We start from the raw sequence: 68,684 nt of genomic DNA, 5'->3' as shown, positions 1-68,684 counted from the left end.
AACAGCACGAACAGTGTGCTGACTCATTATTGATATTTTTACATCAAAGTGTTTAATAATCATCTGGAAGTTCATTTCATCTGTATTCCTTTGAACTATTTCCCTCAGAAGGTTGCAAACATTACATATAAATATGAGGCTGACAATCCCAAGGCCTTTACTGCACAGCAATAACAGTTCACTGCCATATATACTGAAATCATATCAGCATATGTTTTGGTGTTTATCATATTAGCACATGTGGATATATTTTCTGCCAACTCACTGTGGATGATTCCTCACATTATACAAATGATCTGAATACATATTTACCGGTTCTTAATTTATTATATTAACCATAAGCAGTGGCTTCATTAACACTTGTAGGTCTGTATATGACCCTTGCTCCCAGAGAGACTGTTACAATAAAACTAAAGAGCATAGTGGTTACTTTGTAGTTATTCATATTGAGGTATAAGCACTCCAAAGGGGAAAAGGCTGGAATCATGCGTTCAGTCTAACTGAGATGCATATAATGAGGCATAAATATCATCACTGCATGGAAGTCATTTTAACCATTATTTGCATTGTAAGACACATAGTTCATATATTCAAGGCACACATGTTATCCAATATAATATCAAACGACAATCTTCAAATTCAAGAAACTTTTAGACAGCTGTTGGCAATCATGCTCACGGTAAAGTTAAAATAAACTGGGACACCAAACACTTCTATGATGACAAACAACTTATCTGGCCAATTTAGGAATGTTACAAAATAAAAATAAAATTACATTTGTGTGTAGAACGAAAACCAAAACTCATCTCCTAACAGACACCTTTATGACAAGGCCACAGTGATTCATTTTAAAATGTACAAATACTCATGTACCGGTACAACTCTGGGTCCGTGTTGCTGGGCAGACAGCAGGAACACGTCCACGTCGGTTTGGATGGAAAGCCGCTCACTTGCGTCCCAAGGACTCCGCCAGCTTCTTGAGCCTTTTCTTCAGCTCCAGAGGAAACCTTTCATAGCACTTTTTACAAACGGGCTTCATGTCAAACTCAACAAACTTGTTCCTGCAAAGAAGGAAAGAAAGCATATGTCAAAACTAAATGTGAAGTCTTGTTTCTAGCTCCCAGTAAGCGTTCAGATTCCCCTCACAGCTGCACTATTCTATGTCTACACCTCATCAACACTGCAGGTTACAATGTGTTTAAAGTCACAATCTCCTCACTTTAAATTGTGTTTTGTTATGTCATTGTAGAAACAATTACTCCATTAATTGAGCATCAAAATAATTGTTAATTGAAGACATATTCTTTAGCATTAATTGAGCCAAACAAGTTTTATATGAATGTGTAATTAAAAAAGGCACATCAACACAACAATTACAGGAAACTACTACACTAACAAATAAAAAGATGAATAATGACATCATGCCATCCTGTCAAAGATGAAACACCACAGAAAAAGAAAAAGGCAGAGATAGCACCAACCAAGGATGGAGAAGTGAGTCAAGATTAATAACTAGAGACTGCAGGTTTTTTCTTGCGGTCGCGCTCACGTCGAGCCAGGCGGCGTTTCAGCTCCTCTGGCATGCGCTCATAGCAGTGCTTGCACACCGGCTTCAGGTCAATTTCAACAAACTTATCTCTGAGTAACCACAGAAGTGACGTGAAGCGTGTAAGAGGAGAAATTGGAGGAAAAGGGGGAGAAAAGAGCCAAAGAGGGAAGAGGTGTCGCAGGAAAGTGAAACGCACACAGACAACTGTTAGATTACGTGTTAAGTAAGTGTGTGACACAAAAATCAGAGGAAATATCAGTATTGAACACAATTGGTTAGTAAAAAGATTATTGAGCAACATCACTTACTTGAGAGTGAGTTTGGCTTGGCAGGTGGAGCATGAGAAACAAGTGACACACCAGGCCTTGTTGAGAGCAGACACCACTATGGGGGAGAAACAGAAGAACATTAAACGTTTGTATGTTCAAGCAACATTCTATGTAAATTACATTAAAACACAGCCCTGAAGATAAGATATCAGATTGATACTCACCATCGCCTTCAATCACACGGTTGCAGTGATAGCACACATCGCCAAAGAGCTTAAAAAATAAAAAGGAGATTGGATCTAATTTGTATTTTGTTATTAAAGCTTGCAATGCTAATATTCTGTCTGTCATGTCCATTCTTTTCCCTTGCTCTTTTGTTTCCTACCTGGTTATAATGAGTCTCGCAGTAGGCCAACCCTTTCCTCTCATAATGCCGATGACCGAGGAACGGCTTCTCACACTTGGCACACACAAAATGCTGTCAACAAAAACAAATGTCCTTGAGGGAAGAGGGAGGGAGAAACTCCTAATGTGGGCATGTGAAACGGACTAGAGGAGCAGTTACCAACACAACATGAATAATACATGCGCATTCTATGAATACGTTTACCTCGTTAAAAATGTTTTTAAAAGTTATAGACTTGACCTGTTGTTTTGTTTTTAAATCATTCAGCCCACAAGTGTGGCGTCCCACGGCGTTTTTAAAATAGCTCGACTTTTCTGATGACTGCACGATAAAAGTTCCTGAAGTGGTTAGAAACTAAATTAATTTCCGCAAATGACTGTATTTAGCATTAAATTGACTACGATACACGGTTGATATTCTGGAGCTTTTTAAATAGTAAAAAATTCACTCTGCCTCGGGAGAAATTATATTTATTTGTGAGTGCTCACATTTCTTCTACTGCCTCGAATTAGCTCATTAAGAATGTTTTGGTACCGAAGTTGTGTAATCAATAAATAAAATGTTCCTGTACATAAGTGATGGGAATTAAATATGAAATTAATTAAAAGGTTTTATTCTGCTTCAGTGTCAAGACTTCACGTACAATATAAATTACATCAAGTCGGCAACTCAATGGAAAGACAACGTCACACTTGCCTGGCCTCACTTCTTTCCAAAAGAAATGGGGTAAACATGGTCACGATTCCTAAAGTACCTATACTGCATATATTCTGTATCCAGCGCATCATAAATAGTCTTGTGTTTTTTGACAAACCTCCACGTGCCACTGCTTGCCCATGGCATTGACCACGCGCCCCTCGATGGGTCTCCTACAGGCGCCACAGATCGGCACGCCCATCTTATCATGGCAGGGCAAACAGAAGAGCTCTCCCTTCAGCTCCCTGGCCTCAGCTGTCAATTCCTTCCTGTGGGCGCAGAAACATAAAAACACGTTGAAGAGCATATGCAAGACGTCACGAAACATAATCTTCAGTGTGGACCGCTTTCTGCGCTCAACAGTGGGGTGGAGTGGCAAGACTGACCCACAGTTGTTACAATTGAAGTGGTCTGGGTGATAGGGGTCATTCTTAAATATCAGGGGTTGCTCTTCAATGATGGCGTGACACTTCTGGCAGATGTACTTGCCCAGGCCGCGAGCTTTCTCGCAGTTATGGCAAGGGCGACACAGGTGCCTGAGAACAAAATGTAGCGGTGTCAAGAGAAGTACAATAAGTATAAAGTAAAGTGGTGACATACTGTGACAGCTGCTCAAAATTCCAGTATTTGCAAGGATGCAAACATGAGCGTTTCAGCAGCTTGATGTGGGCGTAATCGCCTGTTTTACAGGCTGTCACAGTGTCTCGAGATAACGACTGTAATAAAGCGGGATCCTTACCTGCCAGCATTTTTGACAAACCCCACATCTGCAAGCACAGTCTGGCAAATGTCACAGCAGAAGCAGTCAGGGTGCCAACTATTGTTCATGGCCTTAATGACACGACCAATGATGAACTCCCCTGAGGGAAACCCACAAGTGAGAGATCAGTTTGAGGCAAGTCTCAGTCCTTCAATATTTGTTGGTACTGTATGCTATCAGTGGGTTGGACACAAAATGCATATTCATATATTCTAGCTCCTAATGAGCAGGTCGTTATGGAGTTATGGCATTACTTTAATGCACAATAGTGTGCTTCCTATAGGGTTCTCACAGTGACATTTTATTGTTGAATGTATTTTAATTGTATGCATTTAATTTAATTAGTGCAATTTTGTCTCTCCCTGGGCACAGTCGAGCAGTATTTTAATTAAGTTTAGGTAGCATTAAAATGCATCTTGGGTGATCTAAACACAAGCGGGAAGCTCTTGATAAAAAGTTAAACAAAAGTATGAACATACTCCTCTGGGATTCACAAGGCTAAACTGACAGACAATATGCAATCACCAGTCCACTAGCTTGTTGTTTAATCAACTCGAGAAGATGTACACCTCCTGTACAAACCAATGCAAGAATATTGCATGGCAAGAAAGAATCCAAAACAATTCCTTCAAATAGGTTGTCAGCAGGGAGGCAAAGTCTCATCTCAAATAATCACGTGAGGACCCACCGAGATGCATTCTGGTACCAGGTGTATCTCAATTAGATCTAGACACGGTAAAATATATATAGCCAAATACAAAATACTTATTCACACAAAGTGTAGTCTAGTCTTTCTGGTGTCCAAAAAATGAAGGATGCCCTGTAACACTCACCACACTGGTAACAGCAAGGGGCAAAGAGCATCTGGAAGTCATGTTCACAATACTTTCTTCCTTCAAACTGTGAAGAGAAGAGGATTTGAGATTATTTCACTCAAGAGGAACATTCAAAACATACTCCATATAAAAAGAGTAATGACAAATCACCAGCGCACGTGCAGCACATAAAGTATAGCTCATCAATGTATCGATCTGTGAAACGGTTTACAGTGCACTACCTCATAAAAGAGTCCCTCTGGGAACTGCTGGAAACACTGGGCACACACAAAGCAGTGCTCGTGGTACAGCTCTCCATTGCTGTTGACGATCTTCTCGGTCGCAGCAAAGCCACTCTTGCAGCGCTCACAGGCGGCACTGGCCAGGGCATTGGCGATGCTGTTGCACGAGACAAGGAAATATACATAATGGCACACGACTTCCCCCAGAGTCCCTGTGAAATGTTAGGCTGGCCATTGGAATGCAAAAATACATCAACTACCAGTGATTGTTTCAGCAGCTGTCTATGTATGTGCATCAGTTTAGGAACTCACTAACACCGTTACTCCCTCCGCAGACACCTCCTAATTTGGTAAAGGAGAGGTACTGACACATAGCTGAATGATGACGTGCAGCCTTTCCTCCGCGCGCACAAGCTCAAACACACACACACACACACACACACACACACACACAAACACACAAACATTAGTTCAGTAAAGTGTGCGAGGCAGTGAGATGCAAACTACTACAACACGTAACTTAGAAAACGTCACTCCATCCAAACGTAATGTAATGGTGGCTCATCTTTTTGGCCGGTAACAGCATTCCACGCAATAGTTGTCTTCTTTAAATAACTCCGATCAACGCTCATAACCTCTATGATGAGCTCATGGGTGGTGAGCGCTAATCATTATAGTTGAGGATGTTACACTTGGTTCAAATGTGGGGAGAACACCACATAACTTGATTTAACTAACGCTAGCTACACCGTGTATCAACAGGGAGGAGGTTTTTTAAACAGTTATCCCGATAACGTTATGAATTGAGCACGCAGCTGTTGCTGGTGCCAGAAATTAGCCGCTAGCTCACTTTACGTCGACGAGCTAATATGACGTCAGCGGTTGTGAACGTTCAGCTGCTAGCGGGTCAGTTACAGAAGCGCGCGCCTCACCTGCCGGTCATTCCCGCCACCCCGAGCATCCCCTCTCAGCAAGACGGCGTGTGGGGAATGGAGCTAATGCCACCGAGGTGTGTTGGTGCGACAGTTTCTTTCGCTGTTTTCGCCAAGAGTTTTCGAAGGAAAAGCAGACTCGTCCTGCGCTGCGGTGCCCCTCCTGGTCCACTCGCACCGCGCCGAGTTGTTGGCCAATGGCCACCTCCCCTCAGGGATGGTCTCCAAAAGTGTGACGTCATGAGTTTTAAACATTGCTCCACCGAGCTGTCCTCCATGGGTTTTAAACAAGTCTCATTGTAGTGTAGCCGAGGGTTATGGTGCGGCTATAGTTTATAATAGTTATACAATAATGACACGGGACTCCGTAGTCTCCACAAGACGGAAACCACTTTATTTCTTTTCACACATTCTGAGAACATTTATTGTCCATAGTCCCTGTTTGCTCTACCATGACCTTGTACGGTCTCCTCCAGTGGGGATTAAGCAATCCACCATATGGCTGATGACGTGCCATTCCATCATATTAGAGTTGTTGTTTCTCATGGACACCAGCATCACACTCACGCCTAGCACCACAAATAAACAGTCTGCATCCTTTCAGCCAGAGAGGTCACTTAGTCAATATGAGAAATACGCATGGCCGAGCGCACCATATGCCATGGTAGCAACCAGTGGCGTCGTTAGGCCTATTTTAATTCAATTCAATTCAGTTTATTTGTATAGCCCAATTTCACAAATTACAAATTTGTCTCGGAGTGCTTTACAATCTGTACACATAGACATCCCTGCCCAAAAACCTCACATCGGACCAGGAAAAACTCCCAAATAACCCTTCAGGGGGAAAAAAAGGGAAGAAACCTGGAGGAGAGCAACAGAGGAGGATCCCTCCAGGATGGACAGATGCAATAGATGTAATGTGTACAGAAGGACAGATTTAGAGTTAAAATACATTCAATGAATATGACAGAGTGTATGAATAGTTCATAGTAGGCATATTCCACGATCCATCAGGCAGATGGCGGTGGGGAGGAGGAGTGGGCGGAGTCTCAACAGTGGGCGGAGTCTCAACAGGACAGTGGCGTAGTCATGAGCAGGAATTCCACGACCCAGACGATCCATCAGGCAGATAGGATCTATGCCGTCTCATAGGGTCCGATGACCCCATGAGACGTGAAGTCAAAAGGACTCCGGGGAGAAAGCAGAGTTAGTAACGTGTGATTGAGAGATGAACATTCATCCTTAAGGAGAGAAAAAAGAGGAGATAGGTACTCAGTGCATCCTAAAACGTCCCCCGGCAGCTATAAGCCTATAGCAGCATATCAAGGGGCTGGACCAGGGCAAACCTGATTCAGCCCTAACTATAAGCTCTGTCAAAGAGGAAGGTCTTAAGTCTACTCTTAAACGAGGTGACTGTGTCTGCCTCCCGGACTGAAATTGGAAGCTGGTTCCATAAAGAGGAGCTTGATAACCAAAGGCTCTGGCTCCCATTCTACTTTTTAAGACTCTAGGAACTACAAGTAGTCCCGCATTTAGTGAGCGTAGCTCTCTAGTGGGGCAATATGGTACTACAAGCTCCTTAAGATATGATGGAGCATCACCAATCAAGGCTTTGTAGGTTAAGAGAAGAATTTTAAAAGTGATTCTTGATTTTACTGGGAGCCAGTGCAGAGCAGCTAGTGCAGGAGTGATGTGATCTCTTTTCTTAGTTTTAGTGAGAACACGAGCTGCAGCATTCTGGATCAACTGGAGGGACCTAAGAGATTTATTAGAGCAGCCTGATAATAAGGAGTTGCAGTAATCCAGTCTCAAGTAACGAACGCGTGAACCAATTTTTCTGCATCTTTTGAGACAAGATGTGCCTGATTTTTGAAATATTACGTAGATGAAAGAATGCAGTCCTTGAGATTTGCTTTACGTGGGAGTTAAAGGACAAGTCCCGATCAAAGATAACGCCAAGATTCTTTACAGTGGTGTTGGATGCCAGGGCAATGCCGTCTACAGAATCCACATCACCAGATAATTGATCTCTGAGGTGCTCAGGGCCGATTAAAATTACTTCGGTTTTGTCTGAGTTTAACATCAAGAAGTTGCAGGTCATCCATGTTTTTATGTCTTTAAGACATGCTTGAATTTTACAGAGTTGGTTGCTCTCCTCTGGTTTTATCGATAGATATAGTTGAGTATCATCTGCATAACAGTCTTTAAACAATCTCAGCTTCAAACTGTCGGCCCTGGTCACTGTGGACTATTTCTGAAATGCCATGTGCCAGCACGTAATACTCAAACTGTGCTACTGATTGGGCCGTTTGATTAGGATGAGCATACAGGTTTACAAACTTGGAAAAGTAGTCTTCTGCCAATAACAGATATCTGTTGCCCTCAGAAGTTACTGGTAATTTAACAATGTCCATTGCCACTCTCTGGAATGGTAGAGTCGCTTGAGACCCACCCATTGGTGCCCAGGGCTTAGGCACAGGGGCTCTGCAGATCTGAGGGAAGACGTCACTCTCAGCCAGAGTAGGCCATTCCCCACCGAAAGATGTGGATATTCAGTCCATAACTTCTGCAGCCACCTGGAGCTGCCTTTTACCTGCCCCCGAGGTGGTCGAGAAATACTCCAATCCAACATCGTACCAATATCAGGGTCAGCCTGTTGCAGTTGCTTCAGTCCAGTCCCATCTTGTAATTTGATATAATAATCTGATAGACGGACAGAGCTGTTTACAGTGCTTGAATGCATATTTTTGGCTCACAATGAAGACAAGAATGTTCATTTGAGCTGATACTCTTCATAATACGTATACAACTGTGTTTGGAACGATGGAGAGATAATGTGGATTTGAGTAATACCAGCCATCTGACTTCATCGACTCTTACTCCGTACCTGAAGTGCACCAGCATGTTAATCATCACAAAGAAAATATAATTAGCTGTGAGTGGAGCAGACAGCACTCAGGTTCTGTCTCATGTCAGATTGGAGCTGTATCATTTATATCCTCGTGTTTACTATTGCTATTATATGCCTTCAAGGAAACCACTCTGCTTGGAGGTAAGTGCAGTATAAATAACAGTTATTTGTATTGTGTTACCATTTGAGGCTTGATGTAACCCTTTTCATTGGCTAGAAGATCAAACAAATGTGTTGATGCACAGTTCATTATATATGTGTATTTGTTAGTTCGCCCATGTTTCCAATTTCTCTCTGTAAACACATACTTTTTGTCCATTAGACTCAAGATATGTCGCAGATTTGATGAATACAATTTTATTTGGGGCCATTGAGGACAAGGGAAACGAGTTCAGCAGGAGGAACACAAATGAGAATAGCATTGTATAGAGAAGAAAATAATCATTTTTAAAAACATGACATTAATGCTATTTTTGTTGGACAAAATTATGCTTTGACAATAATTCAAAGAAACATATGAAAATTATTTAATTTTCAAGGCTTAATTTAGTTTTAGCGGGGCATCGCTCGCACAACGAAACGATTTGAGGGCAAATAATCAAACAATGAGCCAACTTCACCACATCTGACATTAAGGTCTCCTGTGTGGACCAGAACATTCATTTTTACTCACTAATAGTTTGTGACTCCTTTACTAAGACTTAAAAAATACTTAATGTTGGGGACCATGCTGGCACAGACAGATACTCTTCAGACCTATATAGTCTTGAAACAAGATAGTGTGTAATTCAAGCCCCCCCCCCCCCCTCCCCCTCACACAAAAAAAGAAAACTGCAAGCTCATCAAAGCAACACTGTTTTTCGGACATGACATACTGTATGTATTCAAACAGGCAAACATATCGACGTGGCTATAAACTCAACTCTTGGACCCAATCCCAATATCCCCCCTCAGGCCTCAAACCCTGAACCCTCAGGGACTTACTGACATCACCTGGTAAATGGTTGAGCGGGAGAGGATGTAAAAGGTCTGAAATGGTGTGAATATGAATGGAATATCACTTTGCTGCAACATATCACGTTTCCATATCAACATAAAAAAAAGTGTGTGTACACTTGTAGGTATTTATTTTACACTTTTTATTTCGGGATTTAAACGTCTTCTAGGCTCCTTCCTCACGAGATGAGACGTCATTTCAAATAATCTATTTCCTCGTTTTGTCAAAACAGCTTCAATAACAAAACGAAATGTTTGATGAATAAATCTGTGAAATCGTCTCTGCTTGCATTCCTCTGATTTCATGTGTTTTTATGTCCCATCTTTAATCCATAACGTTGTTGTGTAAATGTAATTTATTGGTCTGAACACCCACCTGCCCTCCTCTTTGTTTACCTTTTTTTTGGTCATTGCGTGTTTAATGTCACATTGCTATGAATTGTGGGTAATCCCCTTGGGCAAAGTCTGCATCTAATGTCAGTGGTGGCTGGTGGAATTTGTTTTTGATGGAGTCATCCAATCAATTTCAGCAAACATCCCAGTATCCCATTACTACTTAACAGTTCAATATTTAACATTTATTCCAACACTGACATAATAAGGACATCTTATTCATGCAATTCAGTAGATTAATATGACTTTGTTGTTGATGCCTCAACAAAAAAGTCAGCATCAACAACTACAGTGAAGATGACACTTTGCAATAATTGCAATATTGATGACAATAATTAATACTCAGAAGAGGCTGGCACTAGTGCTCGGGTTGAGGCCAACCAGGTGACGAAGACCCCCTGCCCAGAGGGTCATTGAAGAGCTCAAGAGAGGATAACATTAAAGAGAGAAGAGGCAGATGGTGTGATGAGTTTGCTGAAAGCGGCATTGATGGAGGGAGGATGAAGAAGAAGAACAAGAACAAGAAGAAAAAAAACAAGAAGAACAAGAAGGTCACGTCACGGTCTTGGGTTTCGGTTTCCTGTTAAATTTTTTAACTCTTCTGTTCTCTTCACTTCCTGCCCTTGTGACTGTCTGCCCTGTCCCTAATGTAATCCTCCTGTGTGTCATCACCTGGACCTTCCCAGTGTATTTAAACCCTGTTTGTCTCCAGCCCCATTTGCTGACCATCTGTTTCCACACCTGTTTAGTTCCTCAGGATATCCCGGTTGTTTTTGGAAATGAAAGTATTTCACACTGTTTGTCGGCATTTGGGTCGACTCTGTGTTACTCCTTTTGGCCAGCACCCTTCGCTTTAGACAGAAGATAAATCTGACAACAAACAATTAAAAAGATATCAGATTATAGTTTTTGACTTCATTTAATCTCATCATTAACGATCAGGCTATAACACAAAATGAGAAAAAGTGTAATATGTCACAACAAACATCCATTTGGGTGTTGTTGTGGTGACATATTACAGTTGCTCCCTCACAGCAGAATGCTAAGGATGGTTTAAATGCAATAACTTATTATTTAAAGAAAATAACTGAAATAAATATGTCCACACTACGTTTCCATTTATAAAAGCTTATCTCTCGCTACGTTTACACAGAACGTCCACACTACACCAGAGGTGTTGTTTTTTAGAGCAACAAAAACAGTTTGGAAATGCTCCCAAGGACGGATATATTTTTACTAATGGACGCCTCACTATCTCATGAGCTGCCACAAAACTAGCAGCAGTTGATCCACTTTATAAAAAGTATATTAACTTTGCAGTTGAGAAATCGCTCTTTTTAGCTCATCTACAGCTGGGTACTTCCCAGCAAATGCTGTGGGCTTGTTCTAGAAGTTTCTTTTAACATTTTAAGCATACAGGTGATATCAAGTATACAGGTCAGGCAGCAAAGTTGACATTGAAAGCAAATGAATACGTCCACACAGAAATAAACTCTATTTTCTTCCCTGACTTTTTTTTTACAGAGGGCTGGGCTCTGCAAATCATGATTAAAATTTATGAAAGATCAGAGATGTATGAGATTTTAAAAAAAAACTGAAATACATCGTGTTGGAATGGGCTCGAGTTTGAATTTAAGTTTAGGATAATTTTTAAGACCATTTCTTATCTATTTTCATACATAATTAACAAGATAATAAAAGTTAATTAAAAGTAAGTGAATTGTGAAGAGCAGCTCATATCCAACATAAATAACCTGGAAGTCAACACTATTAAGAAGCATTCAGAGAAATACTTTCATCATTCATCTCTAAGAAAGGCCATTTTGTCTCCAAGTTTGCCCTCAAACACTCAACGATTTGACCGTGGGACCGCCCTAAATCCTCACGGATTTAGAGGGAGGGTGAAGATTGAGATTGGGACAAATATCACGTCTTTAGGGAAAGTACAAGAGGTTATCTTCCAATAAATCTTCTGAGTAATGTAAAACAGGAAGTAGTCACCGATACACTATTAAAAGCTGCAGCCCTTACTTGGCCAATCCTTGTCAATTAAAATGTGTATCTACAAGAACTGAATACAAATGCAGTCAAGATTAAACCAGCAGATAGCATGACTTCATAATAGCAAAACATAATGTACTGCAAGTCAGTAAAGGATGAAGTCCTCTGTGACATTCAGAGGCATAACACATCAAATAAAGACATGATAGGTCCCCATTAGAGTATCTATTTTAACTGATCATAATCTTTCATTGCACAGTGCTAGGTGTCCACAGAAGACAACTATTATTTTTTCATTTTATTTCAAAAAAAACTAAACAATTGAGACTTACATATTTCACATTCAGGCAAACATTCAGCTGGCACGCTGTCTTGTCTGTCATACAATCACTCTGGTTTCTGCATAATGTGGCACTTTTATGCAACAGATAAATATGACTTAGGACAAACTATTTATCACCACCATCAATTTAAATTGTAAAAATAATCCCAGCCATTGGTTTCTGGTAGCCGAATATACTTCTTGCTAAATGCTCTTTGAACATGCTTGCAATTATGTTACTCGATAAATCTGAACTAAATTCACAGGGAGAAAACCTTTTTTTTTTCTCATTTGATCATAATTATATATACGCTGCTGGCAGACATGGCTAATGAAAAAAAACGTAACTTAGATTTTGTCCATGTATTAAAAGACCTGCCTGTTAATCAATTTGAGAGTGTCTGAATTGGCGACTACATTTACCTCCAACGAGTGTTTAACAGATGCTAAGCCAGAATAAATCTTGCTGTTTGTAAAAACGATGAGCATTGTGAATGATGGTGCGGTTCGGCAGGTTTGGTTTGTCCCTTTCACAAAAGGCTTATCTGTCAAAAACGATTCCACCCAACAATTTAATTTCTTAGAACCTAAAATCTTTGTGAGGATACAAAATTACTCGATAAAAATCTAGCAAGAATAACAAGGTTAGTGGCCAATTTATCAACATCATTTGGCGAATAACATTGCAGCTCATCTTCATTAGAGTATAAGTGCATATAGGATTCAGTAAATATAAACATTATATCAGTTCAAATGTCTTAATCCCATTTGGTTTGAAAAATAACATTTAGATATTTACAATTTCAATAGGAACACGGCTGAGAGTAAGAGACAGCTCCATTTTTCTTAATGAAACGCAGTGACTCAGAAACACACTCCAAGAGATCCAATAGAAACATGACGACAGGCGGTCAGAGCAGTCGACTCATTGATATGTGCTACGCCCGATGTGCCAGAGTCTAGTGATCACCCATCCAGTCTTTCACAAGCTTCCCACTTGCAGGGTGTTTTAGACCTAAATATCAGAGAATAAAGGGCTGGATACTATGAGTGTAAACAGGTCAATACAGCTATTAATATACAATAAATAAAACGTGTATGAATAGAATGGCATGGCAGAATTTAAACCTATATATGCTATATGTTTCATTACAACAAACCTCAATGTGATGCAATGTTTTCATGTAGCCAGGGAGAAAAACCCAGACACATCCATACGGTGCCTGGGAAAGGGCCTTTCTCAAAGAAACAAAGAGGTACATCCCCTAAAAACACAACACAGATACCTCCTCCATGATGGATAGCTGTGTCAGTCGGTCTTCACACAATCTTGACGAGCTCCACGAAGGCGCTGCAGGACACTTCGCACTCCCCCAAGCCGATGGCCGATGCGGATCAGCTCCTCATCCAGAGGCCCAGTCCGTTGGCACACACCACCAGCTCGATCGTACGCGGCCCAGCACTTCTTTACTGGCAGAGTACAGATGCGTGACAGGCATTTCATCGCGAAAGAATGGGCCAAACTCATCCACGTAAAGGAAAAAAGGACACGACCAGATTGCATTTCGGAGAGTGGCGTATCATGGCGTCCCAGCTGCTCTTCTTGATGGCGGGGAAGATGGAACTGTCGGCCGGGATTCTCACTCACCACGTCGATGCGAAGGTGCTCGAGGTGAACGTGCTTCTCCGAGGAGAGAGAAATGAGAAGCTCATCACTCAGCTAGTTCTCTCAGGCCGTGATCAGCGACACACAGGATGCCTGGAATAAGAACAATTTATTCGCAGACCATAGATTTAAGGCTCAGCAGATGTTCTATCTCCCACAGCTTTTAGAGTAGTCTAAGTCTTTCAAGTATTTTTTGCCCAATAACTTTTTTGTAAATTGCTGATAAATGTGCTTTTATACTTCTTTTACTTCCACCAGTCCCTCTCAAAGCAGCGTCCTGCTGCTGAAAACTTCCCAGGTAGAGGCTGATGTTCCAGAGATGTACAAAAATCACGACGACAGCTATATTCGTCTCGGTGAGTCAAATTCTTTACAATGCTTAGTCGATCATTATTTTTGCTTAGCACCCATAAGAGCAACCCTTCCTTCTATATGTTAGTACCTGCAGGTGAAACATGGGGGCAACTGCTCATTTTCAGCAGTGTGAGGGTGTCACTGCTATTGGCCACTTGGACTTTGAGGGAAGGGGGTCATCAACAGGGTGTCATCGATCATCAGGGAGGAAAACGATCTGGAGTTGATGAAGACCACCGTCAGCGCTGAGGGGAAGTGAGACTATTGGACAAAAGAGTAAAAGATAAACAAACATTTAGTCATCCCCACAGCATAGCTCTAAGACTAGTTTTATTCAGAAAGACGTCAATCATTTTGTCATGCAGACACAGCCAGCAGCCGCCATCAACTTCACTTATTTAGTTCATATATTTGCTTTGCTGCCCTCTGCAGTTGGCAAACATGTCTGCCGTCATATCGCCCTTTGTCTGTATGAACGTGCATCCGTGTGCATGTGCTTGTAAAACACAATGTACAAACAGAACAGAGGTCCATTTCATCAAAACAATCTAAATATAAAACATTTTAATTTAAAAAATCTTCCACAGCACCACTTATGATCCACAACACCACAAGGCCCCTTTATAAGTACATGATGCATGAACACCAGGCACGTGCACAGACATTTTAGGGGGCAGGTGCTCAAACCAAAAAAAAGGGCACCCATTGGCAAAATGATTTTTCTATTGATCACTGTAACTTGAAGTGAGCAAGTAATTGGTTGTTACGAAACACCTGAAACACATTGTGTCGTGAGAGCTGAAGACATGAGCGCCGCGGAGCATGTCGAGGCGAAATTCTCACAAGAACTCAAATAAATGCCCCGACAGATATCTAAACACATTTGGGGGGAATTGATGACAGAGAGAGTAAGTGTTATTCTTAAACACTGATTAATGAAGAAAAAATGTGTCTACGTCCCTGGGAAATAAATCTTGAGCCGGAGATGTGCCAGTTGTCGATTTACAATATCCTATTTCTGATGTTCAGTTGTGTCTATTCCCCAAGACATGTGGAATAATAGGTTGCCCGAACTCAAAGAAGAAGAACAACTCATGTTGTCATTTAATTTCTGGATATATTGTACTTGTGTGATACTGGGTATTGACTCTGGGCAGGTGTGTCTACATACAGATGTTCCAGATGTTTGTGTGTGTGTGTGTGTGTGTGTGTGTGTGTGTGTGTGTGTGTACGTCTGGGTCGGCAAAATGAGGTGACCTCTTTGTATGTATTGTTTATGTATTTAATGTCCTGTACTCTAGTGTATACAGTGGGAGGGGTGGGGGAGTGGGTTTATTATCTGATATTTCAACAAAAGGATGATAAACAATGGAAATATCAGTTCATGTTTACTGTGTTATGTACCTGTTAATATTTCCAAATAAAAGAATACATTATTTGTTTAAAGAAGAAGAACAAATGGACTGAAGACTTTACGAAAAAGGTAATGGAAAGTAATCATTTGACCTCTCTAACAGTTTCAAGAAGTTGAGAGGGGAAACGTATAGCTGTCAAATAAATGTTAGTAAGTATAAATAAATAAAAGTTTAGTCGGAAGACCATACACCTGCAAGCCCGCGTCATCTATTTCTCATCCATCTGCCAAGTACAATCTGGTGCAGTGCATCAAATGGTGACATTTGTTTTAACTACATGGTCCTTCTGAAATAATAAGATTATAATATATAATATAATATATTTCATCAAGCATACAGTTTGGCTTTACAGCTCATACAGCTACTGAATAGCAACAGATAACTGAGAAATAATAATATAATAATAATAATACTTATAATAATACTACTACTAGTAATAAAAATAAAAATAATAAAAATAATAACTCGTATGAATCAAATATATATTTAAAAAATATGGGGGAAATAAATAATGCCTCTCTGTATTGCTCAATCGCACGCACACACGCACGCACGCACGTCAGTCAATGCCATGGAAACCGGACCGAGGGTATTTAACCCTTGTGTTGCCTTAGGGTCATTTTGACCCGAATCAATATTACACCCTCCTGTTACCTTTATATTTACTAACATATTTTACCCTTTGGGTTCAATTTGACGCCAGCAATTAAAACCTCCAGAAAATTATTAGAATTAATATTGTTTTCCAAGTTTAAGTGTGAGGCACTTTATGTTTGTTTGTTGACTACCGAAAGAACACCGACATTAAACATTGAATGGGGTCAAATTAATCCTAAGGCAGGGGGAGGGTGTAATATTGATTCGGGTCAAAATGACCCTAAGGCAACACAAGGGTTAAGGCCGCGGACGTTCTGATTCTGCCCTTTGCACTTTGGACTTTGACACGAGCGGACCTCATCTGTGAACCCTCCTGTGAACCCAAACCTGTGAAGGAAACTCTGAGACTTTTGCACTGCTTAAGACTTTTTGTTGGAAACAAAACTTGTTGGCGAACAGAACTACACGAGATCCGGACTACGAGAGCCCTGAGCCCTGAGGAAGGCCCTCCGACGACCGAGAACCGAGGACGAGCCCCTGCTGAAGCGACCGGGCTGTGATTTGGACTATAAGGTAAGACCATTTCTACATTTAATTTAGAATTTTTATTATTAACGTATCCCCTTAAATCCATAAAAGTGTTCTCAGTTAAGAAATCAGTGAAACCTTTTGAGTTTTAACGTTTAGAATGTTGACAGGAAGTTTTGGGAAAACATATTTTGTGAAAAGTGACTCAGTCGATGATTCGTCGTGTAAAATGAGATTTGAGCTGCAGAATGTCTTGAAAATGTCAGGAGGTGTGCGGAATGTGTTGCCAATTAGTGCAACTCCTCGAAACCCCTTTTATTTTTGTTTTAACCCTTGTGTTGCCTAGGGTCATTTTGACCCGAATCAATATTACACCCTCCCCCCGCCTTTGGGTCATTTTGACCCGATTCAATGTTTCACCCTCCTGTTACCTTTATATTTACTAACATATTTTACCCTTTGGGTTCAATTTGACGCCAGCAATTAAAACCTCCAGAAAATTATTAGAATTAATATTGTTTTCCAAGTTTAAGTGTGAGGCACTTTATGTTTGTTTGTTGACTACCGAAAGAACACCGACATTAAACATTGAATGGGGTCAAATTAATCCTAAAGCGGGGGGAGGGTGTAATATTGATTCGGGTCAAAATGACCCTAAGGCAACACAAGGGTTAAGGCATCAAAACGTCGAAATTTAACTTTGAAATTACAGAAAAAAGATGGCGCCTGAACCATTTTGATAGAATTCTCAAATATACCCTGTAAAATGCATAAACTCGGCACCATGGTAACCATAGGGAACGCGCGGGCCGCCTGACCTGAGCTGCGCGTGACCCGGAGCTGCTCTGTTGTGACCGTTGAAACGGGCCTTATTGTACACACGTCTGCTCCTTTTACTTTATCATATGGAAGTGATTTATTTAACATTACAATGCACTGTGCTCGTTGTCGCAGTGCTTTGTTTGTTAAGTAGAGTTCACTGATGGGAGTGCACGAGCGCGCGCTGCCTCCAGCATCTCGTCCTCGCGCTCTGAGATGCACCTCGTGAAGTGGAGAACAATGAGTGAGATCTGTAGCCGTATACCATAAAGTTCGCATGGACCTGTTTTTGGGGCCCTTAACTCAGAGCTATCGGTCCAAAACGTTTGAGCTTGAACCCTCTGGTTGACCGGAGCTGTGAGGCTAACTCCTCGAGCTGTTGACCGCTAGCTGAAAGTTATCCTTGAATCTCGTTCTAGTTTCTGACTTCCTCTTCCGCGGACCTCCGAGAACCCGGAGAATGGAGGACCACTCGTACGCGCTGCGCGGAGGTAAGTTTTATATTTATATTTAGCATTTTTGTTATTGATTCTTACCTTAAAACCATTTAAAACTTTCTCAGTTGAGAAATCAGTGAAACCTTTTGAGTTTATAGTTGAACAGTTCACAATGTCAAGGGGCCTGTTTGAAAAATACAGATTTGGTGGAGGTTTCTCCTTGTAAAATGATTATTTGAGGACCGGAATGTCTTAAAAGTCGCTGGATATCTGTGGTATGTGTTAACTATTAGTGTAGTGGATTTAAAACAATGTTATTTTATTTAGAGGCTATCAAATATGACAGCTTTTACCTTGACATTTCTGAAAAAAGATATTCTTAATACTGAAATAGAATCATGCGTCAGTGTGACGTCATCGCACCAGGTGTGTTAGAGACGCATCTGATTGTGAGAATGAGTTGGTTTGTTTTGACTGTTTGACTGAAACGTCACTTATTCAACAAACATCTGCCCCTTTTACTTAATACTATCCCATGAACTATTTCTTTAACAATTAACCCTCCTGTCGCACAATTAAAGGTTCATAAAGGGGAAAGTGAGAAGATATGAAACATTGTTTAGTCTGGAAGGTGTGGCTCACAAGTCTAAACAGTTGTATATTGACCTGCTAACTGATAGATTAGCAGCTGGAATCGGAATCTATTATTGCTCAATGTAATCCAGAACTATTTTATTGAATGAAGAATCCTGTTTCAATGTTTCCCTGCAGCTGGCGACTTCGTTGGAGCTTTTTTATTTAGGTATCGATTGCTGTGACACAGAAGAGTCTACCAGGATCTCCTTAACGACGATGAAGAAGATGACGAGGGAGGACCACATGAGAAGGATGAAGGACTACAGGACCAGATGAAGAGCGGCGGTTGTCTTTCTTTTAGTGGGCGTGAGTAAGTAATCCCTCACTCAGACTACAGAAGTATCAGTAACACGATCCCATCATTGGAGGCCAGATCCAACACAATAATGAATGAATGAATGAATGAATGAATGAATGAATGAATGATCTTTATTTGTCATTGTGCAAAGGAACAACGAAATTTAGATGCAATCCCAAGGTGCTAATAGGACAATAGACAATATAAAAACAACAAGACAATATAAACAAGACAATATAAAAACCAGAATGAATCATAAATAGACATAGGGGAACTATACATAAGTATAAATGAGATCTATGGATGTAAATATAAATATACAAATAAGTATAATAAACTACGTATGTAAACTAGGCATATTTCTTAGTGTAAACCTAAGTTTTTTATTGCACGATTCCTCATATTGAACGGGGATGCGACATTTGACTCTCTAAAAACTTAGCAGCGTTTAGTGCGCTTATGGCCCTCGGAAAGAAGCTGAACTTAAGTCTGTTGGTCCGGGTATACATAGTCTTGAAGCGCCTGCCTGAGCGCAGCCGTACAAAGTGTTCGTTGCCCGGGTGAGATGGATCCTTGAGGATCTTGACTGCCTTCTTAAGGCAGCGAGAGCTGTACAGTTCTTGCAGGGAGGGGAGGGGGCACCCGATGATCTTCTGGGCCGAGTTGACGACCCTCTGAAGCGCGTTCCTCTCTGCGGCTGTGCAGCTGAGGAACCACACGCAGATGCAATAGGTGAGGACGCTCTCCACGGAGCAGCGGTAGAAGGACACAAGCAGATCCTGTCTGAGGTGGTAATTCCTGAGTATTCTCAGGAAGTAGAGTCTCTGCTGTGCCTTCTTGACGATCGCCGTGGTGTTGGTTCTCCAGGACAGGTCCTCAGCCAGGTGAACGCCCAGGAATCTGAAGACCGAGACTCTCTCCACACAATCCCCGTCAATGTACAGGGGCTGGATGACAGTTTTCTTCCTTCTGTAATCGATGATCATCTCCTGGGTTTTGAGCTTGTTCAGCTGCAGGTTGTTCGCTTTGCACAACACAGACAGCTGCTCCACCTCGTCACGGTACGCGGTCTCGTCACCCCCGGAGATGCAGCCCACCACAGTGGTGTCGTCAGCAAACTTTATGATGGAGTTGCTGGGGTGGGCGGTGAAGTCATTAGTGTAGAGGGAGTAAAGTAGGGGGCTCAGCACGCAGCCCTGGGGGGACCCGGTGCTGAGGCTGAGGGCCGTGGAGGTGTGGGGACCTATCCTCACCCTCTGGGGGCGGTCAGACAGGAAGTCCTTAATCCAACGGCAGGTAGAGTGTGATAATCCCAGGTCTGACAGTTTTGTCACCAGTCTGTCAGGAAGGATGGTGTTAAATGCCGAGCAGAAGTCCATGAAGAGCAGCCGTGCGTAGCTCCCCCCCCCCTCCAGGTGAGACAGGGCAGAGTGGAGAGCTGTGGCGATGGCGTCATCCGTGGACCTGTTTGCTCTGTATGCAAACTGGTGACGGTCCAGGCCGGGCGGAAGGGATGAGATGATGTGGGAACGAACCAGCTTCTCGAAGCACTTCATGGGGATGGGGGTGAGTGCCACTGGACGGTAGTCGTTTAAGCAGCTGATGGTTTTCTTTTTTGGCACCGGGATGATTGTGGAGGTTTTCAGGCAGGATGGGACGGTGGCCTGGGACAGGGACTGGTTGAAGATCTTGGTGAAGACCCCCGCCAGCTGGTCGGCGCAGTCTCTCAACACCCGTCCCGAGACGCCGTCCGGCCCTGCTGCTTTCCTCGGGTTCACGGCCTTCAGCGTGCGTCTCACTTCGTGTTCCGTGAGGATGAGGCTGCTGTGGGCTGGTGGATGTGGTGTGGCTGCTTCCGTTGGTCCCACCTCGTAGCGGGCGTAGAAGGAGTTCAGCTCTTCCACCAACTGAGGGTCGCCCCCGTCGGCCGATGGGTGGCTGGGTCTGTAGTTTGTCATGTGTTGGACCCCCTGCCACACCTGCCTGGAGTCGTTACTCTGGAAGCAGTCCTCAATCTTCGCCTTGTAGTCCGCCTTGGCCCTTCTGATCCCCGCTCAGGTCGGCTCTGGCCGTGCTGTATAGCTCCCCATCTGCGGAGCTGAAGGCGGTGTTCTCTCTCGAGCAGACGCTGCACCTCTCCCGTCATCCACGGCTTCGTGTTGGGATGTACCGGATACGCTTGTCCACGGTGACGGAGTCTATGCAGTGCTTGATGTAACCCAGGACCGCTGAAGTGTACTGTTCCAGGTCCTCGTGCTCAAGACCCCCCAGTCGGTGGACTCAAAGCAGTCTTGCAACTGTGGAGTGGCACCTTCAGGCCAGGTTTTAACTGTCTTTGATGTGGTGGGAACCCTTTTTCTGATGGAGGTGTAGGATGGGATTAGGAGTAGGGACACATGGTCTGACTGGCCTAGGTGTGCTAATGCTCTGGCTCTATAGCCCAGCTTGATGTTAGAATATACCTTGTCTAATGTTTTATCTCCCCTGGTGGCACATCTAACATGCTGGTAGAGTTTGGGAAGCACTACCTTTAAGTTAGCATGGTTAAAGTCCCCCGCAATAATGTGGACAGCCTCAGGGTATGTGTTTTGTTGTTTACTAATTGTATCGTGCAGCTCACCTAGCGCCACGCTAGCGTTAGCATCGGGTGGAATGTACACTGCGGTTATCAATACAACATTAAATTCTCTTGGTAGGTATCTGGGCCGGCATTTAACAGTCATATATTCTACGTAATGTAGAGGTTGTGTAGTTCAGTTCAAACGTATTCATCTCTGGTGTTTGTGTCTCACAGGGCAGGACTCCTCTGTCTCTCTCCCAGCTGAAGGTGGACGTCAACCAACCCGTGACCCTCAGCAGACCACTGAACAAGTTAATCAGGACCCCCCCCCCCCCCCCCCGCCCGCCCGTCCAAGCAGCTGTGAAGAAGACGGACACTTCAGCCTGAACGAGACATAATAATTCTTTCATTTGTCACATGGAATACTGTACGTTCATGTTAACTGTGTACAGTATTTAGATTATCTCCTGATTTTAATAAATACATGTACAGCAACATCTAAATATGTCTTTCTATTCCAAACTACTGGGTCAGCAAACACTGTTATGATGTTCATATTGGGTTATAATTCAACTTTAATGGTTGAGACTTATGCACTACAATGTTATAGTTTTTATATTTACTTATTGTGTTGATTCTTAATAATTAATGTCTAATATACTTGTTAAAGGAGCCCTGTCCTTCACATGGGCTACTGAGGCATTTCGGTTCCTCCGGCTAGATGGTTGACGCGCTCTGTGGTTCTGCTGCTTGCTGTTCGTTTCAGATAACTTGCCTCCGACACAGAATGTTGTTCATATGGTTTTAATTTAGTGACGTCCGGTACAAACAGTTTACCAGCTCACCGTGATACGGTCAAAACCTATTTTCCCGTTCCGGGGTCAAAACACCTGCCGTCTCCAATTACCTGGTGATTAATGTAGGCGAACAAAATAACAGCAACAGCGCCACCCAGTGTATACATAAACATACATGCACCTACAAAACATTTGGCTCTTACACACCGGCCCCTAATTGTTCATGCAGGCAGACATAACAATTCAAATAAAAATACAAAACAAAAAGTAGCCAAATACTGAGCCCTAATTTACACCCTGCAGCAAAGACAGTTTTGTTACTGGTCTTACGATAATGTTGGCCTTTGTCTGCAATCTCACAGAACGTACAAGTCCCCTTTTGTCAGCAAACACTTCTAAAACTTTACCAAGTGGCCATGAACCACGGGGAGCTGAAGAATCCATGATTACGACAATATCTCCGGTGACCAAACTCCTTTTCTTCTTGTTCCATTTCTGCCTCTCTTGGAGCAAGGGCAAGTACTCTCTCACCCATCTCTTCCAGAAAAGATCTGAGAGGTACTGCACTTGCCTCCATCGTCTCCTTCCATATTGATCATGCGGTTCGAACACTCCAGGTGGAAAAGCTGGTTTACCCTTTAAGAGAAGTAGATGGTTAGGTGTGAGTGGTTCCAAGTCGTTGAGATCGTCCGAAAGCTTGGTAATTGGCCGATCGTTCAAAATAGCCTCCGTTAGTTTACGCCACTGCTCATTTTTCATCTTCATAACAGATAAACGATTAGACGATTATATTTTGTTTTGTGTTTTGACAAACATAGCTTAAATGACCATGATATTTTATCGTACAAAAAATCCGACATGGCAAAACATGTCATGTCAGTTGACAACCATCAGTAACAAATACCAACATATATCTTCACTCTAAATAATCCAACTAAAGCAATGCATCATTTCTATTTACAAGATTTTCATTGACAAAAATAGAAAATAGGAGAGGAAGTAACAGAACCCGGCAGTATATGAAATGATGCTTTTATACCAAACTCCTAACTGGATGGAGAACATTGAAACAAAACCAATGAACAGACAACATGGAGGAGGACGTCTCCACAACCGCTGGACCTCAGCGGCATGAATGACGTCCTCTGGAGGCTGAGGACAGGAGACATGAGCCGGCATCTCGTCCAGCAGCTCCTGGAGAGACCGCCTGGAAGCTCCTCGCCTCCCAGCAGCCGGACACAGGGCTCAGCCTTCTGGACTCGTTGAACGTGGCATGTCGGTTCCAACCTGTAGAAGGAATCAAACGGAGACTTTAATCGTAACGTCCATCTTTGGACCGACAGGCTTTCTGGAAGAACAGCTCCCGTCTCACATGTAAAAAACAGAAAAAATAAACCGGAGCATGACGACCACAATAATGTGTATTTGACATGAATACAGAAAGGGCACTTTTCTCATCCAGGGCAAAGGGGCACGTGCTTGAGCACCACTAGGGCTCTACCTGTGCACGTGCCTATGTATATATATATATTTATAAATATACATATATATATATACATATATATATATATATATATATATTAGTGCTGTGAAGAATAACGCGTTAACGCGTTATGATAAAATTACAGGATTAATGAGTAAATTTTTTTTAGCGCATTTAACGCATGCGCAGAATGAGCTTCCAATCCGTCTGTTGTTGGTCGTCTCTACAGCAGCATGTCATTCTGTCTCTACGTGTCGCGTTAACACGACTCCGATCTCTCCGTCAGAGCTCCGAGAACTCTTCGATGTACGCACATCGGGATGAAAAAAAGTCACTTGCACCCCCCCCCCCCTCGTCAACAACTCTTCTCAGCTCGCGCGCGGCAGAGCTCAGCCGCGATGCGCGCACACTGGTGAGCAAGTTATCTGCATCCCTGTGTATAAATGTATATATCCGTCTTTTGTCATTAATCTTCATGTTCTCACAAAAATATACCGAGAATATCGGTAATATGTGATTAATCATGATTAATCCACAGAAACCTGTGATTAACCTGATTAAAATATATATATATATATATATATATATATATATATATACAGGCACATGCACAGACATTTTGGGGGGCAGGTGCTCAAACCCCCCCAAAAGGGCACCCATCGGCAAAATGATTTTTCTATTGATCACTGTAACTTGAAGTTAAGTAATTGGTTGCTAGGAAACACCTGAAACACATTGTGTCGTGAGAAGACATGAGAGCTGAACAAAATGATATATTACAATTTGTTTTTATTTACAAAACATTAGGAGCGAAAAAATGCCATATAATAAACGACTTACTAACCTCGACCGCTCGGATGAAAAGAGTAAATGCAAGAAAAAACAACACTTGTAATAACTACTTACTAACCCAGAGTGAGGTCATGCCGTGAAATATCAGACTGAGGCATTATAACGTTTTCACGGAAGTCTGATATTTCCTGGCATGACCTCATTCTCAATTAGTAAGTATAGTTATTACAAGTGTTGTTTTTCTGCTTACTGCTCTAAGTGGAGGAGGGAGGGCCCCGACAGACATCCATACACATTTGGGGGAACTTGATGACAGAGAGTAACTTTATTTCTTAAATACTGATAATGAAGAAAAAATGTGGCTCCAGCAGAAAGGGCACTTTGCTCATCCAGGGCAAAAGGGCTGGTGATTGAGCACCACTAGGGCTCTATCTGTGCACGTGCCTGATGAACACTGTTTGGGATTTATCTTTTAAGATTAAGAGAAGAAAAGTGTGTGTATGTGTGTGCGTGTGTGCGTGTGTGTGTTCGGTCCACACCAACACCATGTTGCATTCACTGTGCAAACATGTTTGATATATCAAGTGAGCACAGATGTATTAAGGGTTGACACTCGAGCTGTCCCAAAACAATATGTGTTATTTGTTCGGATCATTGTAATTGTCTATGTCAACTGGACAGTGTGCACCAGAGAGTAAGACAGACAGGAGAGCGTGTGCCAGAGAGAGGGATGAACCCAGTTTTACAGTCTATGCAACGTACAATTTTCTGTCAACAAAAGTGTGATGGGATGACAGATGTTGTTATGTTCGTCATGGCGGGTGCAGCCCGTGGAGCTGGTTGGGTACTCGTGATTTGATCAGCGTGGCTGGCTCGTGCGGGCCGTTGAAGCAGCGCTGCAGAGACAGATTTGCTGATACGTAGAGCGAGATTCCTGAATAATTAATTACTTAATGCATATACATTTTTAATTCATACACATCATTACCCTTCAGTTCAAATTATAGTAACTTTGTTGGAGTATGGAGTACACTGTAAGATTTGATTGTACAAGTTATTATTCAGTTTCTTTAGAAAGTGCTACTCCATTGCTGATTTATTTGTCTTTGAAATAAAACAGCTTCTTTTTATTTCTGTAGATTTTCTTTTTTTAAAGCATTTATAAGGAATGAAGTTAAGTAAAAAAATATGAGCGTGAATTTGTAGAAAGTCTGGAGACCTGTTTAGTTATTCAAAACTCCACAAAAGACAATGCAAGTTCATTTAACCTCCAGAAGAAGAAAATGTCACACAGAAAAACTAACTGAATTCCTAGAGAACACACTGCTTCCATCTATATTTTACACTGTATTTGAAATAAACAACAGGGCTTGTGGACAAAAAATATTTTTGAAACTCCAGCCAAGCTGACAAAATAGGACTCCCTGGAGAAAACTGAAATCATATATAAAACAAGCCCTGACCAAATTGTTGAGAGAAAAAGAATTGTTGAAGGAAAAGAAAAAAGCTGGTAAGAGTGTTTGTGTGTTTGTGTTTAACCCTCTCTTGTGTATTGTCAAGAGTCCAACAGACTAGTTTAAACCTGTTACAATTGTTATGCTTTAGGCAGCAGAAACAAACAGTGTCTGTCTGATGAATGATAATAATAAAAGCAGTACTACCAACCATTTTGAACATCTTGGATGTTTTATGTTTTATGTTTTGCCAAAGGCTAAATGCCTTTGTTGAATTTGTACACCTTGTCACTTGTACTCAGCGTTATATGAGACAGAGTATTGCAACTAACTAAAGCAGCCACAATGCTTAACAAAGCACATGTACTATTGACTTACACACAAATATACAGAAAGAAAATTACGAGGTTTGTCACAAGAATCTGCCTCAGGGCCTGCTTCACAACAAAGTTTTTCTGAGGGTATGAAATGAAGTAACGGCGTAACTAAACCAACATGAAACAACAACACACACAAGTAAGGTTACTGCTTGCTGTGCATACTGATGTCCGATGGCTCGTCATTATGAGGTCAGATCAGTCTCAATAATTGCAAATGCACACAGAGAGACTCACAAATGAAAACACGAAGATTCACAAATGCGCAAAGAACAATTCACAAATATATAATCCACAAATGCACGCAGAAAGATTCACAAATATGTTTGAAAGCACACGGAAAGAAATTACGATTTATATAAATGTAAAAGAAATATCACAAATATGTTTATGCATTTCTATGTGGATTTGTCTATTTGTTTGTGGAATTATGTATTTATTTGTGGATCGCACTGCATCTGTTTGTGGATCGCTACACATTTGTGCACCTATTTATGAGACTCCCCTGCCGGTTAAACTCGTAAATGCATTGTTTTAAATATAGATAGGCTACTCTTTGATATAGGTGTCGTCCCGCCCCTGATTGGCTGATATAAATACTCAATTAAAGATAGGTTCACCTTTATATAACCAGTGCGTGTGTGGGCAATAAAAGGGTTATTAGAAGTGGTGGAACGTAGCACACTACAGTTACTCAAGGTCTGTACTTGAGTACGAATTTGAGGTGCTTATACCTACCTAAGTATCTCCATTGTATAAAGCATCATTGTGTCTCTCATCACTCCATCATCTGTTTTCACTCCAAGACACTTTTAATACCCTTCCTGTCCGGGGTAAAGCATGTATCTCGAGATTTTTCATGTTTGTGATAAACTGGAGGTACCTTTATGTTATGAGAGAATTGTTTTGGGCACGCCCATCGCGAAACTGGGTTACAAATACAAGATGCACAGCGCCCATCGGCCTGGAGCTGAGAGTAAAGCAGCAAGACAGGCTGCAGGTAAAGTTGATTGTAAAATCAATGTAGGAGCAAAAAATAACTCATGCCTGTATGTTCCATGGTGCTGGAGATGAAAACACATCCTTCAGTTTTAGGGTTTCAAGAGGAATCTGCAGCCAGAGGTAGGTTTGTGTATTTGTCGAATGGCATTCTGTCTTTATTCCAAGAAAGTACAACAAACACAAAACACTGAGACAGAAGACAAATGGACAGAGGTGAGCCATCACTCCTTACTTTCTTTACAGGTCCAACTCTGCAGTCGGGATTAAATCAGAATCAGAATCAGAATCAGAATCAGAAACAGTTTTATTGCCAGGAATGTTTACACAAACGAGGAATTTTTTTTGGCGGAAGGTGCAACATTTGGACATGACAAACAAACAACAATCAACACGACAGAAAGACAACAAATAATGTGAAAGTGTTTGGGTGTGTGCTTCAAGTGGTGTGTTTTAGTTAAAAGTGTATGTTACACGTGGCGTGTGTTTAAGTGTTTAAGTTAAAGTGCATGTAAATAAAGTGGCATGTGTGTGGAGGAGGCCTCAAGTTAAAGTGCATGTTAAAGTGACGTGTGTGGAGGAGGCCTCCAGGAGGGAAGAAGAAGGAGGAGTAGGAGGAAGAAGAAGGAGGAGGAGGAAGAGGAAGGAGCAGGAAGAAGGAGGAGAGAGGAAGGTGGAAGAAGAGGAGGTAGTCCTGGGGGTGACGGAGTCAGTCAGTGGGGGACCCGGGCTCCATTGATGAGCCCGACTGCCGACGGGAAAAAACTTTTGGTGTGGCGGGAGGTCTTTGTCCTGATGGACCGCAGCCTCCTCCCAGAGGGGAGGGACTCGAACAGGGAGTGTCCAGGGTGGGAGGGGTCAGCGACAATCTTTCTGGCCCGCTTCAGTGACCTAGAAGTGAACAGGACCTGGAGGGAAGGCAGATTGCAGCCAATAACCCTCTCGGCCGAGCGGATGATGCTCTGCAGCCTGCACTTGTCTTTGGCTGTGGCTGCAGGGTGCCAGACGGTGATGGAGGAGCAGATGATGGACTCAACGATGGCCGTGTAGAATTGTACCATCATTCTCCCTGGCAGGTTGAATTTCCTCAGCTGCCTCAGGAAGAACATCCTCTGCTGGGCCTTCTTGGTGATGGAGCCGATGTTCAGCTCCCACTTGAGGTCCTGGGTGATGATGGAGCCCAGGAAGCGGAAGGACTCCACAGCGTCGATGGGGGAGTCACACAGGATGAGAGGGGCGGGTGGGGCTGCATTCCTCCTGAAATCCACAACCATCTCCACTGTCTTTAGAGCGTTGAGCTCCAGGTTGTTCTGGCTGCACCAGGTCACCAGGTGGTCAGTCTCCCACCTGTAGGCGGTCTCGTCCCCACCAGAGATGAGCCCAATGAGGGTGGTGTCATCCGCGAACTTTAGGGTGAAACGTCCACAAAGCATCAGACATCGACGCTGCCTCTAGTGGCAGAAAGGGAACGAGACAGCGTGGAGTCAACTCTAAACGGGGAAGAGCGCCTTCTGATTCAAAGGGATGGAGAGTGAATTAGACGAAGAGCTTAACCCTTGTGTTGCCTTAGGGTCATTTTGACCCGAATCAATATTACACCCTCAACCCCGCCTTTGGGTCATTTTGACCCGATTCAATGTTTCACCCTCCTGTTACCTTTATATTTACTAACATATTTTACCCTTTGGGTTCAATTTGACGCCAGCAATTAAAACCTCCAGAAAATTATTAGAATTAATATTGTTTTCCAAGTTTAAGTGTGAGGCACTTTATGTTTGTTTGTTGACTACCGAAAGAACACCGACATTAAACATTGAATGGGGTCAAATTAATCCTAAGGCGGGGGGAGGGTGTAATATTGATTCGGGTCAAAATGACCCTAAGGCAACACAAGGGTTAAATGAAGATGAGCATGTAGATCGTATAGGCAAGGGCTGGCCAATATGGGCAAAACGATCAAGATATAATAATTTAATACCTTCGATAAAGAGTTATATCAAGATATAGCATGCAATTTGATAATTTAATAAAAAAGAAACACTATATATAAAATAAGCTAATGTTTTTTTAATCTTGTGTGAATCAAATTCTTGCAAATTGAAAAGTACTGTGTATTTTCTCATTTAATTGAAAACTTCACTTAAATTGTTTATCACGGTAAAGCGGTATATGATTTATTCACAATGTTTCCATTGAAAGATAAATTACCATATTCATTAGCCAAGCACGAATATGGGCCACCAACCAAAGACAACTATTTTAAATCAGCACAGCTTCAGATTTGGTGTAATGATGACTTATTTTACCGTAAATTCAAATATGGATTTATTTTCTTTATTATCCAGAAGTTACACTCAGTTGATGTTCTTAGGGTTGTGATTAATGCCGAAAGATAAAACATAAAAGTTTATTTTTTTTAAACAGAGCATGTACATTGGATAAATAATGTGTATCTCACTTCTGATAGAGCTTTTTTCCATGGGAAACATCACAACTGCATTTTAATAAGCCACAAATAAAATAAATAAGGATAGATACAAAAAATTAGAAGATCCTATTTCATCAAAACGCACATCTTCTCTATTAAACATGAGACATGGAGAACATGAGAAAGGAAGATCGCAGAAAAAATAATGGAACATTTACAATTATTTTGTAATTCTTGAACCACAGTTAATAAATGTCATTGTATTGTGTGCCCTTGTCATTTCTTAAGGTTTAAGTCTAACATAGTATAGATTTCAGTCTTTCCAACTTACTTTTGTATGTCATTTGCCTTCTTTATAAAAATGCACATGGAACCCTTTAATATCAAAACTTATTCAGACGGTTGCTTGAATATTAAAGTTTCAGTTCTTATATGATCATAGGGTCGACGAGTGCGATGACGAGTTTAAATCCCATGGTAGAGGAGATCATATTTGGTCATATTTCGAGGATCTATCGGACTCTGGACAATCATCTTCCCTCGCATGGCCCCTCTGTAGATGACCTCGATCAGGTCCATGAAATCTTGTTTGTTCTTGAAGCTGCCGACAAACTTGGTGTGATCTGGAGAGCTGAGGGAGAAAATAAGGTCAGTATGACTCTTTTTTTTATTTATTACAGCGTGTGCATCTTTTGTAGTTGTGGTAAATATGTAAAACCAGCTTCACAAGAGCTTTGTGATGTGGACTGAGAGGGAGATGTGATTGCTTTTACCACTACTACAGACAATTAAACTACAACCTTGTTGATTATAAATACACCGTTTAGGTTAAAAAACAATTCAGTTATTTTACAAATTTATTAATTGAATATTGTGGGTGGTTTGCAAAACAATACATTTGAAGATGTCAACGGGCTCTGCAGACTGTCAACGATTACCAGGCTGAACAATAATCTGCATCTTAATTGAAGCTGGAAATCGTCAATGTCCGCCCTTTAGGTTAAACAGTTTGACGAGGAGACTCAGACGTAAATATGCACCAGACAATCACAACCTCAGCAGCATTAACCACCGTTCACTCACCCGTAATCCACTTTCATGTGCTGCCCGTTGAAAAAGAAAACAATGCAGGGGATGTAGCTGATGTCAAAGTATCTTGTGTAGATGTGAGATTTATCCACGTCAATGATGTAGATGGATGCCATGTTGCTCAAGTCGTGGGCAGTTTTTGACAGCTGGAGGGACAGAAACGGGACACATTTACAAACGTTAAATAGTCATGGCATTCAGACTGAGCAGCCATCTGATGTTCTGCATCAAAGATCCTACTTACGATCTCATCGAGCTGCAGACAAACAGAGTCCTCGTCTCTCCCAAACCTCAAAACTACGACCTTCTCCACTACGCTTTTGATGACTTCATCTATGTCTTTTTTGCACTCTAATTTGGGCAAAAACAAACTCATCTTGAAGGCTAAAAAAAAGTTAGCTTCCCTTATTGTGACAAGAAGAGGAAATTGCGTCATAAATGCTGGACGGCACCGTGAAAACCAATCCGGCCGGAAACCATGTCAAAAGGATAAGCAGTGTGGAAATGATTGTTATAATTCACATCGACCCGTCGTGGATCATTACAGCAGCAGCAGCGAGCAGTAGTCACACGGTGTTGGTTGACATGTCTATATATCAGCAGCCAACGTTATTGAGAGAAACAGGAAGAGCAACACAATCTGTGTTGTTTCACTACGACACGTTATAGTGTGACACCGTTTGAACAACGTGACCTTCTCTTGGTTTTGGACAAGCGTGAACGTCGCGAGCACAGGTGGACGGAACAACATGTGAGACTCGAGATGCTAACGATACGGTTGGTTCCGTTTACATTGTCAAAGACAGAGTGAGAGTCCAGCAAACTATTTTTTTAAAGACTTTAATAACTCGCTGCAGTTTAATATATTGCATCGCGATGTTCCGGCTCTTCACTTCCCATGGTATTTATGAACTCTGGAGAGGCCTCTGCTTGGCGCCGTGTGTCGCCAAGAGGCTAGTCGGAACTTCTCTCTTGGTCCGCAGCGCGGGTCGTCACCGGCCACACGTTTCTGCTGGTCACTTCCGGACTGGGAACCCGGTGTGGAAGGATGCTCTCGAGCCAAAAAGAGATAACCTCGAGGAAAATCAGACACTAGATCTGGACAAATGGAAATCTGTGATGAGAGCCCAAGCAGCATCAGAAGAGAGGCCGCAACGTGCTGAGGAAGCCAGCGATGATGAAGATGGTGAAAACCTCAAAGAACCAGGTGGTGATTCAGAGGGCAGTTCTTCCCTGGAGGCCACTCGAGATCTGGTTGCGATGTGGCAGCAAGCTGGGAAGCTTGTGCCACAAGAGATGGCCGATGAAGAGCTCCAGACGCTGGCCAAGCTCACCACCAAGTCCTCCAGGAAGAAGTACCTGAAGTACCTGGCCATCAAGGAGGGCCACAAAAGGTCCCGTAAGGCGAAGCAGCAGCTGAAGAAGACGGAGAGGGACGCCTCGCTGGAGCAGAGGAGAATACAGGACAACGATTGCGAGGACGAGAAGGGACTTAAAAACACACTGTTCCTCCAGTTCTGGGGGCGCTCCCTGGACAAGCACCTGGCCTGGAGGAGTGCCCAAGCCATGCTGTTCGGCCAGCCACTGGTGTTGGACATGAGCTACGAGTCAAACATGACCAGGCGGGAGTTGGACAACGCCGTAAACCAGCTGTTGGAGGTGGAAGGGTGGAATCGACGTGCCACAGAGCCTTATCACCTCCACTTTTGCAACCTGCAGACGGACAGCGCCTACAGGAGCGAGCTGGTCAAGCGATACGGCGCCGAGGCCTGGGAGCGCCTGTTGGTCACCAGCACTGACCAGCAGCATGTGGACCGGTTCCCTCGGGAACGGCTCGTGTACCTCACTGCGGACTCCCCCAACGTTCTCCGCACGTATGACCACTCCAAGGTCTACATCATTGGCGCTCTGGTGGACCGGTCGAACCAGTCCGGCCTGTCGCTGGCCAATGCTAAGCGTCTGAACCTGGCTACGGCCCGTTTACCCCTAGACGAGTTCCTCCACTGGGAGGTGGGAGCAAAAAATCTGACTCTGGACCAGATGATCCGCATCATGCTCACTCTCAAGGAGACAGGGAAATGGGAGGAGGCGTTGAAGTTTGTGCCCAAGAGGAAGTATGATGGCTTCCACCAACAGACGCAGAAAGAAATGGCCAACAACGGAGGGAGGGTCGTCACAAACCACAGACCCAGACAGGATGGCGACAGACCTCTGAGAGAGAGAGAAAGAAACAGCGAGCGGACTTTTAAAAATGATGGCCAAAGTCTTACCAGATTCCCTAAAGAGTCTGGGTTCAGTGGGAGAGGCAGAGTGGCTGGACTGCCCGGAGACCGGGAAAACAAACCAGCGGCAACCAGAGTACGGACGTCTTTTAAGAGCCACGTAGAGGGAAGAAAAGGTGCAGGCAAAAGCAAGCTGTGGGGGGACGATGAGTAAAGGCAACAGAAATTGTAACTGGATAATAAGGACATTAAAGTGTTGTAACAGGTAATCACGGTGCTTACCGACTGCTTATTAAGAACAAGACATTAAAAAAGGTAGAAACTACTTTCGTCTTTATTTCAGTCTGACATAGAAAACAAGATGTATAAATATTTTTATGGTGTGATTTCATATGCCGTAAACATCATTGAACACTTTTCCATCCAGAAAATAAGCCAAATATACAGCGTGGTTTAACTAAAGACAAAGTATTGACATAAATTACCAAAAAGAACATCCAAAATGACAATTCAAGGGAAACAAATCAAATGTTAAACTCTTTGCAAATAACCAGATGTGTTGTCATTTGTGTACCATAACTCTATTGTAGTACCTTCAAACCGCTTCCAAGATAGTCTATATGACGATGCTTTTGGAGCATGATATATAAAATACATCAATATAGTGTTTTTAAAACAACGGCACCATCATACTATGAAATCTGGGCGACCTGTACGAGAGGCACCCCGACTGTTCAATGAGCTCTTCATCAGTTTCTTAACTTCCTGGGAGGGACAGGCTGCTCTCTCACGCCTGGGGCTCATTGACTTAAGGGATTATGTAAAGAATCTAAACACACCAGTCTTATATTCAAGTAAGAGTAAGCAGACACCCTAACTGTCTGTTCACCATGTAATACTGACCCAACACTTTGACCTCGCATCCCGGCCATAAATAGCCCTTTCAATAGTTTACACAAGGCTGCAATGATGTCACGATCCCTGAACAAACAAACAAACTACATTTTCTTTTCTCGTTTTTTTTAAAGTTAAAGATCAAAATAAACAGCAGGTTGATACAATTTGAAATTGTGAACATTCGATGTGTGGCACAAAGGACTCTTTGAGCAGCCAAGTCACTTGACACACAGCGGCAATATCCTCCAGAGTAGACTCCTGTCCGAATATCGGTCATTTGAAGTAACCTCTGAGGTTGGATTGGTGCGTGTTTGCTGCCCTTTGACCCCGCTACATCACCAGGATGTCTCCAGTACAGCGCTCACAGCAGTTGAAAGTGATGTTTTCGTAGCGGGTATACGGGTGAAACCTGCCGATGCTCTTCTTACTGCCGAGGAAGCTCGAGGGGGCGGAGTCGCTGAGTGGAGGGTCTGCCTTGATTTCCAAACAGGAAATTGGGTCTAAAATCTTCAGCACCTGGGACAGAACACAGGCAAGCAAAATTGTTGACGTTATCAACGATTGTTAAATGAATGGTCAGATTTCCACAAGGGTATGGAGTACGTACCTTCTCAGCCATCTTCTCAGCCGGAGTGGTGCAGAGCAGCTCCGCCGTTGCAGTGCTGCTCTTTACCACCACGCTGCTGCTGCCCAACAGGTGGGAGTTGATGGCGTCTGCTAGTTTGTGATTGGCTGCTGCCATCTCTCCTGTGCTAAGGGGCTGTGCACTGGGGTAGTACGTCTGCTGTCTGCCCCACTGCAGAGAAACCAGGAGCTGCTCCAGAGATCTGACAACAGGAACCAACTTGAGCATCTGTGGCTTTGTATATTAATTTGCTATAAATGGTCAATTACTTAATTCAGTCAGCTTAAGTTAACTAGAGTGTGGTAAAAGTGCAAAAATTAACAGTCTATTTTCTCATTATCTAATTTTATTTATTTTTTTACTTTTTCATTCAGTAAAATGAAAATGTCATGTGACAAATATTTCAAAATCAAAGTATGTCTAGCCTCCATGGACTTAAAACAACCTCTACTCTATGAGTACTGTCTGCAATCTTGTGAGTGCAAATAAAAACTATGGAGCTGATAGAATATAAATCATAAATGTTTACTTAATGAAGCATAATATATTTAATTCCATGTAAAGGTGTTGGTATAGTGTTCCTACTAAAAAGCCATCCAATTGTTTCCGTCAAGTGACGAAAACCTATTAAAATATATGTGGGTCTGTATACAGCAAATCTATGTATTTAACACATGTTTCAATTGCCTTTAAAAAATAATAAAAAATACACCAGGCATCAAGAGAATGCTTACTTTCTTAAAAGACAGACAATAAAAGGAAATGCCATTAAGTCAGGCAACACTACACTAGTGTGTGTCCTGTCTTTTCATCAGCAGGATTTTTAAAATGCAAGCTAGTATAACGAATTATTCCCATAATTTAGTCATTATGAATATACTGCACGTTACCTGTGGGTGAGCACCATGTCGCTGGAGAACTCTTCTCTCTCCAACAGCAGGTCTTGAATGGCTCCTTGTGCCTCTCTGGTCTGTCTCTGGAGAGCAGCTCTGGCATTCGTCAACTCCTCTGCCATGACTCTGAACAGACAACATGGATGTCGTGTTTACTGAGCGCCATAACGTTATTAGTCATCCCTTATTGTTCCTCATAGAAGAATGCCCCTGACATATGCTTGCAGGACGAGGGGGAACGTTCCATTTGTAATTTCTAATTTGATTTTGTTTATGTCGAACCTGCTGGCGAGGAACTTGCTCCTCCAAACGTCACACTGGATACTCATTCGCTCCAGCTGCTCTGCGGTGTGTGCCAGGCTCCGGCCGAGAGCCTCGTTCTCCAGAATCAGATGATTCTTCTCCCGCGACAGACGCTCAAAGTGGTACTGAAGGTCATCGCCCACAGACGCCACCAGCAGCTTTTTAAGCTCACGGTTTACCTGGCAGATAAAAATAAACAAATTCCTTTTTCACAGCCGGATACATTTATTTCCCCTTTATATTCACTTAAAGTGCTGCATCGCTGAAAGGATAAAACAATAATCGCAAGACAAAAAAGGAGCATTCTTATATTGTAAGAACTATGCGGAATTATAAACGTAAGGAATTCGTCATTAAACATTGAAATGTATTGATAATGTTACCGATCCCTGTACCGTTTCACATATATCGATACTTCCTGCATCTTTTTGAAACGTGTAAACAGCATTGAACCCGTCTGTGCAAAGCGACATCTAAACAGAATGCGTCTGCTGTATTTGGGGCCTTACCTCGGTCTGCACACGGAGCTGATTGGACAGACCTTCCTTGTCCTGCAGCAGCCTGCGTTCAGAGTTCTGCAGTTTCTCCAGCTGTCCTCTCCAGTCCTCCACCAGAGGCAGCGGGGCACAGGCATGCCCGTCCGCCTGGTGCCCAGCCTCCCCTTTGCCTTCGACCGGTCCAGTGCGGGTGTGCCGGCTAATGGCGGAACGGGGGACGATGATCCTCACAGCTTCCACCTCGGTGCAAGCCTCTCGACTCACCTTGCCCAGGTGGAGCACCCCGAGAGGCTGCAGAGCCGCAGGGGGAGCAGGCCGAGTGGATTTGGGGCTACGTTTAGGGCTCGCCACCTTCAGGAGAGGAATTGCCAACGGACCTGGTGGCAACGTGTCTGCGTTTGCCTCCAGAATGGTAGCAGGCGGTTTTTCAGTTTCCATGCCATCGCCAGCCCCTCGGACCGGTACAATGGCCACGCCTAAGTGAAAAGAAATAAAGCCAGGTTCACAAATTGCACCTAAATGTCTTGTAACGGTTGATTTCAAGGACTTCAAGCTATCAAATAGATGTGAAGGGTGTAGCCACACAAGCTCTCTAGCAGCATGTGGGGCTGGGTAATGGTACCCAACTAAATGTGCCTATTGTGTCAACTAAGTACTGCGAACCGGTCAGACTCGTAATGGATCAGTTAGTTCTTGTTTTAACTCAAACTGGCAACACAGCTGGACAGCTGCTTGTGTTTAGTTCAAATTTAAAACACTGGAGATTACACAACGGAGATAATTGGCTTTTAAAAAGCAGGAGGAGCATAAACAAGTTCCCTGCGTATAAAAACGAACATAAGTCACATTGTGTGTATTATGGCTGAAAAACAGCAGACAGACTGGAAACGCGCGGACGACTAACAGCCTGAAACAAGAAGTAGCCGTACAAGGCCGACGTGTCGGCACTGTGATGAAATGTAAATATGGACATGGAATCAAAACATTTGGCGTTGACCTCTCACAGCAGCAGTCATGGTGGAGGTGGAGTCCGCTGAGGAGGAAGCCTGTAGTTTAGGTGACTCGTCGTCCTGTGAGTTAACGAAAGAGAAAAGGGATATTTGTTGGTCACATATGCAGTAGGGGCGAGATTCCCTAGCGACACTGGCACTCAGTGGCACTTGCCAGCACTTGCCAGCAAATGCCGCAACTAGTCAAAAGGTGCCACAGTGACGAGTCTGCGACGACTCAGTGGCAAGCTCCATTAAAGTGCCCGTACAGCGGAAGAAATCACTTTCATGATCATAGAATGGAGTAGCTGCGGTTTAGGGGTGCTCAATACGTCGATCGCGGCGTAGTATTGGTAGATCGCATGACAAAAAAAATTGGCCCGCCAGCCTGTAATTTTCTCTATAGCACGTCTTTGTTCTTTTATTAAACTAAACAGCCGTCTGTTGTTGATCGTCTCCAGCGCCGCCGCTCCCATAACGCGCACTACGCGCTGCGCGTAGGGCACCAAGTTTTGCTGATCGAAATAAACTAAACTAAACTAAACTAAGGGGTTAAATAGGGCCCCATTTGTGAATCCCACAGAACCAAACCCACCCCGGGATGGGGTGTAGGAGTAATCACACGAGGTGATTCTCACCAAACCGTCCCACCCCGTTGGGGAGGTAGGCGATTCATAATCATACTCGCCTATGAATCGCTCCTCCCGTGTAGGCGATTCTGAATCGCCTAACGCCAACCTCTCCTGTGGGATTCACAAATCCCTGCTGCTTTGCTGGAAATCACTTCTACTTATAGACTCTGGTTCGGTGCTCCGTGTCGTCACTAGCGACGTCACAGAACCAAAGCGCTTTCATGTCATGTGACAATGTGTCCATGGTGACGGACAAGGCCGGAGATGAAGGCACTGACACGTGACTTCCACCAGGAAACCTGTTTATATGTACGTATGTACATGTTTTATGTATATAAGTACTTATGCGATTACATACTACTGTTTATATCTGTCAGGGGACACAACATGTAACTATCTAATCATTCATGGAACAATGTAATTCTCAGGCAGGTTACTGATGCCACTGGTGCTAAAACGCTCGCTCGCGATGAGCATTCGCATGCTAAACGGCGCTATCCTTAATTAACTACTTCTCCTCAACTCCTACACACTCAATAACTATCAAAATATAGCACCGCCAAAGCGACCGAACATAACATTAATATATATATATGGCACTTGTGTACAGCGCCGCCGCTCCCATAACGCGCACTACGCGCTGCGCGTGGGGCACTACGCGCTGCGCGTGGGGCACCAAGTCCTGAGGGGGCACCACAAAATAGGCAACAACAAAAATCCTCAGTTATAATAATTATAATGCCAATATTATTTCAGTCTAGAAATATTAGGCGCCTTTTAGGCATGTATATCACAAAATTTATTATTATTATTTTAAAAAGGCGGGTACATTATACATATGATGGTCTCTGCATAAGTCTACCTCGGTCTCCCCTCCTCTTCTCAGCTCTTTATTTTTCCATCCCACTGTCCATCTTTTTAATCTTTTTACTCTATACTAGCCCATTGCACAGACTGTACTATTTATATCACTTTGCACACACTGTAATATCTGTATAATATCTGTATACAACCTACTCCCTGTGAACATGTTCTCTCTATGTGTATTGTTTTTCTACTGTGATTTGTGTATGTATGTTTGTGAGTTAAGTGTATAAGCTACGGGATGACCTAAATTTCCCTCGGGATTAATAAAGTATCCATCTATCTATCTATCTATGAGTGTAAGTGTAAATAAAAAAAACAGGAGCTCCTCCATTCTATGATCATAAAACTGATTAACGGCAGCTGATCTGTCGTGCCACTTGAGTGCATGCCGGCGACTCGTCGCAAACACGCCACTGAGTCGTCGCTGTACAGGCACCTAGCGGCACTTGCCACAGAGTTGCCGCTGAGTTGTCGCTGAGTGCCGGCAAGTGCCACTGAGTGCCAGTGTCGCTAGGGGGATGTGCCACTGAGTGCCAGTGAGTTGTCGGTGCCAGTGATTGCACTCGCACTCTCTCCACATATGGAGCATTCGGTGTTTGGGACGGCGAGCAACAGGTCTAAGGTTTACAGCCGAGCTACCAATAGCATCACATTATAACGATAGCTAACTAAGCTTGTTAGCCAACACTACCTTGTAAAACAGCGGTTAGCTGAAGTAAAACCATCCCAAATTAAAGTAGCATCAACGCTGCCACGATGGGTGCTTCCTACACAGAACGCCACACTTACAAGCAGCTATGTGGGGGATTCGGACACATTGTGAGATAACATACCTGGTAACAATGGATCCAACCTCCTCGACTGGTTCGTGTAAACAGCAGCAGGCTGTTGAGTTTGTCACCGCCGGACACAGTTGGCCTTTCTTCTTCTTCTGGGTTTATTGGCGGTTGTCAAACAACTGTCTGGTGCATTACCGCCTCCAACTGGAATGGAGTGTGGATCAGGGTGACTGCCTTCTTGCCCTATCACCAAATAATACTAGATAAAATAACAAAAACAAACAAAACAATAAATAAATAAAAACATGAAAACTAACCATGTACTTTATTTTTTTCTATAATTGATGATACATATTGATTTGTACCCCGGGATTGGCGTTTCAGGCAACACTTCCGGTCAAGGAATGCCTCCTCTTTTTGCAAACTAAAGCTGTGCCTGGATCAATACCCAAACGTCGTTAGCTCAACATTCACCCGACCATTTCTGACTGCATTTCCTATATGGACACGTTGTCGAAGCAGCAGCAGCGTCACGCAAAAGAGCCTGACAGACTAAATCCAGGAAAAAATAGAGAATGGGTCCGTCCTCGTCCACTCAACACAAAACCGACCCCCAATCAGTTACTGTGTTGCTTTACAGGGATTCTTATGACTGACATATATACAGCAACTAACTGTTGAACTGATTACAGACCAGTTAAAGGATGATGCCCGAAGCGGGTGGTGTCACAGCTAGATATGACTCGAAGTAAAAAATGCGGAACCTTTGTGCGTCGTCAATTATTTCTCGACGGACAAAATATAGCGTAACAACAAAACAAGTGCCGCGACAGTTTTGTCATCATTCATCCTCAGTAATGTCTGAGTTGACTCAATAAAGTGCTTAAATTAGTTCTGCACAGGTACATTTGTCGGGTTTCCGTTTTTGATATTCACATTGTTTCGCGTGCGTTTTGGCATCTAACATGGGAGTGCATGGACTCTGGAGGCTGCTGGAGAGTACAGGGAAACCCGTCAACCCCGAGACTCTGGAGGGGAAGATCCTGGCCGTTGGTATCCTCCCTGACTTGCTTGTGATCTAATAGTCTGACTTTCTCTACGCCTGTCTTTGTTCACCTTAACCATGCCCCTCCAGACATCAGCATATGGCTTAACCAGGCCGTCAAGGGGGTGAGGGACCGTGAAGGCAACAGCGTCCAGAACGCGCACCTGCTCACCCTCTTCCACCGCGTCTGTAAGCTGCTCTTCTTCCGCATCAGGCCGATCTTCGTGTTTGACGGGGACGCGCCGCTGCTGAAGAAACAGACCCTGGTAGGTCCAGCACTTCCTGAAAAAAATGCCCGTGTCTATACATTATTATACCTGGAAACTTGTCACCTTTCTGCCTATTTTGCATATTTGTGTTTTTATTTATATATATATACCTCTGTGTGTATTAGGGATGCAACAATGAATCGATAAAAATCGATTATTAAAATAGTTGGCAACGAATTTCATTATCAATTCGTTGTGTCGTGCGATTATAACTGGACGTATTAGATATTTCTTCCAAAATGCAAATGAATCCCATGCATTCTGTTCTTTGACCATGTGCAACTGTGGCTCTCCTGCAGGCTGTGAGGAGGCAGAGGAAGGAGGACTTGAGCCGGGAGTCCAAACAGACCAACGAGAAACTCCTGAAGACATTCCTGAAGAGACAGGCTATAAAAGCTGCACTTGGGGACCACAGGTGAGCGATGGGGGCAGGTGGAGGAATGGCCAAGAAATATATAACATCTGTCTCTCTCCCTACACAATGAACTGTATATTCTCTACATAGAGTAATTTAAGTATTTCTTATTTATTTTCCCTGCCACAGTAAGGATCCTCTCCCCAGCCTCTCCACTGTGAGGAGAGATGAGGTTGATGACATATATGTTCTACCAGCCCTGCCAGCTGCAGAGGAGAAGGCCAGAAGCAGGTCTGGGACGGTCACTCCTCACTAGTCGTTGTTCCAATTCAGTCAGAATATCTACCATTCACTCCAAAGCGCTGCATCCATCCACAGCTTTAAACGGGCTGGAAAGCTTCTCGTCTTTGCATATGTTAGATGGGAGGGTTGAGTTAATCAACGACAAGTAAACTGTCACTGTGCATGAAGTATGAGCATTTGTTTAGTTTTATACATCTATTCCACCTATAATAATGGTACTGTAATCATTGAAATGTGTTTTTATTCATTCAGTTCAGAGGAGGAGGAGGAAGAGAGAGAGTTGGAGGAGACGGATGACGGTAATCACATGTATCAGGTAAAGTTATCATGTGAACATTGAATAGCACCACCACCAAATTATAGAGCTTCTAATAGTTTGTGCAAGTGAATATTGATGTTAGTTAGTTTTTTTTAGTAATGTTTAAATATTGCTTGGTTGTTGTGGAGTCCTGGTCTCATCCTGGCTTTATTCTAATAAAGTGTTTTTGCTGAGTGGAGCTCTGTTTGGCCATCATAGTGTCTTTATTGTTTCATGGTATTCTAGAATGTGTCAGTATCTTTTGAAAGTATTTGAAGTCATTCACAAAAAGTCCTCGCATAATTCCCATGTTCTTATGTTGGCTGGCTGCTCACCGTTTCTCAGGGTGAATTGTATGGAGACCCCAACTCAGTGGACATCAACTCAGAGGAGTTTGCCAGCCTGCCTCCTGAAATGAAACACGAAATACTCAAAGAGATGAAAGAGTTTTCCAAAAGACGCAGGACCATGTACCACAAACCCCCACAGGTACTGTTTATTCACACACACACACACACACACACACACACACACACACATGCACTTACCCATCTTCTGCTCTTCAACACGGACTCCTCTTCCTCTCAGCGTTCAGGAGACTTTTCCCAGTACCAGTTGGCCGGCCTGCTGCAGAGGAACCAGCTGAACCAACATCTGAAGGGTGTGGAGAAAGAGATGAGTCAGCGGAGCGCCGGCAGTGCTCTACAGCTCTGCCAACAGGACGGGGACGAGCAGAGTCACAGTGTAGAGTCACGCCGGCTGGTTTCAGAGGACTATTCCCACTATATCCTTATTAATAAAGGTGAGGGAGGCTATGATGCTTCGTTTACTCAGACAGGATGCAGTTTGTTTTCCAGAAAAGTCTTCCTGTTTCTAGAAGGCGTAATAATAAAAAAAGAGTTTCCAAAATAGTTACTGCTCATAACTGCTTTATTACAGTTTCCATTAATATATAGTAAAGCAGATTAATTCAGTGTGAAAGATTACTCATCTAAACTGTATTTCGACACAGATTTGGGGCGATATTTAAAAGTATTGTTGTCTGGAACCAATGATTTGAGGAATAGGCTATTAACAACAGGGTTTGCTTTATTTAAAATGTAAAAAGACTGTATGATTTAAATCTAGAAGTACAACCTTGTTTTTGTTTTCATATTTGAAACGCCACTCTGCTTTCCCTACGCAGGCTCCAAAAAGAGTGAAGCTGCCCCTGAGAGCCGTCCGGCAGTTGCCGCCTGGTCCGGGAGCTCCCTGGCAGGCGGCAGCAGACAAGACAGACCCGAGCCCCTGTGGCGTCCTGCCTGTGAGGGAAAGGCACAAGTGGCGGGTCCCTCCTCAGAACCCTCCAGGCCCTTGGTGTCGAAACCGACACGGGGGGACGCATCACCACCCTCCCCTCGGACTCTTAAAGCGATCCGGGCTGCAATGAACGACAGCTCGGAGGAGGAGACGCTGGAGCAGGACAAGAAAGATGGTAGCGTGTCCCCGCGTACCCTGCTGGCCATCCAACAAGCTCTCGCTGAGGAGGAAGACAGCCCAAGCACTAAAATGAAGGCCAAAACAACCCACGCTGTGCCACAAGTGGTCATCAGCTGCTCAGAGGAAGAGGGAGAACCTGATGTTGTGAACTCTCTGCCTCATGAAAAATCTGATTTTAAGGAGAACCCTGCAGTCCAACGTTTACAGGCGGAAGATGGTTTGTTCACTAGTAGTTCCGAAGATGAGACGGAGTGCACGGTGGGTCGGAGAGATGAAGCACTTTGCTTTGCAGCGCCGCAAAAAACTCAAATGAAGTCAGAAACGGAGACAAAACAAAGAGATTTGGCGGAGGACATAGGGCTGGGAAATAGAGGACAGACGGAGAAACACAAAGAGCTGATCACAAAGACAAACGCTGTGGCTGCTTTCAATCGAAACACATTATCCACCAATCTCCGTGCTCAGCCATGTGCGGAGACCGAAATGCATCCTGGGCCATTGAAGCAGAGGAGCGACGAGGTGACCGACGCTCTGGAGGAGAGGAGCGGAGACGATGTGAAGTCCGAGGGCGGTGAGAAGAGCGAGTCAGGAGGTACAGTAATAGGAAATAGGAAAGATCACACTAATTCCTAACTTCTTAAACAGTAACACAATAGACTTTTTTTGTGTTTTCCCAGAGAGCTTCATCGAGGTGTCGGACGAAGAATTTCTCGAGGAGGGTGCAGAGGATTCACTTCCAATGGATGGGATGAAAGGATCTCCCAGTGAGGTCCATAAAGAGGAGAACAAGCAGGAAGATGGTTTGAAAAAGGCTTCTGGTAGTCCGGCCGCTGATTCTGTAGAGAAGGAGGATGAGGAGGAGGAGGAGCAGGAGGATGACGATGTCGACGACGAGGAGGACGATGACAAAAAGAGACAGACTGAGGAGAAAGACTCAAAGGAGGGAACAGAGACCGAATCCAGCTCAACGCCGGCGGTAAATGAATGGGAACACTTTGACATGGTAAGCATTCCTGTCAGGATGGTTGAGACGCACTCGATTTTAACTTCAATGCTAATAACTACTTTTATTTATTTTTATTTATTTATTATTTAGATGAAGATTGTCGCCCCCATTCTGCTTTGATGTGTGCTGCAGGATGAGCTGGAGGCTCTGGAGAGCTCTCTGCAGGCGGAGCAGAGCAGCCTGCGGGGGCTGAAGCAGCAGCAGGAGAGGATGGCCAACACCGTCACTGGGCAGATGCACCTGGAGAGCCAGGTGAACAGAAGACCCGGGACATTGAACCCGCTCCGTCTTTACCAGCTACATGTAGAACAAGCATTGTGTTCTTCATGAAATCCGCCACGTAATGCAACACACATGAAGTGTTTTTATTAATCCCCGTGGATGTGTTAATAATGCTACTTAGAGCGAAAGTAATTGTTCAATGACGAGCCGGAGCGGTCGTCATGACTACTTCCCTTTTGTGGCCCCAGGAGCTGCTGCGGCTGTTCGGTGTGCCGTTCCTGGTGGCGCCGACGGAGGCCGAGGCTCAGTGTGCAGCACTCGACCGCGCAGACCACACTCACGGGACCATCACGGACGACTCTGACGTGTGGCTGTTTGGAGGGAGACACGTCTACCGGAACTTCTTCAGCCAGAACAAACATGTTGAACACTACCAGTTCAGTGACATGCAGAACCAACTGGGTCAGTGCTCTCCCGTCTCATGTCCCGATCAAGGATGAAGACATGTTTCACAATTCATTTCCTCTTGTCTTGGGGGGGGGGGGGGTGCAAGTGACTTTTTTTCGTCGATGTGCGAGCACACGCCGGCATCCGAGCTCTGCGGGCGAGACGGAGATCGGAGTCGTGTTAACGCGACACTAGAGACAGAATGACATGCTGCTGGAGAGACGACCAACAACAGACGGATTGGAAGCTCATTCTGCGCATGCGTTAAATGCGTTAAAAATAAATAACTAGTTAAACCTGGAATTTAATTAACTGAGTTAACGCGTTATTTTTCACAGCACTAATATATATATATATATATATATATACTGTATATGACTGGTTTATTCACTCTTGCTTTTATGGAAGTGCAACAGCAGATGGTGCTCTTCAGTTGTGTGTCCTGCGGCGACGGCTGAGCAAGGTGTTGTAACAAATGATCCGCTGCTAATCCGCTGAGCACCGGTTGCTCGTGTTGTGATGTGCTGCCAGCAAACTGAGTAGAGAGCACAGCATTCGACTTCTCATCATCACCACTTCTCATCCTCTCATCCCTGTCTCCAATCCAACCTCTGTCTCTGTCTCAGGTCTGGACGGACTAAACTGATCAACCTGGCTTACCTGCTGGAAGTGACTACACAGAGGGCGGCCGGGGTCGGATATGTGACTGGCATGGAGATACTGAATGAGTTCCCAGGGTCGGGCCTGGAGCCGCTCACACAGTTCAGGTGCGTGTTTGAGTTAACCGGTCCAGGTTAATAACAAGTTAGTGGATTTTCAAAGTAGGTGTTAAAAAAAGATTCTTTATCATATATGTTTGCGGGACCACGATACATGAGGTTTATTTGACTTGACTGACTACGCAGTCATCTGGCAGCCAACAGTCATCACTACCTTCTTGTTTTCTCCTCTTATCACAAATGTGAATCTTTCACGCTTAATTCCTCCATTCTCTACAGTGTCTGTAGGAAAATAAAAGTATTGTTAAAGCCATTCATTAATCCATTACATGTTTATATAAGTGTTAATATTTGCCTCTGTGTATAAACTGAATTGGATATATACTGTATATGACTGGTTTATTCACTCTTGCTTTTATGGAAGTGCAACAGCAGATGGTGCTCTTCAGTTGTGTGTCCTGCGGCGACGGCTGAGCAAGGTGTTGTAACAAATGATCCGCTGCTAATCCGCTGAGCACCGGTTGCTCGTGTTGTGATGTGCTGCCAGCAAACTGAGTAGAGAGCACAGCATTCGACTTCTCATCATCACCACTTCTCATCCTCTCATCCCTGTCTCCAATCCAACCTCTGTCTCTGTCTCAGGTCTGGACCGGACTAAACTGATCAACCTGGCTTACCTGCTGGGAAGTGACTACACAGAGGGCGTGCCGGGGGTCGGATATGTGACTGGCATGGAGATACTGAATGAGTTCCCAGGGTCGGGCCTGGAGCCGCTCACACAGTTCAGGTGCGTGTTTGAGTTAACCAGTCCAGGTTAATAACAAGTTAGTGGATTTTCAAAGTAGGTGTTAAAAAAAGATTCTTTATCATATATGTTTGCGGGACCACGAACATGAGGTTTATTTGACTTGACTGACTACGCAGTCATCTGGCAGCCAACAGTCATCACTACCTTCTTGTTTTCTCCTCTTATCACAAATGTGAATCTTTCACGCTTAATTCCTCCATTCTCTACAGTGTCTGTAGGAAAAATAAAAGTATTGTTAAAGCCCATTCATTAATCCATTACATGTTTATATAAGTGTTAATATTTGCCTCTGTGTATAAACTGAATTGGATACATAATGGTAATATTTCGGTTGATTTGCCTGGTTATCCTGTCTCTCCTCTAGGGAATGGTGGTCAGAGGTTCAGGAGAAGAAGCGCCTAGTGGCCGACCCTCGGGATACGAAGGTCAAGAAGAAATTGAGGGACCTAAAACTGTATCCTGGGTTCCCGAACCCTGCGGTGGCTCAGGCTTACCTGCAACCTGCCGTGGACCAGTCAGACAATGTCTTCAGCTGGGGGCGTCCACAACTCGACAAGATCCAAGAATATCCTTTCCGTGTGTATTTGTGTGTGTTTGTGTGCATATTCATGATAATGTTACGTTTCGTGAACCAGTCGTTTACATTCTGCATGAGTCGTTTCGGCTGGAGCAGTCGGAGGACAGAGGAGACGCTTCAGCCCGTGATCAAGCAGCTCAACTCCCAGCAGGTAAACAGGTGTGCTTGTTCCACGAGGGATACTTCTGCAGTGGAATGCCAGCTAATGCTACTATATTAATATATATCCACATGTTTGCTTTAAGAAGGAACATAAACAGACAAATGGAAGTATAGATTCAGTCCAGTGGGCACACCTAAAAGCCGCCCCCCTTTCCCTTGTGCTGAGTCACACACTCTTGTATGTCTGCAGTTCGATTGTGTCAATTTGAAAAAGCCACAAGCGGAGGGCGTAAAACTCTGTAATCGTACATCATTCACACTTCATCTCTCACTGTTGGTTTAGACTCAGTTTCGGATCGACTCGTTCTTCCGCTTGGAGCAACAGGAGAAGCAGGCGATCCACAGCCAGCGACTGCTCAGAGCCGTCACCTGCTTGAAGAGGAAGGAGAGAAAAGGAGGAGATGAGGAAGAGGAGGACGGTGACGAGGAAAGGCCCTCCCCAGCCAAAACTAAGAAAGGAAAGGCAGCAAGCAAGAGTCCGAAGAAAGGAGGAGGAGGAGGAAGAGGAGGAGGAGGAGAGAGAGAAGAGGAGAGGTCTGTGGCAGGAGGAGGGTTTCTGGGGTCGGAGGTCATTGTTGAATCTCCTCTTCCACGTCTGAAGGAAGTGAGCAGCACCAGCCAGGAGTCTGTCTCAGCGAAGGCTTCCCCCCGGTCTACTAAGACTGTACCTCAGCGGGCAAAGAGGAGCTGCACCAGCTCTAGTGGAGATAGCGACGATGGCGGGGAAGTTGCTATGGTTACAGCCCGACCCGTCTTCGACAGCAGCCAACGAGGCCGTGGAGCGAAAAGCACGCGAGGGAGCGGAAGCAAGAGAGGAAGAGGAAGGGGGAAGAAGTTGTGACTGGATGCCAAACAGAAACAGTTGTGTTGTAAAACATATCACACACTCCCAAATCATGTCTGTGATATTATGTTTGATATTTACAAAGGAAATGGGGAAAGAATCATGTAATGAATGGAGCTTTTTTCTCTATTATACAATATATTTGTTTTCAACTGACATGACTGAAAATACTTCTTCATATGTTTAGAGATTTATGACGTATGAGAATATTTTTGCATTAAATCTTTGACCGCAAAGTTTTTCTGCAAGTTTCATTCACGTTTTACACGGGCCAGTCTTCACGCCACGAGTTTCTTCGAGGCAGTATTTCCGTCGCATTCTAACTGCTCCTGCATACACTCGCCCGCCTCCTTCTGCCTGGAAACACACAAACATCCAGGATTTTGCACATGTGGGAAAAGTTCAAGTATGTCTATTACTTGCACATAGTTCTATTTTAACTGGTTGATAAATATTGTTTTTCATATTTTGGCCCAGTATTTTAACATTACCCCTCCTATTCACACCCAGCTCCAGTTCAACTGTCGTACAGAGCAGCTGTCACTGTCCGTCAGTCATACTGCAATAGACAGGGCTGTTGGCAGCCTGGAGAGAGCTGCACATGTTGGGTGGAGTTGAAGTGGTTGCATAAGAAGTCAGGAAACACTTTATTTGTGTGTAACTATTAAAACCCTGGAGGGCAACGGCCAGCAGCCTCGAGGTCTGGATCCAGGTTGACTCGACTCCAAAGGGACCAACGAATCAGTTTGCTGCTCTATACTTTGTTTCCTGCTTCGACTCCTTCAAACATGGACACGCAACAGTCCAAGGCCAAAGAAGAAAGTGAGGAGCATATGTCATACACAACTAAAAACAAAAGATTGTTCTTTCTCATATCATTGGCGTTAATTGTTGCTGGAAGTATGATACACTTTTTTACATTTATGGAATAAGGTCACAGGAAGTATGCAGTAAATGTTAAATCCCATAAATCAGCTGAGTATGAATGTAATGTCGGTGCTCATAAGATGTTGAAATATGTATCACATGCAAACAACTGCATCTCAGCTCGTTCATGAAATAGATTACACATGTATATACACAACAGCAGGCACGTGCACAGATAGAGCCCTAGTGGTGCTCAAGCACCAGCCCCTTTGCACTGGATGAGAAAAGTGCCCTTTTTCCTGGAGACATATTTTTTTCATTCATCCGTATTTAAGAATAAAAGTTACTCTCTCTGTCATAAACTCCCCCCAAATGTGTTTTAATATCCGACGGGGCATTTATTTGAGTTATTGTGAGAATTTCGCCCCGACCCGCTCCGCCGCGCTCACGAGCCCCCCCCCTCCCGCCGCGCTCCTCCCTCCTCCTCCTCCACTTCCTCCTCCGCGCAGTGCTCCTCGCACCACGAAACGGATGCACCTCCTTCTCCTCTGACCCGCAGCACCAGACAAACAGGTAATGACGGTGTTTGTCCCCTGACGTTGTTTTGTGATAAATCAACCACAACATTAGCGCTGCTGAAAACATGACGTCACAACTGGTCCGACGTTTCCTAAAAAAATAAATTAAAAAAAACTCACGAAATCCGTGATTTCAAAGCCTCGTCCAGCTGTTTACTGAGGTTAGTTATGTTTAGAGAATAGAGAGAGAGAAGAGAGAGAAGAGAGAGAGAGAGAGAGAGAGAGAGAGAGAGAGAGAGAGAGTTCTTATTCCGTTCTATTTAACGGGCTAGTCTAGGATTTGCATGGCCAGACTGAAAAAAAATATCATAAGGCCTCTCTGGTATTGTTCAGAGGGCCGGGCCAAATGTGGAGGCGGGCCGTATCCGGCCTGCGGGCCTTAGTTTGAGGACCACTGCTCTTGGCTGTTGATGTCTATCAATATCGCTCATTTAGAAAATGACGTAATAGGGCAATACGGATCTGTATCAGACCAGCGAGGAGGGCAATACGTGGCTGGCATGAAGACCCATTAGCCAATCAGAACGCTTGTACTGTTGTTGCTATATAATAATTCATCTTTATTCATAAAGAAAATGTAAGCTAGTGGTCTGATGCTGCCCAGAGGAAACGCAGGTTGAGGACAGCATCATCACTGTAATGCTGCTTATGCTTCAACTCTGTCAGAATTTTTTTTTGGCATTGGGTGCCCTTTTTTTTGGTTTGAGCACCTGCCCCCCGAAATGTCTGTGCACGTGCCTGCACAACAGCTATAAATGCACTCACCAACTGTTGCATAGCTGCTGTGGGCTCCCCTGACCTTTTACCCATCCAGTGTAACTGAAGTTGTGTATCAGATGCTCTCGAGTGTCCGTCGGCACTGAGGCTTAGCTGGAGTCCGACACACCGACATGTAACGGACACACAGCAGGATCAGAGGGGCATTATGAGCCTAAATGTGATTCATTTTTAGAGCAGAGAATAACATGGTTACTCAGCTGCTTGATTTAGGGTTTGGCACATTCAGTGCCAAAAATAAAGAAACACCTCCCAATCCTGCACAGTCTTCACAGCTTGTTGTTGACGGGTTTCTTTCCAACTCATGTTGAGACTATTTCACCTAAATTATTCTTTATACCGAGTTTTAAGAGATCCGTCTAATCGGTGAGATTTCTGCACGCTCATCTTGAGAAATGACATTAAAACAAATCAACATGTCTTTCTGGCTATAATGTGCTTGTTAATCTACACTGCCAAACATTTAAAGGAACTATTGTTGTTCCCAATCAAATTCCGATGCAAATTTAGCCATTAAGTGTCTTTCATCAAAAACAACCATTATTAGCTTTAACAAAAGTATTGTTTAGTATTGAGCTACTGAACTCTGGTATGAGGCATTTTGGTTATTTTGCCTCAGTAGCATTGTATCGGTTAAAACTGTGTATCCTAATGACCATTTTCACAGCAAAAAGTTAACAAATAGCATTAATTATAGCTCCATAGGCCTATTATTTAAGCGTAGCAGTGAGTCAGTGTGATTAATTACACCTGTGCATCTCGTGCTGTGATGTCAGAATGCCTGCTGGGAAAAAGGTCCCATCTTTTCTCTGCACTGTCCTCCTCACTCACCACAGTATCAACCTGGTTTCTTCCCCTAGCCGCTGTGGATGCAGAGCTAGCTAAAGCCATAATGGCTCGGTGTTTCCACCCCTCCTTGATCGGTACGGAAGCCTGGGAGGGATACGTCTTTTCTGACATGGAGATCCGTATCAAAGAGTCCACAGACCTCTACGGAGCTGTGCTCTGGCCCTCGGTACGCCCCCGTTGATACATTATCACAAATAACCAGAGCTGCACTCTCTCAACCTGTGTTCCCCGACAGGCGACGGTGTTGTGTCATTTCTTAGAGACCAACCGAGACAAACACAACCTCACGGACCAAAATGTGATTGAGCTCGGTGCTGGAACCGGGCTGGTCTCCGTGGTGTCCAGCCTGTTAGGTACGGAAACAAAGCACGTCTGGTGGTTAGCTCGAACACGTCTCTTTGACTTGGTCCTTACAGTTCCCCCCTCTCTGTTGCTGTTTGCATCTCATTCCCGTTAACGCCCAGCTGCACTGTCTCGTTCCAGGTGCTAAGGTGACCTCCACTGACCTACCCGAAGTGTTGGGGAACCTCAAGTACAATGTCATGCGCAACACCAAGGACCGATGCAAGTACATCCCTCTGGTAGTTTAAAAATAAATTCTCATTTCATCCTGTTGGCTTGATCTTTAGAAATCCAACCGTTAGCAATGGTTGATGCATTGTGTTGGTGTTTTCCTCAATCACCTCTGTTTCAAGGTCACCGAGCTCATCTGGGGTCCGGAGGTGGAGCAGCGTTTCCCACGCGCCACACATTGTTTCGACTACATCCTGGCAGCTGACGTGGTGTACGCCCATCCTTACCTGGAGGAGCTGATGGACACCTTTGATCACCTGTGCCAGGAAAACACACAGATCCTGTGGGCCATGCGCTTTCGCCTGGACCGAGAGAACTGTTTCGTTGACCGCTTTCGGGAGCGCTTCCACGTGGAGGAGCTGTACGACCTCCCCAGTCTCAGTATCAAACTGTACCGAGCCTGGAGGAAGGACAAGAGGATGAAGGACCAGCGATAGAGTGACTGCAGAATTATGTAAAATGCCTGTATTGTTTTGCTGAATGGGAAATATGTCACATTGTGGATCTCCTGTGTGTGCCAATGTCTCCATCAACTAATCAAAGTTGTGATCTATGTTTTTACACATTATTACATTATGTACAAGTGTATTTAACTACTTGAAACATGTAATTGTATTGCAACACCAAAATGTTCATTGAAATCCATCTGAAAATGGGTCAACAGAAGCAGTTTTTATTTCTTTATTTTATACCTTAATAAGGCTTATCCTGCGAAACTGGAAGAGCCCACATACGGCTACGCTCACTGACTGGCTCTAACTCATGACGGAGGCGGCTGCTTTGGAAAATATGATTGCCAGAGTAAAGAACAGTTCAGCCAAACTGATCAATTATGGAAAAGTCTGATGGCTTTTTTTACAATAAGAGGAGGGGTCAAATACTCAGGGGCCGGATTTGGTTTTTTAGGGAAATGCAAATATATCTGCAGGGTGGTGTGTACACATTTACAAGTAAAACAAAATTAAGGGGTGCCGTTTTTGTTGTGTGTTTTGTTTTTCTTTCTTTTTTTTGTCTTTGGGTGTATATGTGTGTGTGTGTGTGTGTGTGTGTATGTATGTATGTGTGTGTGTGTATGGGGATGTATGTATGTATACATGTGTGTATATACATATGTATGTATATGTATGTATGTATATATGTGTATATGGATGTATATGTGTATGTGTATTAAATATGTAATTACCTTCACATTGAAAATGCGGAAGGTTATGTTTTGATCGCCGTGTATTTATTTATTTATTTGTATGCGTGTTATTCGCAGAACTCAAAAAGTATTGAACCGAATCGCATGCAATTTGGTGGGATGATTGGTTATTATCCGGGGACCATTTGATTAGATTTTGGGATCAATCGGGTCAAAGGTCAAGGTCAAGGTCATGGAAAGGTCAACATCTTTTTTTTTAACCATAGCACGATACATTTTTGTCCAATTGGCATGCAACTAATGCCAAAATGTTCATAATTCAATGCCCAATCTTGTGATATGCGAAGGTATGCGCTCTACCGAGTGCCCATTCTAGTTGTGTCCTGTTTTAATTAGTTGTTTTTTTTAGGTTTATTTTGACATTTTTGTATTTGTTTTGTTTGAATAAAAAAAAAACTAAGTGAAAAAAAAACTGGCAAATGTATGTCTCTCACTCAAGGCTTTTTATGTTTAATAAGCATTTTGTATTCGTCACCTAATCATGACTTATAGATGAATCCTCTGGGGACCATGTTAATCTGATAATGTTATTCACAGTCAGTTAAACATAACAAGGCCGGCTGTGTACAGAGGAGACTCGCTGAGGATTTAGGAACCATTACAATCTTTTTTCTGGCACCACCCTCAGACCAAACTTTTTTAAAAATTCCCAAATACGAACATTTTTCGCTTGCAGTTATGAACCTTCGGAGAATTATCACAAACAAATCTGCTACCTGATAGGAAGTTTCAGCTAATTGTTTACTTCAACTTCACCCACTTTCACTGCTGCCATGGCTTCATTATTTGCAAAAAATCTTTAAACTCTGTTCACTTCCTGCTCAGCACCCAACAGCAGACGGACCATGAGCTTCAGGCTGGTGAACATTAAACCGCAAGTAGCGTATGTTCTTGTTGGTAGAGAACAAAAAACTGAATATTGGTGAACGAAAAAACACTGAAACATCTGGATGTATTATTAATCAACTGTTTTTGACCAAGTCAAATTAAACAAATGTTATAATTCTTTTGCAACGTTTACGTCACGGGTAGCGAGGTGCAGGAGCTCATGTGCAGAGAATCAAGCAGGATCGAAACTTGAATCACAAAAAGGCGCTCTTTAATGAGGCAAAACAGTTGCAAAATAAACAAGGTCCAAAAGGGGCAGGCAGAGGATCGTCGGTCAGGGCAGGCAGGCAGGATCAGGAACACGGACAGGACAATAGGAAAAGGACACGGAACCATAGACGACAATCCGACCGTAGACAAGGGAATGACTAACAATATATAGGGGGGGAAACAGGTGTACGACATCAGACAGTAACAGGGCTGAGGGCAGGTGCAGGGAATTAAACAATTAAGAGAGAGAAGACACAGAGGAGACACGGAACACAGGAGAAACAGAACAGGGTGTTACAGTACCCCCTTCTTAACCCTTGTGTTGCCTTAGGGTCATTTTGACCTGAATCAATATACACCCTCCCCGCTTTAGGATTAATTTGACCCCATTCAATGTTTAATGTCGGTGTTCTTTCGGTAGTCAACAAACAAACATAAAGTGCCTCACACTTAAACTTGGAAAACAATATTAATTCTAATAATTTTCTGGAGGTTTTAATTGCTGGCGTCAAATTGAACCCAAAGGGTAAAATATGTTGGTAAATATAAAGGTAACAGGAGGGTGAAACATTGAATCGGGTCAAAATGACCCAAAGGCGGGGGAAGGGTGTAATATTGATTCGGGTCAAAATGACCCTAAGGCAACACAAGGGTTAAGGGACGGATACCAGACGTCCCAAAGGATCAACAAGGGTGGGTGGAGGGGAGCCGGCGGAGGGACCAAGGGCATGGCCGAAGCAGTCTGGGGGGTGGGCCATGGCGATCACCCTGAAAGCGCCGGAGTACAGGGATGGGTAGCTGAGGTACCGGGCACAGGAGAGGCCGGGGTCTGGAGCCAGCTGGGATGGTGACGGGACACTGGGAACTGGAGCAGGATGAGATGGCGACGGGACACTGGGAACCGGAAGCGGGCAAGGGGGGACGGCAGGACAGTCTAGAGTGGGACGGGGGAAACGGCCGGGACGGCAGTGGAACACGAGGAGCCGGGACACAGGGAACTACCACCGGGCGGGAAGGGGACGGAATAGGAACAGGAGGGACTAGAGTCGGCCAGCCGCCAAGACGGGGCACGGGGAACTGGGGCCGGCCGGGACGGAGATGGAGCACGGAGAACTGGGGCCGGCCGGGACAAAGACGGGGCACGGGGAACTGGGATTGGCCTGGACGGAGACGGGGCAGGAGGAACTGGGGCCAGCCTGGACGACGATGTGCAGAGAATCAAGTAGGATCGAATCTTGAATAACAAAAAGGCGCTCTTTAATGAGGCAAAACAGTTGCAAAATAAACAAGGTCCAAAAGGGGCAGGCAGAGGATCGTCGGTCAGGGCAGGCAGGCAGGCAGGGTCGAAGCAGGCAGGATCAGGAACACGGACAGGACAACGGGCAAAGGACACAGAACTAGAGACGACAATCCGACCGCAGACAAGGGAAAGACTGACACAATATATAGGGGGGCAAACAGGTGTACGACATCAGACAGTAACGGGGCTGAGGGCAGGTGCAGGGAAATAAACAATTAAGAGAGAGAAGACACAGAGGAGACATAGGAGACACGGAACACAGGAGAAACAGAACAGGGTGTTACAGTTTATGTTCACACCAAGATGAAACTTAATATTCCGCTGCAAAATATTTGAACAAGGTCAAATTTAAAGATCACATCCATATTGGGGAGCATGTGCTGCTTTAGTAACATGAGTCACACACAAACTTTGCATGTTTTGGAAAGTTACCAGTTAATCCTGTTATATACTGTCATCTGCTATTAATGTAACCTTATAAATCTGATATCTAATTTAATAATTCCAAATCCTCCAACATGTTGTGTCCTGTCATTCCCTGTCTTCCTGCCCGTGGGATGGATACGTGTTTGGCGGCATGAACGCCCGCTGGGTTAGAGCGGGACCAGAAAGGCTGTCTATGCTGGTGGCGGGGAAGCACCGTGTATCATTGTTAAGACAAACAAATACTCAACAGCTGAAAACTGTCTGAGGCCTTTGAAGAGGTTAACTTCATCACACTTTCAATAGTCCCCTCATAACGAGCAACCTTTTACTGACAGCTGAGATGCTGCCAACAACTCAAGCTTAACAACTCTTATCTTTTGTTCCGAAGCTCCACATCAACAACTTAACCACTGCACGCTCTCAATGGTCAAACCATGAGATCCTGGATGGATTTCAAGATTTTGGACTTGAGTATTTAGTTTGTTTTAGTAATGTAACCGAGGGAGGTCTAACTGTGTCCTCTTCTCTTTCCTTGGGGGCAAGCTGCATGCCAACCTGATCCTGTTACTTCCCATCTCTGTTAAAGCGATTGAGGTCATTGCAATAAAAAACGAGTAGGCAATGACACGTCATCTTTACACTACCTTCTCTAGACTGATAAATGGGTTACCAATTTAACAACAGTTAAAATGACTTTGTGAGGCTTCGGGGGTAAACATGTTCTCGTGATTTAAGGGTTTTCTGACATATTGCTCTCAAGCCAAACAAGTAAGGTGTTGGTCTGGTTTTCTAATGCGACTATTTGTACCAAGTAGCTGGAAATCATTCAGCAGAGTTATTGTAAAAGCCGTTTAACAAATTTAGTATTACTTCATATTATATCATTTCAAATGATTTTCAGTATGAGCTTACACACTGTGGAGGATTGTATCAAGCACCAGCAGAGAAATCCATAAATGACACTGGAAACACAGATACATGCCTGTAACTTGGCTTCTTCACAATCTTGTGCATGCGTGCGTGTGTGTGCATGTGCGTGTGTGTGTCTACATGTGCGCTGATCCTGCTTGTGTTTATTTCTCCTGGGCACGGCTCTAAAAATACCCTCGTGCCCTTGTGATGATGATGATGGGTGTAACCAATAGGATGCTATAACCTCAAAGTCAGAGGTCCCCAGATGCAGTCCGACTACTCCTGAGATCCTTCGCTGGGAAATATAGCAGCAGCAGGTAGGTCAGAGGTTTTGGAAGTGAGGCTTTCATTGCATTTACAAAAGCTATGTTGGAGGTACTTGTACACAGAACCTTTTCATTAAGAATATGGATGTTTATTGTGCTCTGTTTATGGTCCCATTAAGGTCTTGTTTTTCCGATGAAGCTGGCTAGACTGAAGGCATGCAGTTAATAAATAATATATATAATTTTATAAACACTGCATATAAGCATGCAAATAAGGGTGGACATCACAGTAGCATCAGTAAGCAAAATATTGAGAAAAAAATTATAACATCTTGTATAATCTTGTTTATATCATGTATAAATCCTGTATTAATAATAATAATAATAATGTCACTATTGTATCAAGAAGCAAGATAACTTAGTTAAGAAGAAAAAAATATAGCATAAAAAATGTAATTGAAGCTCAAACTCTAATCATTTTAAGTCCAACACCATACAGGATGGACACTTTGCCCACACACCTTTTCGGGGTAAGCCATGATATAAGAAGCGGAGAGGAAGTCGTGGAGGATGAAGAGGAGGAGGAGGAGGAGGAGGAGCAAGGGGAAAATGGGGGTGAAAAAGATAAAGTGGAAGAAAAAGGTAAGCTGAAGGATGCAAGAAAAAGCCAGATGTGAACCATTTCCCAACTCTCACAGAGAGACCTAAGAGAACTGAGCATCATATTGTTGTCTCATTCAGAGGAGTCAGCCGCTCAGAAGCAACAGAGACCAGCCTGGGCTCCGAGTTTCTACTACAGAGCCGATAAGGAGGTGTACTATTACGCCGGGCAGGAGATTGTCATCGGAGGGGCTCTTGACTCCTATGCAGGCATGGTATGGCCGGCGGTGAGTATAGCACCTTTTTATTTGTTGAGATTTCCAACCTTGTTTGCCAGAATTTGACCGACAATACCCGGGTCTACCATGACACTTGTCAATACTTTATTTTCTGGGATGGTTCATTTTGGGCTGGTTCATTGATGCAATCACACTCACATTGTGTGTGTCATGTGGCAACCCGTGGGACTCGGAGGTAAGATTCAGAATAAAATCATGAGATTCAAAGTCGTAAAGTAACATAAAGTGTCCTTTAATAAAACGGACAGGGAAAAGCGGGGATCGGTGTACAAGGTCAACAAATGACTCCTCCCGGTCGGGTTCTTTTGCCTTCAGTCTCACGCCTGGTGTGAGGCGGTTCCTTTCTCCTGTGTGGGCAGAGGAGAGAGGAGACTGTCCAGTCTGCTCTGCCTGCTGCTTTCCAGTGCAGAGGAGATCTGCTCCCTCTAATCACCTGATGGGCTGCAGGTGTGACCACTCATGTGCCCATTTGCTGCAGCACCTGCACTGGGAAGTGCACTCCCTTGATCACCTCCCCCAACCTGAGTTTAGGGATCCGCCCCCTGTCTGCTAGGCTTCCCCCCAGTTTGCCACAGTCAGTTCTGGATTATGTGGATAACGTATACTGACCTGCTACTGCCTGCACTCTGAGGCCCCCGCACTACGTTCATTTACAAGACCGTGTTGGTTTTTGCTGATCTTATACCTCCTGTAACTCAAAGTCATCTTGACTGCCCTCAGGCTCTGGCTCTCTGTCACTACTTGGACACTCAACGTGAACAGCTAAGTCTTGTGGACAAGGCGGTCCTGGAGATCGGAGCAGGAACTGGCCTCATGTCTGTTGTAGCGGCGCTCCTCGGTAAGACGTTTACGTTCACGCTCAATTTTGTTTGCCAATGCACAAGGACAGAGTGCAGGTCAGTCAAAAGACAATAAATTTCTCTGAAGCCAAACTTGAGAGAATATTCCCAAACCGGAGTCATTTCATTTGGTGTTGCCCAAAATGTGTCCTTTTATTGGTTGTCCTTATTTGACACCATTTCATGAGGTGTGACACACATGGTAAAACAAAAATGTGGTGAAGCCAAACCTAGTATCGGCTGTCAGCAGTGGGCTGTAATATCAAGCCCTCCACTACAATTAGCAGTTTTGGTGTATTCTCAGGTCCAGATGACTCAAATCAGTCATTTCCTTTTCCGCTCATCGGCTAGACTCTCAATTCCATTTTGATGGAAGCCCTTCATTACCCAATCAATGGATCAAAGATGTGATCCCGAACATCAATCTGGAAAAATTCAGATCAATACCTCCATTAAAACTGCATGTGCACACTATAAACTCATTAACAAAGATTGCCAGTATGCTTTTATTTTGTTATTGTAGCTATTTTTATGTCAGATGTCCCGTTCTCCCCAGGAGCGTCAGTCACAGCCACAGACCTGCCTGAGGTGTTGGGCAACCTCCGGGCCAACGTGATGAGGAACACCAGGGAGTGCTGCAGATGCACTCCCCAGGTGGCAGCTCTGTCCTGGGGGCATGACCTGGAGAGCACCTTCCCTACATCCGCATTCCGGTACGACTACGTGCTGGCAGCTGACGTGGTCTACCATCACCACTTCCTGGACGAGCTCCTGGTCACCATGAAGCATTTCTGCAAACCAGGAACGACTTTGATCTGGGCCAACAAGGTGAGGTTTGAGACTGATCTGACTTTCACTGAGAACTTCAAGAAGGCTTTTCACACAAGACTGCTGGCTGAAGACGGGGAGATGAAGATCTTCATGGCAACGTGCAAAGAGAGTGAGAGACAGAACAATATGGATGGATAACTCAACAACCTCTACAAGCCCAGGGGGCTCTTAGCCCGATTAGAGCAGGGGTGACCAAACTTTTTGCAACGAGTGCCAAATTTGATAAAGTAAAGATGCCCTGGGGCCAATAGTTCCTTTTGACATTTTTTAAACGAAAAAAGTAACATGAAAATACACACTGTAATAAAACAATTTTCATTTTCAAATTTATTTTTCAAATGAACCTGTGAAAAACTAAACAATTTCAAATATTTGGCAATAAAGTGTTTTAATGATGTAACAGTTTAGCTCCACACCTTCCTTTTTGTTAGAGTTGTTTTCATCCTGTCACACCATCTCGTCAATCCAACTCCCCTCACCTGCCTCTGATCACTCCCTCGTTAATCCCTCATTCCCTTCACCTGGTCCTCACGCCCTTCTCACCTGCAGAGCATCCCCTCATTAGTCCCTCACTATTTAGCTCCCTCACTTCCACTTGTCCTCTGCCAGATTGTCTTGTGTTGTAGTGCCAAGTTCTCCAGCGTTATTAGTATATATTCCTGACCTGCCTGTTCTGACCCTGCCTGCCTGTCCTCTTATTCTCTGCCCTGCCCCTTTTTTGGACTTGTTTGCTTCTTTGACTGATCTCCCGGTTTTGACCCAGTTTGTACTCCTGTCTGAGTCGTGCTTTTGGGTGCACGCTAACAGCACCGTGACATTACAATCTGGCCAAATCATGGCCCCAGCACACCCGCCTGCAGCAAGTCGGTTTGAGAGGATCGAGGAGGTCCTCCAGCAAGAGCGGACGCAGATGGTCAGCTTCGCCGAGGAAACACGGCAGACTATGGCGGCGATGGTTAACCAGATACAGTAACTATCTACAGCCCTGACCCAGCGCGGAGCCTCGCCATCGTCTCCTGCTTCTCCGCCTTCTGCCTCTCTGGCTCCTGTCTCACCGCCACCTGCGCCAAGACCCGAGCCTCACGTGGGAACCCCGGAGCGCTATGCTGGAGAACCTGAGGGCTGCAACCCATTCGTCACAAACTGCTCCATCCTGTTCTCCCTGCAGCCCCACACCTTTGCCGCGGAGGAGGCTAAGGTAGCCTTCACCATAAACCACTTGACTGGTAGAGTGAGACTGTGGGGCACCGCTGAATGGGAGAGACAGACGCCAGCCTGCACTTCGTTCCTGCTGTTTTCGGCGGAGCTTTGCAAGGTATTCGGGGAGGTCTCCAGGGGTCCAGATCCAAGCGGGGGACTGGCGGAACTGTGCCAGGGGGACCGAACTGTGGCAGATTATGCCCTTGAGTTCCGTACGAGAGCACGCCTGAGCAACTGGAATGAGGCCGCTCAGTATGAGGTGTTCTTGACTGGACTAGCGGATTATGTCAAGGATGAACTCATCTCTTTTGATTTGTCTGCCAACTTGGATGGCTTAATAGAACTGACTTCCCGAGTGGACAGACGCATCCAGGCAAGGCGACAGGAGCGACGCAGGGGGGATACAGATCATCGCGTTTTCGCTCGACGGCGAGCTGCTCCAGCAGCTATCAGCATCACCCCCAGGCCTCAACCAGGGGAGGTCGAACCCATGGAGGTCGGGCGCACCAGTCTTACCCGTGAGGAGCGGGAGCGTCGTCGTCGGGGAGGTCTTTGCCTGTACTGTGGCCAGGTGGGCCACTTCGTATCCCGGTGTCCAGTAAAGGGGCGTGGCTCACCCGTAGCAGGAGAGGTACTGGTGAGCGGAACCACAAGACTCTCTCCCAATCAAAGGCCCCTCTTTCACGCCCAACTGCTGCTCGCAAACGGGCCACAGACTCTCGCTACATTCATTGACTCTGGTGCTGACGACAGCTTCATTGACGAGGACCTAGTTCGTCAGCTGGGGATCAAGCAGTTACCGCTTCCATGGCCTGTTCCGGTCAACGCCCTGGATGGCCACCTACTGGGGAGAGTGACTCACCAGACCACGCCACTCCGTATGCTCCTGTCCGGGAAGCACCATGAGACCATTCGGTTTCTTATCCTGCGGTCACCCAAGCATCCACTAATCCTGGGGCATCCCTGGCTCCGCCGCCACAACCCCCACATTGACTGGGCCACGGGAGCCATCCTGGGTTGGAGTGCATCTTGTGACCTGATCTGCCTGAAACAGGCTGCTGCACCTCAGCAGTCAGTTTGCCCCAGCTCTGCATTGGACCTGTCAGGAGTACCTACGGAATACCATGACTATAGGGAGGTATTCAGTAAGGTCAAGGCCTCATGTCTGCTGCCACATCGACCATATGACTGCGCCATTAACCTGCAACCAGGCACCACCCCACCCAGGGGCCCCCTGTATTCCTTATCTGCCCCTGAGAGAGAAGCCATGGAGGCATACATCAGTTCCTCTCTAGCTGCTGGGCCCATCCGTCCCTCTTCTTCACCTGCAGGGGCGGGGTTCTTCTTCGTAGGGAAGAAAGACAAGTCACTTAGGCCTTGCATTGACTACAGGGGACTCAATAACATTCACCATGTCCAAGCAGTCCTTCAACGTCTTCTGAGGAATTCTCTGTTCGTTAAGGCAGAGAAGTGTGAATTCCACGCCTCTTGTTTCCTTCCTGGGTTATATCGTGGGACAGGTGATCGTGCAGATGGACCCTGCCAAGGTGGAGGCAGTAACGGCCTGGCCCATCCCTGACTCGCGTAAGCAGCTGCAATGATTCCTGGGGTTTGCCAACTTCTATCGGAGGTTTATCCGCGGTTATAGCACCGTAGCTTCCCCACTCAAAGCCCTCACCTCATCTAAGGTCCAGTTCCGGTGGTCTCCCTCGGTGGAGGCGGCCTCCCAGGGACTTAAGGTCAGGTTTACCTCCGCTCCTATCCGCCAAGTTCCTGACCCCAAGCGACAGTTTGTTGTTGAGGTGGATGCCTCAGATGTGGGAGTGGGGGCCATCCTTTCTCAGCAGGCTGCCAGCGACCAGAAGCTCCACCTATGTGCCTTCTTCTCTAGGCGGCTCTCTCCTGCTGAGAGGAACTATGATGTTGGTAACCGAGAGCTGCTGGCCCTTGAAGAGTGGCGCCACTGGCTTGAGGGGAGCAGTCTGCCATTTTTGTGTTGGACTGATCACAAGAATCTCGAGTACATTCAGTCCGCCAAGAGGCTAAACTCTCGGCAAGCCAGATGGTCTCTGTTTTTTACCCGGTTTAACTTTCCCTCTGTTACAGGCCTGGTACCCGTAACGTCAAGCCAGACGCCCTGTCCCGCCAATTTGTGGAAAAGGGGGATTCCACCCCTTGTGATGACAAGATCCTTTCTGCCCCAGTCTTGGTGGCCGCTATCACCTGGGAGGTAGAGGATAGAGTCAAGGCTGCCCTGGAGGTCCAGCCCGGCCCGAGCTCCTGTCCCCCTAACCGTCTGTTTGTTCCCCAGACCCTGAGGTCAGAGGTCCTCCAGTGGGCCCATAGCTCCAAGCTCACTTGCCATCCTGGGAGCCAGCGTACTAGGGATGCCTTGAAGCAGAGGTTCTGGTGGGCTACCCTGAAGAAGGACACCCGGGAATTCGTCAACGCCTGTCCTGTCTGCAACCGGCACAAACCTTCCCACCAGGCTCCCGCTGGTTTCCTGCAACCACTGTCTGTGCCCCATCGGCCCTGGTCTCACATCTCCCTGGATTTTGTTACTGGTCTCCCACTGTCCAACAAACACACCGCCATCCTAACAGTGGTAGATCGGTTCAGCAAGATGGACCACTTTGTGCCCTTGCCCAAGCTCCCCTCGGCCAAGGAGACTGCGGAGCTGGTTCTGCTGCACGTCTTCCGGCTTCACGGTCTTCCCACAGACGTAGTCTCTGACCGGGGTCCTCAGTTTACATCTGTGTTCTGGAGGGAGTTCTGCACTTTAATTGGGGCCACAGTCAGTCTGTCATCTGGATTCCACCCGCAGTCCAACGGCCAGACTGAGCGCAAGAACCAGGAGATGGAGACGCCCGGTGTCCTGGGGTCATGCCCACAACACCTGACCAGCTCTGCTACTGGTATGTCCCTCAGTGTGCCTATGGATATCAACCTCCATTGTTTTCAGCCCTGAGAGAGGTTTCCTGCCTCAGTCCAGGCCGGGCCAAGGCCAGGCGCTCAGCTCGGCTGACCGTTACTCCACAGCAGCCAACAGCCCCCATCTACCGGTGGTTGGCCAGATGGTCAAGGACTTACCCCGCAGTGGAGGCGAAGAAGTTGGCACCCAGGTTCATCGGACCATTCGAGATACTGAAGGTCATCAGCCCGGCAGTAGTGAGGCTCAAGCTGCCCCGGGCCATGCGGGTCCATCCGGCGTTCCACGTCTCCAGAGTAAAGCCAGTTCGGGAGTGTCCGCTGGTTCCTGCTGAACAGCCCCCACCGCCACCATGGTTCATCGAGGGAGGTCTTACCTATACGGTTCGCTGTCTGCTTCGTTCCCGCCGCCGTGGAAGAGGGCTACAGTATTTGGTCGACTGGGAGGGCTACGAACCAGAGGCGAGATGCTGGGTCACAGCCCGACATATCCTAGATCCACCTCTCATGAGAGAGTTTCACTGCAGCCACCCTGACCAGCCCTCCAAGGGCTCTGTGCCCACAGGGGCTACCAGGCCAGACCCTGTTCCCTCCCTCCCGTCTGCAGCATCAGACATCGGGGAGGAGTCAGATTCTGATGAGGACAACTCACCCGCCGATGAGGAGAGGGGGAGATGTCTGAGGAGTATTAGTCCTCCCCCAGATCCTCTCTGCCCACCCGGCGTGGAGATTTTGTTTTGAGACGTCAGGAGCCGTCCCTTTGAGGAGGGATTCTGTAACAGTTTAGCTCCACGCTTTCCTTTTTGTTAGAATTGTTTTCATCCTGTCACACCATCTCGTCAATCCAACTCCCCTCACCTGCCTCTGATCACTCCCTCGTTAATCCCTCATTCCCTTCACCTGGTCCTTACGCCCTTCTCACCTGCAGAGCATCCCCTCATTAGTCCCTCACTATTTAGCTCCCTCACTTCCACTTGTCCTCTGCCAGATTGTCTTGTGTTTTAGTGCCAAGTTCTCCAGCGTTATTAGTATATATTCCTGACCTGCCTGTTCTGACCCTGCCTGCCTGTCCTCTTATTCTCTGCCCTGCCCCTTTTTGGACTTGTTTGCTTCCTTGACTGATCTCCCGCTTTTGACCCAGCTTGTACTCCTGTCTGAGTCGTGCTTTTGGGTCCACGCTAACAGCACCGTGACAAATGAGTTGTACACTGCATATCGTTTCAAAACAACAATAACGTTCAACCTTCGCAAAACAAAACAAAACTAGTGCAGATATGTGTGAGTCAACTTGTGTTACCACTATCAGGCACGTGCACAGATAGAGCCCTAGTGGTGCTCAAGCACCAGCCCTTTTGCCCTGGATGAGAAAAGTGCCCTTTCTGCTGTACCCACATTTCTTTTTCATGATCAGTATTTAAGAATAAAAGTTACTCTCTCTGTCATCAATTCCCCCCAAATGTGTTTGGATATCTGTCGGGGCATTTATTTGAGTTATTGTGAGAATTTCGCCTCGACCTGCTCCGCGGCGCTCACAAGCCCCCGAAATCCGTGATTTAAAAGCTTCGTCCAGCTGTTTACTGACGTTAGTTATGTTTAGAGAATAGAGAGGGAGAGATATACAGGCAGGCATCTTCTGTGTGTTTTATAAATGCTATTTAGACAATTTCGAAAGTATGTTAAATTTATTAATTCATTTTATAAATGTCACAAGAATTCACAGCTAGAAAATAGCAACTAAACTATGCTAACAATAGCTCTCTGTGTCACGCTACCCTTGTGCCACATTGTTTTGTGTGGTATGTTTCTCTTTATTTTGTCTGTTCCAGTTTCACAAAGATCAATCTTGAATGAGTAATTGCATAGGGTGAAAAGAGTAAAATGGTGAAATATCAGACTTCCGTAAAAACGTTTTAACGTCTCAGTCTGATATTTACTGGCATGACCTCACTCTCGGTTAGTAAGTAGTTATTACAAGTGTTTTTTTTCTCTTGCGTTTACTCTTTTCAGCCGAGCTGTCGAGGTTAGTAAGTTGTTATATGTCATTTTTTTTCTCCTATTTTGTAAATAAAAACAAATTGTAATATATCATTTTGTACAGCTCTCATGTCTTCTCATAACACAATGTGTTTCAGGTGTTTCGTAGCAACCAATTACTTGCTCACTTCAAGTTACAGTGATCAATAATCAATAAAAAAATAATTTTGCCGATGGGTGCCCTTTTTTGGGTTTGAGCACCTGCCCCCCAAAATGTCTGTGCATGTGCCTGCATGCATGTATATGTAGTGCCCCCGTTACCTGTTTAACGAGAGGCACTACAGGCTGCTCATTGCCGAAGGTTCCGACACATTTTTAGTAAGTTGCAGGGTCCCGCTTATTTGTCCAGTTTTATTTAGGATCTTCTGCAACACGTTCAGATGGTACTTGCATTAAGACGTGGTTCACATTAAGACGGTAAAAAAACTGTTTTGCTAACGCCAATTTGCAACACCTGGCCTCCCACTTCGCCTCATTAAATAGGGACAAACAACACATTAAAGCACCCTTGCCTCACCTAGTGGTGGGAGGTCCAAAGTCACAAAACACATGAAAAATGGCTCCAACAGTATATATATCAGTGGCGGGCCGTGGGCCTGGGGCCTGGGCCTTCAGTGAGGTCCTACACAGTCCCACCCGAATTAATCCACCTCTTATTACTATCATTATGATGCCATGGCTCTAGACCAGGGCTGCTCAATACGTCGATCGCGACCTACCGGTCGATCGCGGTGTAGTATTGATAGATCGCATGACATAAAAAAAAAATTGGCCCGCCCACGTCATTTTCTCTATAGCACGTCTTTGTTCATTTATTAAACTAAACAGTCGTCTGATGTTGATCGTATCTACACAACAGCATGTCATTTCTCTCGGCTCTCCGTCTCGCGCGCTGCAGAATGCGCGCATCGGGACGGAGAAAAAGAAGAAAAAAAGTCACTTGCACTAGTTTGTTCACTAAACAGGGCATTGTCGCACCCAAAGCAGTTTCACCGTGATGATAAAGACACATAACTATTCACTGAAAATAAAAGAAAGAAAACAAATAATTTGCAACATAGGCTATTTGCCATTTTATTTTGTGCCAAACATACATACACATTTAATAAAAAATAGAATGCATTGTATGCCTACTCACCAAAGACTGATTATTTGAACACAAAATCCATCCTTCTTTCTTTCCTCATTGTGGGTTGAAAAAACAGCTTTGTAGTCCGCAAATTAATTCCTTTATCAAATTCAGTTTCCTAGTTCTGAGGTTTTGCATATACCTGCCCATAGACCCCGCCTCTCAATATTGGTGATCCAATCAAAAGACGTGCAACACTACGCCTGCTAGCCGGCTCCTGTGCCGGTTCCGGGGCCAGCTAGAAGGCCTACAGGAGCCAACTCTAAAGCTGATTGGTTGACACAAAATTGTCATTCCCATTCACTTGAAGCTACCAGCGCCCGCAATGTTGATTCTGAAGGCCTAAGGGCAGATTTTAGCCCCCTGGCAACACGCGATGGCTGAATATGATTGGATAAAAGATCTAACATAAAGACCAGCCCTCCAAATCTCAACCTGGGGCTGGCAGCAGCGCAACCAAGAGGAACGCTATGAAATTAAGAGAATAACTCTTACTCTGGGAAATAATTGAATACATATTTGTGGGAAAATATATTTAGAAAAAAATATATATTCTGATGATGTTTAGGCCAGCAGAGAAGGCCTTGCTCCTTTTGCAGCAATTACAGCATTGCAGACCTTTGGCATTCTAGCTGTTAATTTGTTGAGGTAATCTGTTGAAATTTCACCCCACGCTTCCTGAAGCACCTGCCACAAGTTGGATTGGCTTGATGGGCACTTCTTGCGGACCATACGGTCAAGCTGCTCCCACAACAGCTCAATGGGGTTGAGATCTGGTGACTGTGCTGGCCACTCCATTACAGACAGCATACCAGCTGCCTGCTTCTTCCTAAATAGTTCTTGCACAATTTGGAGGTGTGCTTTGGGTCATTGTCCTGTTGGAGGAGGAAATTGGCTCCATCAAGCGCTGCCCACAGGGTATGGCATGGCGTTGCAAAATGGAGTGATAGCCTTCCTTATTTAAAATCCCTTTTACCTGGTACAAATCTCCCACTTTACCAGCACGAAAGCAGCCCCAGACCATCACATTACCTCCACCATGCTTGCCAGATGGTGTCAGGCACTCTTCCAGCATCTTTTCACCTGTTCTGCATCTCACAAATGTTCTTCTGTGTGATCCAAATACCTCAAACTTGGATTCATCTGTCCATAACACCTTTTTCCAATCTTCCTCTGTCCAATGCCTGTGTTCTTTTGCCCATACCAATCTTTTCTTTTTATTGGCCATTCTCAGATATGGCTTTTTCTTTGCCACTCTGCCTAGAAGGCCAGCATCCCGGAGTCGCCTCTTCACTGTCGACGCTGACACTGGCGCTTATGGGTACCATTTAAAGAAGCTGCCAGTTGAGGACCTGTGAGGCGTCTATTTCTCAAACTAGAGACTCTAATGTACTTGTCTTCTTGCTGAGTTGTGCACCGGGGCCTCCCACTTCTCTTTCTGCTCTGGTTAGAGCCCGTTTGTGCTGTTCTCTGAAGAGAGTAGTACACACCGCTGTAGGAAATTTTCAGTTTCTTTGCAATTTCGCACATGGAATAGCCTTTAATTCTAAGAACAAGAATAGACTGGCGAGTTTCACATGAAACTTCTTTTTTTCTGGCCATTTTGAGAGTCTTATCGAACCCACAAATGTGATGCTCCAGATAATCAACTAGCTCAAAGGAAGGCCAGTTTTATAGCTTCTCTCATCAGCAAAACAGTTTTCAGCTGTGCTAAC

The 68,684-nt window shown here is 44.6% G+C and overlaps 7 protein-coding genes and 1 pseudogene across 14 annotated transcripts; 4 read left to right on the top strand and 4 right to left on the bottom strand.

The window, feature by feature from the left end:
- Window positions 1-526: 526 nt before the first annotated feature.
- Window positions 527-5,849, bottom strand: LOC130192527 (LIM and senescent cell antigen-like-containing domain protein 1). 4 transcript variants are annotated; one of them, XM_056412580.1, is made up of 12 exons: window positions 5,670-5,849; window positions 5,050-5,131; window positions 4,738-4,894; window positions 4,514-4,580; window positions 3,660-3,751; window positions 3,307-3,456; window positions 3,039-3,189; window positions 2,204-2,296; window positions 2,043-2,091; window positions 1,858-1,933; window positions 1,482-1,638; window positions 973-1,061 (listed from the first exon to the last, which is right to left on the bottom strand). In XM_056412580.1, exons 2-11 carry the CDS (start codon window positions 5,108-5,110, stop codon window positions 1,506-1,508), a joined length of 1,029 nt encoding a protein of 342 aa, XP_056268555.1. In that variant the 5' UTR covers window positions 5,111-5,131; window positions 5,670-5,849; the 3' UTR covers window positions 973-1,061; window positions 1,482-1,505. The 4 variants fall into 4 exon arrangements, with proteins under 4 accessions (XP_056268557.1, XP_056268558.1, XP_056268555.1 ...); XM_056412582.1 differs by lacking the exon at window positions 1,482-1,638 and having other exon boundaries at window positions 527-1,061; window positions 5,670-5,846; XM_056412581.1 differs by lacking the exon at window positions 5,050-5,131 and having other exon boundaries at window positions 3,660-3,780; window positions 5,670-5,848.
- A 7,708-nt stretch (window positions 5,850-13,557) lies between these two features.
- Window positions 13,558-14,615, bottom strand: LOC130192649 (F-box/LRR-repeat protein 3-like; annotated as a pseudogene).
- Window positions 14,616-29,897: 15,282 nt separating this feature from the next.
- txnl4b (thioredoxin-like 4B) lies at window positions 29,898-31,472 on the bottom strand. The gene is made up of 3 exons (XM_056412245.1): window positions 31,266-31,472; window positions 31,016-31,167; window positions 29,898-30,563 (listed from the first exon to the last, which is right to left on the bottom strand). Exons 1-3 carry the CDS (start codon window positions 31,455-31,457, stop codon window positions 30,398-30,400), a joined length of 510 nt encoding a protein of 169 aa, XP_056268220.1. The 5' UTR covers window positions 31,458-31,472; the 3' UTR covers window positions 29,898-30,397.
- Window positions 31,473-31,644: 172 nt separating this feature from the next.
- On the top strand, window positions 31,645-33,568 carry trmt10c (tRNA methyltransferase 10C, mitochondrial RNase P subunit). The gene has a single exon (XM_056412237.1). It carries the CDS (start codon window positions 31,898-31,900, stop codon window positions 33,455-33,457), a length of 1,560 nt encoding a protein of 519 aa, XP_056268212.1. The 5' UTR covers window positions 31,645-31,897; the 3' UTR covers window positions 33,458-33,568.
- On the bottom strand, window positions 33,555-40,053 carry blzf1 (basic leucine zipper nuclear factor 1). Its single transcript, XM_056412238.1, has 7 exons — window positions 39,780-40,053; window positions 37,456-37,528; window positions 36,471-36,934; window positions 35,941-36,140; window positions 35,656-35,784; window positions 34,748-34,967; window positions 33,555-34,656 (listed from the first exon to the last, which is right to left on the bottom strand). The coding sequence occupies exons 2-7, from the start codon at window positions 37,472-37,474 to the stop codon at window positions 34,471-34,473; spliced, it is 1,218 nt and encodes a 405-aa protein (XP_056268213.1). The 5' UTR covers window positions 37,475-37,528; window positions 39,780-40,053; the 3' UTR covers window positions 33,555-34,470.
- A 485-nt stretch (window positions 40,054-40,538) lies between these two features.
- Window positions 40,539-48,495, top strand: ercc5 (excision repair cross-complementation group 5). 2 transcript variants are annotated; one of them, XM_056412236.1, is made up of 15 exons: window positions 40,539-40,778; window positions 40,861-41,036; window positions 41,339-41,454; window positions 41,584-41,685; window positions 41,950-42,013; window positions 42,341-42,484; window positions 42,584-42,797; window positions 43,182-44,066; window positions 44,152-44,477; window positions 44,613-44,732; window positions 44,951-45,164; window positions 46,511-46,655; window positions 47,041-47,243; window positions 47,322-47,404; window positions 47,699-48,495. In XM_056412236.1, the coding sequence occupies exons 1-15, from the start codon at window positions 40,691-40,693 to the stop codon at window positions 48,254-48,256; spliced, it is 3,438 nt and encodes a 1,145-aa protein (XP_056268211.1). In that variant the 5' UTR covers window positions 40,539-40,690; the 3' UTR covers window positions 48,257-48,495. The 2 variants fall into 2 exon arrangements, with proteins under 2 accessions (XP_056268211.1, XP_056268210.1); XM_056412235.1 differs by having other exon boundaries at window positions 40,540-40,778; window positions 47,041-47,404.
- Window positions 48,496-48,576: 81 nt separating this feature from the next.
- On the top strand, window positions 48,577-52,960 carry mettl21e (methyltransferase like 21e). The gene is made up of 5 exons (XM_056412244.1): window positions 48,577-49,081; window positions 51,342-51,496; window positions 51,566-51,683; window positions 51,814-51,911; window positions 52,026-52,960. The coding sequence occupies exons 1-5, from the start codon at window positions 49,048-49,050 to the stop codon at window positions 52,338-52,340; spliced, it is 720 nt and encodes a 239-aa protein (XP_056268219.1). The 5' UTR covers window positions 48,577-49,047; the 3' UTR covers window positions 52,341-52,960.
- A 4,459-nt stretch (window positions 52,961-57,419) lies between these two features.
- Window positions 57,420-63,073, top strand: LOC130192336 (protein-lysine methyltransferase METTL21C). 4 transcript variants are annotated; one of them, XM_056412243.1, is made up of 5 exons: window positions 57,420-57,751; window positions 57,851-57,996; window positions 58,729-58,846; window positions 59,404-59,675; window positions 62,985-63,073. In XM_056412243.1, the coding sequence occupies exons 1-5, from the start codon at window positions 57,610-57,612 to the stop codon at window positions 62,997-62,999; spliced, it is 693 nt and encodes a 230-aa protein (XP_056268218.1). In that variant the 5' UTR covers window positions 57,420-57,609; the 3' UTR covers window positions 63,000-63,073. The 4 variants fall into 4 exon arrangements, with proteins under 4 accessions (XP_056268218.1, XP_056268214.1, XP_056268216.1 ...); XM_056412239.1 differs by having other exon boundaries at window positions 60,442-63,014; XM_056412241.1 differs by lacking the exon at window positions 62,985-63,073 and adding an exon at window positions 60,486-60,639.
- The last annotated feature ends 5,611 nt before the right edge of the window (window positions 63,074-68,684 follow it).

The sequence above is a fragment of the Pseudoliparis swirei genome, chromosome 4, assembly GCF_029220125.1.
Source record: "Pseudoliparis swirei isolate HS2019 ecotype Mariana Trench chromosome 4, NWPU_hadal_v1, whole genome shotgun sequence".
Classification (NCBI taxonomy): Eukaryota; Metazoa; Chordata; class Actinopteri; order Perciformes; family Liparidae; genus Pseudoliparis; species Pseudoliparis swirei.
Note: the sequence above shows the minus strand (reverse complement) of the source record. Positions and strands in the feature narration are given on the sequence as shown.

Bases quoted from the DNA above. Each gene is read 5' to 3' on its own strand.
- LOC130192527 (XM_056412580.1), bottom strand. From the start codon at position 5,110: ATGTGTCAGTACCTCTCCTTTACCAAATTAGGAGGTGTCTGCGGAGGG. The intron at 4,581-4,737 runs GTAGTGCACTGT...TTCTCTTCACAG, and splicing joins CAGAGGGACTCTTTTATGAG to TTTGAAGGAAGAAAGTATTG. The intron at 3,457-3,659 runs GTAAGGATCCCG...TTTTGTTCTCAG, and splicing joins TTTGTCAAAAATGCTGGCAG to GCACCTGTGTCGCCCTTGCC.
- txnl4b (XM_056412245.1), bottom strand. From the start codon at position 31,457: ATGACGCAATTTCCTCTTCTTGTCACAATAAGGGAAGCTAACTTTTTT. The intron at 31,168-31,265 runs GTAAGTAGGATC...CTGTCCCTCCAG, and splicing joins GTCTGCAGCTCGATGAGATC to CTGTCAAAAACTGCCCACGA. The intron at 30,564-31,015 runs GTGAGTGAACGG...TTTCTCCCTCAG, and splicing joins CACATGAAAGTGGATTACGG to CTCTCCAGATCACACCAAGT.
- trmt10c (XM_056412237.1), top strand. From the start codon at position 31,898: ATGTTCCGGCTCTTCACTTCCCATGGTATTTATGAACTCTGGAGAGGC.
- blzf1 (XM_056412238.1), bottom strand. The intron at 36,141-36,470 runs GTAAGGCCCCAA...TTTATCTGCCAG, and splicing joins AGCTCCGTGTGCAGACCGAG to GTAAACCGTGAGCTTAAAAA. The intron at 35,785-35,940 runs GTTCGACATAAA...TTGTCTGTTCAG, and splicing joins AGCAAGTTCCTCGCCAGCAG to AGTCATGGCAGAGGAGTTGA.
- ercc5 (XM_056412235.1), top strand. From the start codon at position 40,691: ATGGGAGTGCATGGACTCTGGAGGCTGCTGGAGAGTACAGGGAAACCC. The intron at 42,798-43,181 runs GTGAGGGAGGCT...TTCCCTACGCAG, and splicing joins CTATATCCTTATTAATAAAG to GCTCCAAAAAGAGTGAAGCT. The intron at 46,656-47,040 runs GTGCGTGTTTGA...TCTCTCCTCTAG, and splicing joins GAGCCGCTCACACAGTTCAG to GGAATGGTGGTCAGAGGTTC.
- mettl21e (XM_056412244.1), top strand. From the start codon at position 49,048: ATGGACACGCAACAGTCCAAGGCCAAAGAAGAAA. The intron at 51,684-51,813 runs GTACGGAAACAA...GTCTCGTTCCAG, and splicing joins CGTGGTGTCCAGCCTGTTAG to GTGCTAAGGTGACCTCCACT. The intron at 51,912-52,025 runs GTAGTTTAAAAA...CTCTGTTTCAAG, and splicing joins GATGCAAGTACATCCCTCTG to GTCACCGAGCTCATCTGGGG.
- LOC130192336 (XM_056412239.1), top strand. From the start codon at position 57,610: ATGGACACTTTGCCCACACACCTTTTCGGGGTAAGCCATGATATAAGA. The intron at 57,752-57,850 runs GTAAGCTGAAGG...TGTCTCATTCAG, and splicing joins AGATAAAGTGGAAGAAAAAG to AGGAGTCAGCCGCTCAGAAG. The intron at 57,997-58,728 runs GTGAGTATAGCA...GACTGCCCTCAG, and splicing joins CAGGCATGGTATGGCCGGCG to GCTCTGGCTCTCTGTCACTA.